We start from the raw sequence: 72089 nt of genomic DNA on the forward strand, positions 1-72089 counted from the left end.
TCAGACAGAGGGTCAGGACAGGCAGCTATGGTTCATATATGGTTAATCAGACAGAGGGTCAGGACAGGCAGCTATGGTTCATATATGGTTAGTCAGACAGAGGGTCAGGACAGGCAGCTCTGGTTCATATATGGTTAATCAGACAGAGGGTCAGGACAGGCAGCTATAATTCATATATGGTTGATCAGACAAAGGGTCGGGGCAGGCAGCTATATGGTTCATATATGGTTAATCAGACAGAGGGTCAGGACAGGCAGCTATGGTTCATATATGGTTAATCAGACAGAGGGTCAGGACAGGCAGCTATGGTTCATATATGGTTAATCAGACAGAGAGTCAGGACAGGCAGCTATGGTTCATATATGGTTAATCAGACAGAGGGTCAGGACAGGCAGCTATGGTTCATATATGGTTGATCAGACAAAGGGTCGGGGCAGGCAGCTATATGGTTCATATATGGTTAATCAGACAGAGGGTCAGGACAGGCAGCTATGGTTCATATATGGTTAATCAGGCAGAGGGTCAGGACAGGCAGCTATGGTTCATATATGGTTAATCAGGCAGAGGGTCAGGACAGGCAGCTATGGTTCATATATGGTTAATCAGGCAGAGGGTCAGGACAGGCAGCTATGGTTCATATATGGTTAATCAGACAGAGGGTCAGGACAGGCAGCTATGGTTCATATATGGTTAATCAGGCAGAGGGTCAGGACAGGCAGCTATGGTTCATATATGGTTAATCAGGCAGAGGGTCAGGACAGGCAGCTATGGTTCATATATGGTTAATCAGACAGAGGGTCAGGACAGTCAGCTATGGTTCATATATGGTTAATCAGGCAGAGGGTCAGGACAGGCAGCTATAGTTCATATATGGTTAGTCAGACAGAGGGTCAGGACAGGCAGCTATGGTTCATATATGGTTAATCAGGCAGAGGGTCAGGACAGGCAGCTATGGTTCATATATAGTTAATGAGGCAGAAGGTCAGGACAGGCAGCTATATGGTTCATATATGGTTAATCAGGCAGAGGGTCAGGACAGGCAGCTATGGTTCATATATGGTTAATCAGGCAGAGGGTCAGGACAGGCAGCTATGGTTCATATATGGTTAATCAGGCAGAGGGTCAGGACAGGCAGCTCTGGTTCATATATGGTTAATCAGGCAGAGGGTCAGGACAGGCAGCTCTGGTTCATATATGGTTAATCAGGCAGAGGGTCAGGGCAGGCAGCTATGGTTCATATATGGTTAATCAGGCAGAGGGTCAGGGCAGGCAGCTATGGTTCATATATGGTTAATCAGGCAGAGGGTCAGGGCAGGCAGCTATGGTTCATATATGGTTGATCAGACAGAGGGTCAGGACAGGCAGCTATGGTTCATATATGGTTAATCAGACAGAGGGTCAGGACAGGCAGCTATGGTTCATATATGGTTAATCAGACAGAGGGTCAGGACAGGCAGCTATAGTTCATATATGGTTGATCAGACAAAGGGTCGGGGCAGGCAGCTATATGGTTCATATATGGTTAATCAGACAGAGGGTCAGGACAGGCAGCTATGGTTCATATATGGTTAATCAGACAGAGGGTCAGGACAGGCAGCTATGGTTCATATATGGTTAATCAGACAGAGGGTCAGGACAGGCAGCTATGGTTCATATACGGTTAATCCGGCAGAGGGTCAGGACAGGCAGCTATGGTTCATATATGGTTAATCAGGCAGAGGGTCAGGACAGGCAGCTATGGTTCATATATGGTTAATCAGACAGAGGGTCAGGACAGGCAGCTATGGTTCATATATGGTTAATCAGGCAGAGGGTCAGGACAGGCAGCTATGGTTCATATATGGTTAATCAGACAGAGGGTCAGGACAGTCAGCTATGGTTCATATATGGTTAATCAGGCAGAGGGTCAGGACAGGCAGCTATAGTTCATATATGGTTAGTCAGACAGAGGGTCAGGGCAGGCAGCTATGGTTCATATATGGTTAATCAGGCAGAGGGTCAGGACAGGCAGCTATGGTTCATATATAGTTAATGAGGCAGAAGGTCAGGACAGGCAGCTATATGGTTCATATATGGTTAATCAGGCAGAGGGTCAGGACAGGCAGCTATGGTTCATATATGGTTAATCAGGCAGAGGGTCAGGACAGGCAGCTATGGTTCATATATGGTTAATCAGGCAGAGGGTCAGGGCAGGCAGCTATGGTTCATATATGGTTAATCAGGCAGAGGGTCAGGGCAGGCAGCTATGGTTCATATATGGTTAATCAGGCAGAGGGTCAGGGCAGGCAGCTATGGTTCATATATGGTTAATCAGGCAGAGGGTCAGGGCAGGCAGCTATGGTTCATATATGGTTAAACAGGCAGAGGGTCAGGACAGGCAGCTATATGGTTCATATATGGTTAATCAGACAGAGGGTCAGGACAGGCAGCTATGGTTCATATATGGTTAGTCAGACAGAGGGTCAGGACAGGCAGCTATGGTTCATATATGGTTAATCAGGCAGAGGGTCAGGGCAGGCAGCTATATGGTTCATATATGGTTAGTCAGACAGAGGGTCAGGACAGGCAGCTATGGTTCATATATGGTTAATCAGGCAGAGGGTCAGGACAGGCAGCTATGGTTCATATATGGTTAGTCAGGCAGAGGGTCAGGACAGGCAGCTATGGTTCATATATGGTTAATCAGACAGAGGGTCAGGACAGGCAGCTATGGTTCATATATGGTTAGTCAGACAGAGGGTCAGGACAGGCAGCTATGGTTCATATATGGTTAATCAGACAAAGGGTCGGGGCAGGCAGCTATATGGTTCATATATGGTTAATCAGACAGAGGGTCAGGACAGGCAGCTATGGTTCATATATGGTTAATCAGACAGAGGGTCAGGACAGGCAGCTATGGTTCATATATGGTTAGTCAGACAGAGGGTCAGGACAGGCAGCTATGGTTCATATATGGTTAATCAGACAAAGGGTCGGGGCAGGCAGCTATATGGTTCATATATGGTTAATCAGACAGAGGGTCAGGACAGGCAGCTATGGTTCATATATGGTTAATCAGACAAAGGGTCGGGGCAGGCAGCTATATGGTTCATATATGGTTAGTCAGACAGAGGTTCAGGACAGTCAGCTATGGTTCATATATGGTTAATCAGGCAGAGGGTCAGGACAGGCAGCTATGGTTCATATATGGTTAATCAGGCAGAGGGTCAGGACAGGCAGCTATGGTTCATATATGGTTAATCAGGCAGAGGGTTAGGGCAGGCAGCTATGGTTCATATATGGTTAATCAGACAGAGGGTCAGGACAGGCAGCTATAGTTCATATATGGTTAATCAGACAGAGGGTCAGGACAGGCAGCTATGGTTCATATATGGTTAATCAGGCAGAGGGTCAGGGCAGGCAGCTATGGTTCATATATGGTTAATCAGACAGAGGGTCAGGACAGGCAGCTATGGTTCATATATGGTTAATCAGGCAGAGGGTCAGGGCAGGCAGCTATGGTTCATATATGGTTAATCAGGCAGAGGGTCAGGACAGGCAGCTATGGTTCATATATGGTTAATCAGGCAGAGGGTCAGGGCAGGCAGCTATGGTTCATATATGGTTAATCAGGCAGAGGGTCAGGACAGGCAGTATAGTTCATATATGGTTAATCAGGCAGAGGGTCAGGACAGGCAGCTATGGTTCATATATGGTTAATCAGACAGAGGGTCAGGACAGGCAGCTATGGTTCATATATGGTTAATCAGGCAGAGGGTCAGGGCAGGCAGCTATGGTTCATATATGGTTAATCAGGCAGAGGGTCAGGACAGGCAGCTATGGTTCATATATGGTTAATCAGACAGAGGGTCAGGGCAGGCAGCTATGGTTCATATATGGTTAATCAGGCAGAGGGTCAGGGCAGGCAGCTATATGGTTCATATATGGTTAATCAGGCAGAGGGTCAGGGCAGGCAGCTATGGTTCATATATGGTTAATCAGGCAGAGGGTCAGGACAGGCAGCTATGGTTCATATATGGTTAATCAGACAGAGGGTCAGGGCAGGCAGCTATGGTTCATATATGGTTAATCAGACAGAGGGTCAGGACAGGCAGCTATGGTTCATATATGGTTAATCAGACAGAGGGTCAGGGCAGGCAGCTATGGTTCATATATGGTTAATCAGGCAGAGGGTCAGGGCAGGCAGCTATATGGTTCATATATGGTTAATCAGGCAGAGGGTCAGGGCAGGCAGCTATGGTTCATATATGGTTAATCAGGCAGAGGGTCAGGACAGGCAGCTATGGTTCATATATGGTTAATCAGACAGAGGGTCAGGGCAGGCAGCTATGGTTCATATATGGTTAATCAGGCAGAGGGTCAGGACAGGCAGCTATGGTTCATATATGTTTAATCAGGCAGAGGGTCAGGACAGGCAGCTATGGTTCATATATGGTTAATCAGGCAGAGGGTCAGGACAGGCAGCTATGGTTCATATATGGTTAATCAGGCAGAGGGTCAGGACAGGCAGCTATGGTTCATATATGGTTAATCAGGCAGAGGGTCAGGGCAGGCAGCTATGGTTCATATATGGTTAATCAGGCAGAGGGTCAGGACAGGCAGCTATGGTTCATATATGGTTAATCAGGCAGAGGGTCAGGACAGGCAGCTATGGTTCATATATGGTTAATCAGGCAGAGGGTCAGGGCAGGCAGCTATGGTTCATATATGGTTAATCAGGCAGAGGGTCAGGGCAGGCAGCTATTTTTCAGAATCAGTGAAACATGAAGAATGTGAAGATAATCAGAGAAGATAAACTATGACTATAGCTCTTAACAACTCTCTGAGGTGCAGTGTTTTTAGGCGGCTTGTATGATTGACAGCTACCAGGCATTGTGTATAAAAACAAACACCTCCTCTGTAATAACTTATCACCCACACTGAGCACACCATACCCTCAGCACCACGTGACGCCACTGGAAATACACCAAAGAAAAACAGACCGTTTGCACCAGAGCTCAGTCTCAAGCAGAGGTCTTGTGGCTGAGATCAAGGTACCTCCACTGCAGATAGGCTGCAATCAGCAGGACAAATCAAGGAAACTGGAGGATTCGTAGACAAGACAGGCGAAGCCAGCAGGAAACAGACAGGACAGGTCTAGAATACAACAGAATTACTAGACAGGACAGGTCAAACCCTCAGCAGGATTCATACTCAGGATAGGTCAGGCAAACATCAAGAATCATAAACAAAACAGGTCAAGAATGCAGCAGGACAGGTCAATCATTTAGCATAATTCACAGAACAGAAATGGTCAAGCAAACAAAAAGAATATTAGACAAGAAAGGTCAATAATACTGAAGGATTCATAGATAGTCTTACTGAAAGTTTGACCTATCCTAAAAGACAGGAAAAGTCAAGCAGATAGAAGTCGAGCAGGTAGGATTCATAGACAGGAGAGGTCAAGCAAACAGCAGGATTAATAGACAGGACATGTCAAGCAGACAGCAGGGTTAATATACGGGACAGATCAAGCCCTCAACAGGACATGACAAGCAGAAAGCATCATTCACAGATAAGACAGGCAGGATAATTAAAGCAGACCGCAGGAATAATTGACAAGACAAGTAAAACCTTCATCAGGATTCATAGAGAAGAAAGATCAAGTACACGACTCCTAGAAAAGTCAGGTCACCTCCTCAGCAGGACTCATAGACAGGTCAGGTCATGTACATAGCAGAATTCAAATACATCACAGATTAATTAGCAATTAGATAGCAGGATTCAGAAACAAGGCAGGTCTAGCAGACACCAGGATTTAAACAGGACAGGCCAATTAGACACCAGGATTCAAAGACGTCAAGCAGACAGCAGGATTCATAGACATCAAGCAGACAGCAGGATTTATAAACAAGACAGGTCAAGCAGACACCAGGATTTAAATAGGACAGGTCAATTAGACGCCAGGATTCAAAGACGTTAAGCAGACAGCAGGATTCATAAACAAGACAGGTCAAGCAGATAGCAGGATTTAAACAGGACAGATCAATTAGACACCAGGATTCAAAGACATCAAGCAGACAGCAAGGCTCATAGACATCAAGCAGACAGCAAGGCTCATAAACAAGACAGGTCAAGCAGACAGCAGGATTTAAACAGGACAGTTCAATTAGACAGCCATATTCATATACAAGACAGGCCAAGCAGATAGCAGGATTTAAACAGGACAGGTCAATTAGACAGCCATATTCATATACAAGACAGGCCAAGCAGACCACAGGATTCAAATACAGGACAGGTCAATTAAAGATCCATCTTTATAGAGAAGACAGATCATGTACACAGCAGGATTGGAAAACAGAGAAGGTCAATTAGACAGCAGGATTCATAGAAAAGACAAGTAAAGCAGACTGTTATAGAAAAGAACAGGCAGACAGCAGGATTAATATACAGGAAACTAAAGCAGAGAGCAGAACTTCTAGACAAGACAAGTCAATCAGAAGGCAGGTATATAGACATGACAGGTCAAGCAGAAGGCAGGTATATAGACATGACAGGTCAAGCAGAAGGCAGGTATATAGACATGACAGGTCAAGCAGAAGGCAGGTATATAGACATGACAGGTCAAGCAGAAGGCAGGTATATACACATGACAGGTCAAGCAGAAGGCAGGTATATAGACATGACAGGTCAAGCAGAAGGCAGGTATATACACATGACAGGTCAAGCAGAAGGCAGGTATATACACAAGACAGGTCAAGCAGAAGGCAGGTATATAGACATGACAGGTCAAGCAGAAGGCAGGTATATAGACATGACAGGTCAAGCAGAAGGCAGGTATATAGACATGACAGGTCAAGCAGAAGGCAGGTATATACACATGACAGGTTACTGAGAGCACTGATATAAAGGGCACACACACACACACACAAATATATATATATATATGTTCAAAGAGAGCACTCTCACTTCCAAAATTTAAATGCCAGGGTGCAAGCAGGTACGTATATAAATGAATGAAAGAAAGCACTCTCTGGTCTTTTTAGTGAATATTTAATAAATCGCTTGATAATAATATGCTTGATTTATTAAATATTCACTAAAAAGACCAGAGTGCGCTTTCTTTTATATATATATATATATATATATATATATATATATATATATATATATATATATATATACAGGGAGTGCAGAATTATTAGGCAAATGAGTATTTTGACCACATCATCCTCTTTATGCATGTTGTCTTACTCCAAGCTGTATAGGCTCGAAAGCCTACTACCAATTAAGAATATTAGGTGATGTGCATCTCTGTAATGAGAAGGGGTGTGGTCTAATGACATCAACACCCTATATCAGGTGTGCATAATTATTAGGCAACTTCCTTTCCTTTGGCAAAATGGGTCAAAAGAAGGACTTGACAGGCTCAGAAAAGTCAAAAATAGTGAGATATCTTGCAGAGGGATGCAGCACTCTTAAAATTGCAAAGCTTCTGAAGCGTGATCATCGAACAATCAAGCGTTTCATTCAAAATAGTCAACAGGGTCGCAAGAAGCATGTGGAAAAACCAAGGCGCAAAATAACTGCCCATGAACTGAGAAAAGTCAAGCGTGCAGCTGCCAAGATGCCACTTGCCACCAGTTTGGCCATATTTCAGAGCTGCAACATCACTGGAGTGCCCAAAAGCACAAGGTGTGCAATACTCAGAGACATGGCCAATGTAAGAAAGGCTGAAAGACGACCACCACTGAACAAGACACACAAGCTGAAACGTCAAGACTGGGCCAAGAAATATCTCAAGACTGATTTTTCTAAGGTTTTATGGACTGATGAAATGAGAGTGAGTCTTGATGGGCCAGATGGATGGGCCCGTGGCTGGATTGGTAAAGGGCAGAGAGCTCCAGTCCGACTCAGACGCCAGCAAGGTGGTACTGGTTTGGGCTGGTATCATCAAAGATGAGCTTGTGGGGCCTTTTCGGGTTGAGGATGGAGTCAAGCTCAACTCTCAGTCCTACTGCCAGTTTCTGGAAGACACCTTCTTCAAGCAGTGGTACAGGAAGAAGTCTGCATCCTTCAAGAAAAACATGATTTTCATGCAGGACAATGCTCCATCACACGCGTCCAAGTACTCCACAGCGTGGCTGGCAATAAAGGGTATAAAAGAAGAAAATCTAATGACATGGCCTCCTTGTTCACCTGATCTGAACCCCATTGAGAACCTATGGTCCATCATCAAATGTGAGATTTACAAGGAGGGAAAACAGTACACCTCTCTGAACAGTGTCTGGGAGGCTGTGGTTGCTGCTGCACGCAATGTTGATGGTGAACAGATCAAAACACTGACAGAATCCATGGATGGCAGGCTTTTGAGTGTCCTTGCAAAGAAAGGTGGCTATATTGGTCACTGATTTGTTTTTGTTTTGTTTTTGAATGTCAGAAATGTATATTTGTGAATGTTGAGATGTTATATTGGTTTCACTGGTAAAAATAAATAATTGAAATGGGTATATATTTGTTTTTTGTTAAGTTGCCTAATAATTATGCACAGTAATAGTCACCTGCACACACATATATCCCCCTAAAATAGCTATAACTAAAAACAAACTAAAAACTACTTCCAAAACTATTCAGCTTTGATATTAATGAGTTTTTTGGGTTCATTGAGAACATGGTTGTTGTTCAATAATAAAATTAATCCTCAAAAATACAACTTGCCTAATAATTCTGCACTCCCTGTATATATATATATATATATATATATATATATATATATATATATATATATATATATATATATATATATCAAATCCATTTATTTACAGGTCTGGCAAAAACAGGCAAAATAAATATAAAGAAAACAAAATAGGCTTGCTCCACTGAGCACTTACTTACAGGTATAGCTGACTGCACTAAGTTGTCTTTTCACAAAAGATAAATGCACAGACCTTACAAACTTTGCTTTTCCTTTTATAGATAATTCCTCTCAATCCCTCAGGAGAGTGTTGCAATATCAGTCCCTCAGGAGAGTGTTGCAATATCAGTCTCTCAGGAGAGTGTTGCAATATCAGTCTCTCAGGAGAGTGTTGCAATATCAGTCTCTCAGGAGAGTGTTGCTGGCACTCTGAATCCCTGACTGCGGATTTTTATTAGCACCTGCTGTTAATTATCACATGCAGGTGAGTAGCTAGCTGGGTGAGACAGAATTCCTGGACTGGAATTTCTCACATGATGTGCTGCCTGCAAACTGCGGCGTGGAGCACTGGCCCGCCCAACTCTCCAAATGCTCCACTCCAGGAACCCAGAAATAAATCACATATTTTCTTTATGTGGTAAATGAACACAACTATTCTCCCTGGGGTAGTCAGACCATACCCTGCACTGCAGCACTTTGGGGGGGGGGGGGGAATATAGACACCTTCCAATACTATGCCTTGGGTTCTGTCACAATATATATATTTTAGTACTATAAAGCTGCATAGACAATAGATATGCAAATATATTTCCTTATGAAAATATAACAAGAATAGTATTAGGACCTGTACATAGAATACAGAATTGCAAAGTACAAACATGTTTTATTTAATGCCACCTTATTCTATCAGTAACCTTGCACAAAACTAGCCAAGGACAAAAGCACTTGGAAAATAGAAGGATATATAACTAATTGCCCATCTACTGATATATTATTTCCTCTACTCTCATCATGAGGCTATAATATGTTAAAAAATCTGGAAGAATTCCAGCACACTAAAATATTTAGAATAAAAAAGTCTAACAAAGCGACGCAGTGCAAATTGATTGTTTCCATCACACAATAAAGGCAACATGTAATTAAAGTAGTTTTCATCTTCTTCCCCTAGATAGTTCTTTAAACACATGCTGGGTAGAAATAAAAATGGTGTGAGTTTTATAGACATAAGGATCTTTCCCCCTAAGCGCTGTGTAACTCTGGGGCAGGAGCATGCTGTTATATCGCTGACATCTTGGTGGATAACAGATAATAACAGGTGTTGTATTCTGCCTTTTGAGGATACTCCAGAACATAAGAGCATGAAGCCAACAACTAATTAATTTTTACAAATAATGAAACCACTTGAAGCTAAATCTGCCTTAAAATAATCCAGACTGTAAGCTAATGAGCTGGAAACTGTAGTTTGATGGAATTCTTTTGAGAGGTTGCACTGGTTGGTAGAAGGTTGACCTTTAGCTCCAGGGATCTGCAATGTCTGTTTTTTGATGATATCAATCATTTATCTCAGTTTGTGGCTGTGGGTAAATTGTGTTTGTTTTATTATTTACATTAGGGGTTGTTTTTAAAATCACAAAGATCAGTATATAAAGTTTAACACTCTAAAACCTCAATTGGATAATGAGGAAGCCTGTAAATAAGTGTTAAACATGTTGTTATTTTATTCAGTGTCCTAAGGAAATTGTTATAGATTTAATTTTATGCCAGATCTTCCACTAATAAGTTCCTATGCAAAGGGACATTAAAGTCAAAACTAAACTTCTTTCAGATACATTGTACAGTATTAAAAACCATCCAGTTTGTTTTTGTTATCTAAATTAACCTTTTTCTTTTGTTTCTCTTGGGGTTTTAGCTTATTTTCATGAGAACAGGGTTATAACTACAGGGGTTCAAGAGGTTTCAATTGAGACTTGGCCCACTAGGGGGCCCATCTGGCCCTGGAATCAGTAGTGACCTCTGCTACAAGCTGTCATGCACCTCCTGCATCATGTCTAGCTTCCCTATGTGTCCCCCCCAGAAGCATACAGACCGTTTAAGCAAAGGTGTATAAAGTGGCTTCTATATGGTGTCCTGGGAAACTATATCATCTGAGCAAACATTTACTTCTCATGGTCAAATTAATATAAGGCTTAATATAAGGCTTAATATAAGGCTTTTGAATCTGATGTGGAACAATATGTGATACATTGACATGGTTATGAGTAGTGTCAAAGAAGACAAGTTATGTGCATTTTGTGGGCTCATAACGTCTTCAATAGCGAGTGGAATATCTTGGGTTTGCATTATGGATTAAGCTCCACTGCAGAATGCTTCATCTTGATCTTCTGGATTACTTCAGTGAGCACAAGGATCACGGTTGTGGCACACTTCCTCTTAAGCTGATGTGCAAAAATATAAACAGCATAATTGTGGCGTACTTCCACTAGATGATTTACTACAGTGAGTATAATGAGAACTACACTGATATGCTTCCTCATAGTCTTCTGGATTAGTGAGGACAGTAAGCACCATTATGTTACATGCTTCATCTTGATCTTCTAGATTAGTGAGGACAATAAGCACCATTGTGTGACATGCTTCCTCTTGGTCTTCTGGGTTAGCAAGGAGAGTAAGCACCATTGTGTGACATGCTTCCTCTTGGTCTTCAGGATTAACGAGGATAGTAAGCACCATTGTGTGACATGCTTCCTCTTGGTCTTCTGGATTAGTGAGGACAGTAAGCACCATTGTGTGACATGCTTCCTCTTGGTCTTCTGGATTAGTGAGGACAGTAAGCACCATTATGTTACATGCTTCATCTTGATCTTCTAGATTAGTGAGGACAATAAGCATCATTGTGTGACATGCTTCCTCTTGGTCTTCTGGATTCTCAAGGAGAGTAAGCACCATTGTGTGACATGCTTCCTCTTGGTCTTCAGGATTAACGAGGAGAGTAAGCACCATTGTGTGACATGCTTCCTCTTGGTCTACTTGATTAGTGAGGAAAGTAAACACCATTGTTTGACATGCTTTCTCTTGGTCTCCTGGATTAGTGAGGACAGTAAGCACCATTGTGTGACATGCTTCCTTTTGGTCTTCTGGATTAGTGAGGATAGTAAGCACCATTGTGTGACATGCTTCCTCTTGGTCTTCTGGATTAGTGAGGACAGTAAGCACCATTGTGTGACATGCTTCCTCTTGGTCTTCTGGATTAGTGAGAACAGTAAGCACCATTTTGTGAGATGCTTCCTCTTGGTCTTCTGGATTAGTGAGGACAGTAAGCACCATTATGTGACATGCTTCCTCTTGGCCTTCTGGATTAGTGAGGGTAGTAAGCACCATTGTGTGACATGCTTCCTCTTTGTCTTCTGGATTAGTGAGGACAGTAAGCACCAATGTGTGACATGCTTCCTCTTAGTCTTCTGGATTAGTGAGGACAGTAAGAACCATTTTGCGACATGCTTCCTCTAGATCTTTTAGATTAGTGAGTACAGTAAGCAGCATTATGTGACATGCTTCCTCTTGATCTTCTGTATTAGTGAGCACAGTAAGCACCTTTGTGTGACATGCATCCTCTTGGTCTTCTGGATTAGTGAGGACATTAAGCACCGTTGTGTGACATGCTTCCTCTGGATCTTCTGAATTAGTGAGGACAGTAAGCACCATTTTGTGACATTCTTTCTCTTGGTCTTCTAGATTAGCGAGGGCAGTAAGCACCATTGTGTGACATACTTCCTCTTGGTCTTCTGGATTAGTGAGGAAAGTAAACACCATTGTGTGACATGCTTTCTCTTGGTCTCCTGGATTAGTGAGGACAGTAAGCCCCATTGTGTGACATGCTTCCTTTTGGTCTTCTGGATTAGTGAGGACAGTAAGCACCATTGTGTGACATGCTTCCTCTTGGTCTTCTGGATTAGTGAGGACAGTAAGCACCATTGTGTGACATGCTTCCTCTTGGTCTTCATGATTAGTGAGGACAGTAAGAACCATTTTGCGACATGCTTCCTCTAGATCTTTTAGATTAGTGAGTACAGTAAGCACCATTATGTGACATGCTTCCTCTTGATCTTCTGGATTAGTGAGGACAGTAAGCACCATTGTGTGACATGCTTCCTCTTGGTCTTCTGGATTAGTGAGGACATTAAGCACCATTGTGCGACATGCTTCCTCTGGATATTCTGGATTAGTGAGGACATTAAGCACCATTTTGTGACATTCTTTCTCTTGATCTTCTGGATTAGCGAGGGCAGTAAGCACAATTGTGTTACATGCTTCCTCTTGGTCTTCTGGATTAGTGAGGACAGTGAGCACCATTGTGTGACATGCTTCCTCTTGATCTTCTGGATTAGTGAGGACAGTAAGCACCATTGTGTGACATGCTTCCTCTTGGTCTTCTGGATTAGTGAGGACAGTAAGCACCATTGTGTGACATGATTCCTCTGGATCTTCTGGATTAGTGATGACAGTGAGCACCATTGTGTGACATGCTTCCTCTTGATCTGCTGGATTAGTGAGGACAGTAGGCACCATTGTGTAACATGCTTTCTCTTGGTCTTCTGAATTAGTGAGGACAGTAAGCACTATTGTGTGACATGCTTCCTCTGGATCTTCTTGATTAGTGAGGACAGTGAGCACCATTGTGTGACATGCTACCTCTAGGTCTTCTGGATTAGTGAGGACAGTAAGCACCATTGTGTGACATGCTTCCTCTTTGTCTTCTGGATTAGTGAGGACAGTATGCACCATTGTGTGACATGTTTCCTCTTAGTCTTCTGGATTAGTGAGAACAGTAAGCACCATTTTGTGACATGCTTCCTCTAGATCTTCTGGATTAGTGAGGATAGTAAGCACCATTTGTGACATGCTTCCTCTTGATCTTCTGGATTATTGAGGACAGTAAGCACCATTGTGTGACATGCTTCCTCTTGGTATTCTGGATTAGTGAGGACATTAAGCATCATTGTGTGACATGCTTCCTCTGGATCTTCTGGAATAGGGAGGACAGAAAGCACCATTTTGTGACATGCTTTCTCTTGGTCTTCTGGATTAGTGTGGACAGTTAGCGCCATTGTGTGACATGCTTCCTCTTGGTCTTCTAGATTAGTGAGGACAGTAAGCATCATCTTGTGACATGCTTCCTATTGATCTTTTGGATTAGTGAGGAAAGTAAGTACCATTTTGTGACATGCTTCCTCTGGGTCTTCTAGATTAGTGAGGACAGCAAGCACCATTTTGTGACATGCTTCCTCTGGGTCTTCTGGATTAGTGAGGACAGTAAGCACCATTTTGTGACACGCTTTCTCTTGGTCTTCTGGATTAGTGAGGACATTAAGCACCATTTTGTGACATGCTTAATATTGATGTTCTGAATTAGTGACTACAAATAGTTTCTCTGTGGTATGCGTCAGTGAATAAAAGAATCACTGCTGTGGCATATTTCCTCTTGATTTTCTGGATTATTGCAGCAAGTATAATAAGGACTACTTGGCATGCTTAAATTGATATAAAATAGCCTGTTTAGTTTTTGCAATAAAAAACACTAAGCAGTGGCTTTTACTTAAAGGGACAGTCTACACCTTAGTCATCTTAAAGTCTTACCTTAGATTAAGCTGCAAATAGTTTCCTGCACTTTTTCTATATCATGCAGCAGAAACAGTAAAACAGTTATTTCTAAATGAATATAGTTTCTAGCCAGTTTGAAATGTCTGCCAAGCTCCACCCACCAATGACATCACGATCTGGACTGCATCTATGCACTCTGCTGAATAGCAATGAAAGTCTGTTGAACCCAACTAGTGAGACTTTTTTGATTGGAAGCAATGCACCCCGGACCATGATGTCATCAGTGGGTGGAGCTTGGCAGTCATTTAAAACTGCCCAGAAATAATATTAATTTCAAAATAACTGTTTAACTGTTCCTGCTGCATGATATAGAATAGGTGCAGGAGGCTATTTGTAGTTTAATCAAAGGTAAGACTAATGCAGTTTGTAGTGTTCATCATTTTAAAAGGATTTATCTTGTGCTTCTTTTTTTTTTACTTAATTTGTGCAGTGTCCATTCCTGTTACAAACCTACAAGGGAGCTGTGGTCTCTACAGGAAGGCATCTCTAACCTGATGTAATAAATCTTCTACAGTAACTAGAGCTGGTTTACTATTCAGATAATGCTAGAGTGACAGTCTGTTTTGCCTATGTTCAGAAGAGAATGCAACTTAAAGGGACAGTCAAGTCCAAAAAAAAACTTTCACGATTCAGATAGGGCATGCAATTTTAAACAACTTTCAAATTTACTTTTATCACCAATTGCTTTGTTCTCTTGGTATTCTTAGTTGAAAGCTAAACCTAGGAGGTTCATATGCTATTTACTTAGACCTTGAAGGCCGCCTCTAATCTAAATGCATTTTGATCATTTTTCACCACTAGAGGGCATTAGTTAATGTATTTCATATAGATAACATTGAGCTCATGCACGTGAATACCATGGAGACAGCTCTGATTGGCAAAACTGCAAGTCTGTCAAAAGAACTGAAATAAGGGGGCAGTCTGCTGAGGCTTAGATACAATGTAATTACAGAGGTAAAACATGCATAATTATAACTGTGTTGGTTATGCAAAACTGGGGAATTTGTAATTAAAGGACTATCTATCTTTTTAAACAACAAAAATTCTGGTGTTGACTGTCCCTTTAAGATTAAAACATGTCTCCTCTCTTACTTCCCTGAGGGCAGAGGCTACAATGAAAAATTTGCTCAATTTGAAACACAAAATATTTATTTCATGATTTAAATAGAACATGTGATTTTAAACAACTTTATAATTAAAGGGCTAAAGCCACCAATCAGAAAGCGCTACTCAGGTGCTGAACCAAAAATGAGCCGGGTCCTAAGCTTCCATTCCTGATTTTCAAATACAAATTGCAAAGAAAACAAAGAAAAAAATGAGTAAATTAATTAGGAGTAAATTAGAAAGTTGCATAAAATTGCAGCTCTATCTGAATCATGAAAGAAATAAAAATGAAGTTCTTATCCCTTTAACTATGATCAATTTTTCTTCAATCTCTTGGTAGCTTTTGTTTAAAAGCAGGGACATATGCTTAGGAGCCAGCCCATTTGCAAGATGGCCGTACTATTTCCTGCCATGTAGTGCCGCAAACACAAACCTAGGTGTCTCTTCAATACAGAATATCATGAGAACAAAAACAAATGATAATAGAAGTAAATGGAAAACTTTTTAAAATGGAATGGTTTGTTCTCTCTGGATCACAAAAGAGCATGTTTGGGTTTCATATCCCTTTAACATATTGGATTTTACACTGTTTCATATCCCTTTAACATATTGGATTTTACTTAAAGAGCACTGTTTCATATCCCTTTAAGCTTATGTCCTGGATTATTGGAGTAACCACATTGAGCTTTACTGTGGCAATGCTTCCTCTTGATCTTTTTGGAGGGCGCTGAAACCCACGTGACCCTTCTCAAATGCTGGCTCTGACCCCTCCCAGTGACGTCACACTCCTATATCATCCAACATACATTTCGCCTTTCAAGAAGTGGCACTGAGGGTTTCAGCGTCCTAGAAAAGTATTTTGTAAACTAATTTCGGACTACCCAGTATGATATCTGTATGTGTTAGTTGCTGAATCATCTACCTCGAGTGTCACAACTCTCCTTTTTAATTTGTGTAATAAATGTTCCATCTTAACAAGGAGTTCCGGCTTAACGATGAGTTCCAGTTTAACGATGAGTTCCAGTTTAACGAGGAGTTCCAGTATAACGATGAGTTCCAGTTTAACAATGAGTTCCAGTTTAACGATGAGTTCCAGCTTAACGAGGAGTTCTAGCTTAACAATGAGTTCCAGCTTGCCATGTGGATATAATTTTGAGCTTGTATTTTAGAGTAAACGTAGTTCTTGTAAATGTGAGTAAACTTCATCTCTCCTGTTTGGATTACAAATTAAGCAACCCTAACACCCCCTAACTTAAATATAATTTAAATAAATCTAAATAAATATTCCTATCATTAACTAAATTATTCCTATTTAAAACTAAATACCTATAAAATAAACTCTAAGCTAGCTACAATATAACTAATAGTTACATTGTAGCTATCTTAGGGTTTATTTTTATTTTACAGACAAGTTTGTATTTATTTTAACTAGGTAGAATAGTTACTAAATAGTTATTAACTATTTAATAACTACCTAGTTAAAATAAAGACACATTTACCTGTAAAATAAAACCTAACCGAAGTTACACTAATATCTAACACTACAATATAATTAAATAAATTAATTCAATTAAATACAATTACCTAAATTAAATTAAATTAGCTAAAGTACAAAAAACCCCACTAAATTACAGAAAATAATAAACAAATTACAGATATTTAACCTAATTACACCTAATTTAATAGCCCTATTTAAATAAAAAAAGCCCCCAAAATAAAAAAAAAAACCTACCCTAAACTAAACTACCAATAGCCCTTAAAAGGACCTTTTGCGGGGCATTGCCCTAAAGTTATCAGCTCTTTTACCTGTAAAAAAAAATACAAACAACCCCCCCAACAGTAAAACCCACCACCCACACAACCAACCCCCCAAATAAAATACTATCTAAAAAAACCTAAGCTCCACATTGCCCTGGAAAGGGAATTTGGATGGGCATTGCCCTTAAAAGGGCAGTTAGCTCTATTGCAAGCCCAAACCCTAACCTAAAAATCAAACCCACCCAATACACCCTTAAAAAAACCTAACACTAACCCCCTGAAGATCGACTTACCGGGAGATGTCTTCATCCAAGCCGGACCAAAGTCCTCAACGAAGCCGGCAACGTTGGGGGCGGCAGATTAGGGTTTAATAAATGTAGGTAGGTGGCGGCGATGTTAGGGACGGCAGATTAGAGGTTAATAATATTTAACTAATGTTTGCGAGGCAGGAGTGCTGCAGTTTAGGGGTTAATATGTTTATTATAGTGGCGACGACGCTGGGGGCCGCAGATTAGGGGTTAAAAAGTGTAGGTAGGTTGCGGCAACATTGGGGGCACAGATTAGGGGTTAATAAATATAATGTAGGTTTCGGCGATATTGGGGGCAGCAGATTAGGGGTTCATAACTAAAATGTAGGTGGTGGTGGTGTCCGGAGTGGCAGAATAGGGGTTAATAATATAATGTAGGTGTCGGCGATGTCGGGGGCGGTAGATTAGGGGTTAATAAGTGTACGATTAGGGGTGTTTAGACTCGGGATTCATGTTAGGGTGTTAGGTGTAAACATGACTTTTATTTCCCCATAGGAATCAATGGGGCTGCGTTAAGGAGTTTTACGCTGCTTTTTTGCAGGTGTTAGACTTTCTTTCAGCCGGCTCTCCCCGTTGATTCCTATGGGGAAATCATGCACAAGCACGTACGGCCAGCTCACCGCTGACTTAAGCAGCGCTGGTATTGGAGTGCGGTAATGAGCAAAGTTTTGCTCAACGCTCACTTTTTGTCTTTTAACAATGGGTTTCTGAAAACTCGTAATACCAGCGCTGCATGTAAGTGAGCGGTGACTGAAAACTTCTTGTTAGCACCGCATAGCCTCTAACGCAAAACTCGTAATCTAGGTGATTGTGTTTCATCTGACGAATAAACTGTCTCATATACAAACATTTGGATGCAGTCTGAAAATAAAGATGATTGATTTCTTCAAGCAGAAGATTCATTTGGTGATACTATTATTGTTTTATTCATGTTTTTTCACCTTTTCTGTGTGTTTGAACACTGTTGTTGTGACACTATTGTTACTTGTCATAGTCCTGCCCGTATGCCCACAATGAAACCACACACAGACAATAAGGGCTTGTGTGGCACTGGGAAAAAAATCTTACTGAAGTGACCTTGGCACTTTCAATGGATTTTTTTTAAATTGGGGTCTAACTGATTGAGGGTCAGACTACAAGTGGCACGCACACTATTTATCATTTTTTTGCACGCAAACGCTGCCAGAAAGAAACGTAGTTTATTTCTAGGTGTTAGTGCACGCATTACAAGTTATTGAGGATTTGCAATGAACAAAAAAAAACAAAAAAACAAAAGCAATTGAAATAGCTCAACACAATAAATGCTTTAAATTGTTTCTTCAAATTCAACTTAAAATGCAACTTGTAATAAATTCTGCAGTCTCAAAATGATTACCCTAGAATCCATCACAACAGCACAAATATGCAAAACAGCACACCTGATGCAACTAATCAAGGGTTTCATTAGTTGCACCAGTTGTTCTTGAGCTAGAACACATGAAATACCTGAACTGGCTAGGGGTTTGTTGAGTGTCACGTTTGACTGCATGTTAGTCAAAAGAATGGTCCAAAAAGTTAAGAGAAGAGATTATCTCCCTTCACAAATAAGGAATGTATGTATGTATTGGGTACTTGTAAAGAGCGGCTAATCACCCGTAATGGTCTCAAGGCGCTAATTATTTTATCGACCTCGGAAGGATGAAAGCCGGAGCGGACCTCACCAGGGATCGAAACTGGCACCCTTGGGTTGCTACAGAGCTCAGCCACAGTGCATGCTGAGCTATCTATCTGTCTGGCTAAACAGGAACAGGATACAAAACAATAGTGAAGGCACTGGCCTCTAGTTATCAACGTGTCTACCTTACCTGCCTTCACTGGCCCAATACGCCCGCCTAAGCTCGCCCTACCATCGCCGCTGCGGACCTGAAAAATCTCGCCAAAGTTATCAATAAAGCTGTCAAAAAGCTGCGCACCAAGTACGGGGCGATGAGCAGCGGACTGTGATAGTTATCACTCCTCCGATCTCGCTGCTCTTCGGCTTTTTGACAGCTTTATTGACAAGCTGTCACTAAGCACCCACACAAACTACACTGTTCTACCCCCTATACCAGCGCCCCCGGAGCCCCCCGCAACTAAATAAAGTTATTAACCCCTAAACCGCCGCTCCTAGACCCCGCCGCAACTTTTATAAATGTATTAACCCCTAAACCGCCGCTCCCGGACACCGCTGCCACCTACATTATACCTAGTAACCCCTATCCTGCCCCCCCATACCGCCACCACCTATAATAAAGTTATTAACCCCTATCCTGTGGATCCCGGACCCCGCCGCAACTAAATAAATAGTTTAACCCCTAAACCGCCGCTCCCGGAACCCGCCGCAACCTATATTAAACTTATTAACCCCTAATCTGCCCCCCCTACACCGTCGCCATCTATAATAAATTTATTAACCCCTATCCTGCCCCCCCCTACACCGCCGACACTGTAATAAAATTATTAACCCCTAAACCTAAGTCTAACACTAACCCTAACACCCCCCTAACTTAAATATTAATTAAATAAATCTAAATAATATTTCTCTTATTAACTAAATTAATCCTATTTAAAACTAAATACTTACCTTTAAAATAAACACTAATATAGCTACAATATAAATAATAATTATATTGTAGCTATCTTAGGATTTATTTTTATTTTACAGGCAACTTTCAATTTATTTTAACTAGGTACAATAGCTATTAAATAGTTATTAACTATTTAATAGCTACCTAGTTAAAATAAAGAGAAATTTACCTGTAAAATAAAAACTAACCTAAGTTACAATTACACCTAACACTACACTATCATTAACTAAATTATTCCTATTTAAAACTAAATACTTACCTGTAAAATAAACCCTAAGATAGCTACAATGTAATTAATAACATTGTAGCTATTTTAGGATTTATATTTATTTTACAGGTAACTTTGTATTTATTTTAGCTAGTTAGAATAGTTATTAAATAGTTATTAACTATTTAATAACTACCTAGCTAAAAGAAATTCAAAATTACCTGTAAAATAAGTCCTAACCTAAGTTACAATTAAACCTAACACTACACTATCATTAAATTAATTAAATAAATTACCTACAAATAACTACAATTAAATTCAATTAAATAAACTAACTAAAGTACAAAAAATAAAAAAAGCTAAGTTACAAAAAATAAAAAAATTAGTTACAAACATTTAAAAAATATTACAACAATTTTAAGCTACTTACACCTAATCTAAGCCCCCTAATAAAATAACAAAGCCCCCCAAAATAAAAAAAATTCCCTACCCTATTCTACATTAAAAAGTTACCAGCTCTTTTACCTTACCAGCCCTTAAAAAGGGCCTTTTTGCGGGGCATGCCCCAAAGAAAACAGCTCTTTTGCCTGTAAAATAAAAATACAACCCCCCAACATTAAAACCCACCACCCACATACCCCTACTCTAACCCAAACCCCCCTTAATTAAACCTAACACTACGCCCTTGAAGATCATCCTACCTTTTGCCGTCTTCAGCCAGCCGACCCACCGATGGAACTGAAGAAGAGATCCGGAGCGGCAGAAGTCATCATCCAAGGGGCGCTGAAGAAGTCTTTCATCCGATTGAAGTCATCATCCAAGGGGCGCTAAAGAAGTCTTCCATCCTATTGAAGTCTTCATCCAAGCGGCGTCTTCAATCTTCATCCATCCGGAGCGGAGCCATCTTCAGACGAGCCGACAACGGAGCCATCCTCTTCTTCCCGACAAGTAACGACGAATGACGGTACCTTTAAGGGACGTCATCCAAGATGGCGTCCCTTCAATTCCGATTGGCTGATAGGATTCTATCAGCCAATCGGAATTAAGGTAGGAAAAATCTGATTGGCTGATTGAATCAGCCTTGAAGTTCAATCCTATTGGCTGATCCAATCAGCCAATAGGATTGAGCTTGCATTGTATTGGCTGATTGGAACAGCCAATAGAATGCAAGCTCCATCCTATTGGCTGATCCAATCAGCCAATAGGATTTTTCCTACCTTAATTCCGATTGGCTGAATAGCTGAAGTTCCATTCGGAGCTTGATAGATAGGCCCCATATACACACACACATATATATATCTATATATATATAAAAAGAAGAAGTCCTGACTGACTCATCAGCACCCAGTTCAAACTGTTTAAGCTCGGAATGTGAAATTTGGAAGTTACGTTGTTTTTATGACGTAGGCAGTAGGCACCAACTAAGGAAGAATTTTTTAAAAATTTCCCCAAAATCCACTCAAGGGAGGGTGAAACTGTGTGTGGGCGGTGATTTATGAGGCTACCTATATCTCAAAAACCTAAGATGTTACAAAAGTAAAAATGATAAATATAAAATCTTCATTATAAAGTAAGTTTACATGCCAAATATGTTGCTCCTAACATTAGTAGTTCTCTAGATATGGATATCGCTAAGCAAATCCTTTTTTTTTCACATCTGACAGTTGATTCAATGGGGCCTATTTATTATTGTGCGATCGGACGTGATCTGATATTGCGGATCATGTCCGCTGCACATCGATAAATGCATACGCTCTCTGCATTTATCATTGCACATTATATTATTAACCCCTAATCTGCCGCTCCAGACACCGACACCTACATTATACTTATGAACCCCTAATCTGCTGCCCCAACATTGCCGACACCTTCATTTTTTATTAACCCCTACTCTGCCGCCCCCAATGTCGCCGCAACCTACCTACATTTATTGACCCCTAATCTGCTGCCCCCAACGTTGCCGCCACTATAATAAAGTTATTAACCCCTAAACCTAAGTCTAACCCTAACCCTAATACCCCCTAACTTAAATATAATTTAAATAAAACTAAATAAAATTACTATAATTAGCTAAATTATTCATATTTAAAACTAAATACTTACCTATAAAATAAACCCTAAGCTAGCTACAATATAACTAATAGTTACATTGTAGCTAGCTTAGGGTTTATTTTTATTTTACAGGCAAGTTTGCATTTATTTTAACTAGGTAGAATAGTTATTAAATAGTTATTAACTATTTAATAGCTGCCTAGCTAAAATAAATACAAATTCACCTGTAAAATAAAACCTAACCTAAGTTACAATAACACCTAACACTACACTATAATTAAATAAATTCCCTACATTAAATACAATTAAATAAATTAAATTAGGTAAATCACAAAAAAAAAACAATACATTAAATTACAGAAAATAAAAAACAAATGACAGATCTTTAAACTAGTTACACCTAATCTAATAGCCCTATCAAAATTAAAAAGCCTCCCCAAAAATAAAAAAAAACCCTAGCCTAAACTAAACTACCAACGGACTAACAACGAAGGAAGGTACCTTAAATGACGTCATCCAAGATGGCGTCCTTAGATTCCGATTGGCTGATAGATTCTATCAGCCAATCGGAATTAAGGTAGAAAAAATCCTATTGGATCAGCCAATAGGATTGAGCTTGCATTCTATTGGCTGTTCCAATCAGCCAATGGAATGCGAGCTCAATCCTATTGGCTGAACCAATCAGCCAATAGGATTTTTTCTACCTTAATTCCGATTGGCTGATAGAATTCTATCAGCCAATCTGAATCTAAGGGATGCAATCTTGGATGTCTTCATTTAAAGTTACCTTCATTTGTCGGAAGAAGAGGATGCTCCGCGTTGGATGTCTTGAAGATGGACCCGCTCCGCGCCAGAAGAATGAAGATAGAAGATGCCGTCTGGATGAAGACTTCTGCCCATCTGGAGGACCACTTCTGCCCGTCTGGAGGACCACTTCTGCCGGCTTCCTTGAGGACATCTTGCCGCTTGGATGAAGACTTCTTCCGGTAAGTGAATCTTCGGGCATTAGTGTTAGGATTTTTTAAGGGTGTATTGGGTGGGTTTATTTTTTAGGTTAGGGTTTTGGGCCTGCAATAGAGCTAAATGTCCTTTTTCAGGGCAATGCCTATCCAAATGACCTTTTCAGGGCAATGGGTAGTTAAGGTTTCTTTAGTTAGGCTTTTATTTTGGGGGTTGGTTATGTGGGTGGTGGGTTTTACTGTTGGGGGGGTTGTTTGTATTTATATTTAAAGGTAAAAGAGCTGATTTCTTTGGGGCAATTCCTTGCAAAAGGCCCTTTTAAGGGCTATTGATAGTTTAGTTTAGGCTAGGGTTTTTTATTTTGGGGGCTTTTTTTTATTTTGATAGGGCTATTAGATTAGGTATAATTAATTTAAATATCTTTTAATTTGTTTTTTATTTTCTGTAATTTAGTGGGGGCTTTTTTGTGATTTAGCTAATTTAATTTAATTTATTGTATTTAATTTAGGGAATTGATTTAATTGTAGTGTAGTGTTAAGTGTTAGTGTAACTTAGGCTAGGTTTTATTTTACAGGTAAATTTGTATTTATTTTAGCTAGGTAGTTATTAAATAGTTAATAACTATTTAGTAACTATTCTACCTAGTTAAAATAAATACAAACTTGCCTGTAAAATAAAAATAAACCCTAATATAGCTACAATGTAACTATTAGTTATATTGTAGCTAGCTTAGGGTTTATTTTACAGGTAATGTTTAGTTTTAAATAGGAATAATTTAGTTAATGATAGTAATTTTATTTAGATTTATTTAAATTTTATTTAAGTTAGGGGATGTTAGGGTTAGGTTTAGACTTAGGTTTAGAGGTTAATAAGTTTAGAATAGTGGCTGCGACGGTGGGGGTGGCAGATTATGGGTTAATAAATATAATGTAGGTGTTGGAGATGTTGGGGGCAGCAGATTATGGGTTAATAAATGTAATGTAGGTGGCGGTGATGTCCGGAGCAGCAGATTAGAGGTTAATAAGTATAATGTAGGTGGCGGCGATGTTAGGGGCGGAAGATTAGGGGTTAATATTATTTAAATAGTGTTTGAGAGGCGGGAGTTCGGCGGTTTAGGGGTTAATATGTTTATTATAGTGTTTGTGATGCAGGAGGGCCTCGGTTTAGGGGTTAATAGGTAGTTTATGGGTGTTAGTGTACTTTTTAGCAGTTTAGTTATGAGTTTTATGCTACAGCGTTGTAGTGTAAAACTCATAACTACTGACTTTAGAATGCGTTATGGATCTTGTCGGTAGAGGCTGTTTTGGCCTCCCAGGACAGACTCGCAATACAGGCGATATTAAAGTCCCATAGGAAAAAGGGTTTACGAAATTTACGTAAGTCAGTTTGCGGTAAGGCCAAACAAGTGTGCGGTACACCTATACCTGCAAGACTCAGTAATAGTAGTAAGCGTAAAAAAGCAGCGTTAGGACCTGTTAACGCTGCTTTTTTACCTTAACGCACAACTCATAATCTATCTGAAATTGATCACAATCTTTCTGAGTCAGATACAGCTGAGAATTTTAACTGCAGTGATCTTTGGTCTTCATTTTCCCAACTGCCCCTTAACTACTGATAATGGCATTAATGATAATGTTACAAAATCTTAATTACTTTTTATAGGGGCATTATGGGTATACTGAGCATGTTTCTTCAATTATGTTTTTAAAACCTTTTGGGCTGGATTACAAGTGGTGCAATTACTGTTGTGCACAAGCAATATTGGGTTTTTGCAAGCTTACTACTATTTGAAAGTAAACGCGATCGTGAGAGAGCGCAATTAGATTTTACTCTCTTCGGGTTGGCACAACTGAAATGTTGCATAAACACAGCATAAATACATTCAAAACTATAGTTACATAACACTATCTGATATAAATTATTCATATAAATATAAAAAAAAGTTATTAGGATTAAAAGGTATATGGTACATGACAAGGTATTTGACTACAAAGGCTTATAATGCATATATATATATATATATATATATATATATATTTATATATATATATATATATATATATATATCTATCTATATATCTATATATCTATATATATATATATATATATATATATATATATATTTATATAAATGTGTGTGTGTGTACATACTGTATATATTCATGTGTTTTACTCTGGAGGTATTTAACATTCCAGTGTTCTTCACTTACAGGATAATGTAACTATTATTATAAATATATTTCTATATATACCTATATATACCTATACCTGTATATCTTTTCCTATAGATATATAGGTATATTCAGCTATTTTACATTAAATGGACAGTCTACACCAGAATTGTTATTGTTTTAAAAGATAAATAATCCCTTTATTACCCATTTCCCAGTTTTGCATAACCAACACAGTTATAATAATATACTTTTAACCTCTGTGATTATCTTGTATCTAAGCCTCTGCAAACTGCCCCTTTTTTCAGTTCTTTTGACAGACTTGCAGTCTAGCCAATCAGTGCCTGCTCCCAGATATATTCACGTGCACAAGCACAGTGTTATCTATATGAAATATGTGAACTAACACCCTCTAGTGGTGAAAAACTGTTAAAATGCAATCTGAAAGAGGTGGGCTTCAAGGTCTAAGAAATTAGCCTATGAACCTCCTAGGTTAAGCTTTCAACTAAGAATACCAAGAGAACAAAGCAAAATTGGTGATAAAAGTAAATTGGAAAATTGTTTAAAATTACATGCTCTATCTGAATCATGAAAGTTTATTTTGGCCTAGACTCTCCCTTTAACATTATCATATATAAATATATATTTAATAATACAACATGTATTTATTTTTTCTGTGGGAAGAACATAGGAATATAAAATGTGCTTTAGGTCTAATGCAGTGTCGGTTAGCGCACATGAAGAATTACTAAACTTACATCATGTTCTTGAAATATTAAATCTCTAATATATTTTTTTATTATAAATAATCCATAGAAATACTATTACTATTACTATTACTATTATTACTATTACTATTCTATTACTATTACTATTACTATTATTATTACTATTACTATTCTATTACTATTACTATTACTATTACTATTATTACTATTACTATTCTATTACTATTACTATTACTATTACTATTATTATTACTATTACTATTCTATTACTATTACTATTACTATTACTATTATTACTATTACTATTCTATTACTATTACTATTACTATTATTATTACTATTACTATTCTATTACTATTACTATTACTATTATTACTATTCTATTACTATTACTATTACTATTATTATTACTATTACTATTCTATTACTATTACTATTACTATTACTATTATTACTATTACTATTCTATTACTATTACTATTACTATTACTATTATTATTACTATTACTATTCTATTACTATTACTATTACTATTACTATTATTACTATTACTATTCTATTACTATTACTATTACTATTATTATTACTATTACTATTCTATTACTATTACTATTACTATTATTACTATTACTATTATTATTATTACTATTACTATTATTATTATTATTACTATTACTATTCTATTACTATTACTATTACTATTATTACTATTACTATTATTATTATTATTACTATTACTATTCTATTACTATTACTATTACTATTATTACTATTACTATTACTATTATTACTATTACTATTATTATTATTATTACTATTACTATTCTATTACTATTACTATTACTATTATTACTATTACTATTCTATTACTATTACTATTACTATTACTATTATTATTACTATTACTATTCTATTACTATTACTATTACTATTACTATTATTACTATTACTATTCTATTACTATTACTATTACTATTATTATTACTATTACTATTCTATTACTATTACTATTACTATTATTACTATTACTATTATTATTATTACTATTACTATTACTATTATTATTACTATTACTATTCTATTACTATTACTATTACTATTATTACTATTACTATTATTATTATTACTATTACTATTATTATTATTATTATTACTATTACTATTATTATTATTACTATTACTATTATTATTATTACTATTACTATTACTATTATTATTATTACTATTACTATTACTATTATTATTATTACTATTACTATTATTATTATTACTATTACTATTACTATTACTATTACTATTACTATTATTACTATTACTATTATTATTACTATTACTATTCTATTACTATTACTATTACTATTATTACTATTACTATTCTATTACTATTACTATTATTATTACTATTACTATTACTATTATTATTACTATTACTATTACTATTATTATTATTATTACTATTACTATTACTATTACTATTATTATTACTATTACTATTATTATTACTATTACTATTACTATTACTATTACTATTATTACTATTACTATTCTATTACTATTACTATTCTATTACTATTACTATTACTATTCTATTACTATTATTACTATTACTATTATTATTACTATTACTATTCTATTGCTATTACTATTACTATTATTATTACTATTACTATTATTACTATTACTATTATTACTATTGCTATTACTATTACTATTATTACTATTACTATTACTATTATTACTATTACTATTCTATTACTATTACTATTATTACTATTACTATTACTATTATTACTATTACTATTATTACTATTACTATTCTATTACTATTACTATTATTATTACTATTACTATTCTATTGCTATTACTATTGCTATTATTATTACTATTACTATTTCTGTTACTATTACTATTACTATTATTACTATTATTACTATTATTACTATTATTATTACTATTACTATTACTATTGTACGGATGGCTAGGTAGTCGTGTCTTCTGTTTTTTTTTACTTTTGATTTATTATACTGTATATGAATTGTGCGGATGACACTTTATTGGTGAAGTTTTCTTTTCTTTTGGATGACGGTACACAATATTTGTTATTGATATCAGTTGCTGTTAGCTGATATATATTGGGGGCTTGTAACCCTGTATATAATAAATATCTAAATAAAAAAAGGGGGGGGCACATATGCCCCGTTTGACATTTATGTCACTTAGGTTAAGATTGGTTGTGTGCCTATCTAATGGGTACCCAGGTCATAGGGAGTCTAGATATCTTTCTAGGTAGTGGTATCACAAGGACGATGGTGGGCGGGGTTAATATATCTATGAATCCTGTAAGGGGTAGATACTCCTGCATTGCCCTATTGGTTGACAGCTCCGCTCAATGTGCGGGGCAGCTGCTGTTATTATCGTAGCAGTCATATGTGATTTAGTTTTATTGGTCAATTATATTTGTGGGTTCCTTTGCTGCAGTATCTACATTATAGAGTTCACTTAGGGTGGTGTTGATCGGGAACCGCCATTGGCGATTTAGTAGTTTTCAGACCACTGGTCCGGAATAGAGGCGGAGTTACACATTTGCCAACAAATCCGATTAGTGGGTGTTGTTTACTTGGCCCTATCAGTGGCTTTGTTTTGACAGACATGCTGGCTGACATTGTAATGACAATCTGGGGCTTGCTGGCCCTGATTAACGGCATGGTGGTGTTATTTATACCTTTTCAAGATGAACATATGCATGAGGTCACGTCTTATAGTTGGTAAATTCGTGGATCTCATTTTATGGGATCTTGACAGCACTTTCGTAATAGGGGCGGCATTGTATAACTGCTGATGAATCCAATAGGTGGGCATTGTCCACTTGAACCTATCAGTGATATTATTTTCGGAGACATGCTGACAGATATCGTAATGACAAATATCTATATACAGGCCCAGATTATTGTAATGGAGGGGATATTAACCCTTTTAAAATGTAATTGACTCACATTTTTGGTTGTCTTACTTGTTTTTTTTATTTATGTATCACATATATTTCATATAGTATTAATCATTTGCACACGGTTGTTTCTTTTGCACACGGCTATCTCTGATTGTTAGCCCTGAAGTGGAGGGTCACACAGGTCTATTAATGTTTGTATTTTCACTTTTGATAGTTGTCAGAAAAAGGGACGTTTGGGGTCATGAAACGTCACAATACAATAAAGGATTGACACTGATGTCCAAAGTCCAGTGAGTGCTTCTTTACTGTTCTGTTATATTTCTTGCAACACCACCCTGGCAGTTGAAGTACGGTGGTGAGAGTGCATACACTATACCTCCTGTATATATATATATTTACAGTATCTATAATATTTTCTAATAATTAGTATTCATTTTTTAAATATGTTATATTTACTTTTTCAATAATGCAATGTAAACTTAGTAATTGTTTATGTGCGCTAACCAACAAGCACATTGACGTTAAAACATCCCTTTAATGGTATCACCTGTAAATAGTTTTTCTAAGAGACTTGGACACCAGGTGAATAGCTTCTGCTTCTCAGTGAGCGCTCGGGAGCAGCGAGAAATGAACTCTGGAGGTATTTAAATAAGATTTCCGATCACTCTATATATTTCTATATTAGGCTGCTGCTTTTTCTTATTTAAACCTGTCACAAATAATCCCTGTCTCTTTGATCCGGACCTGACGCTCTCAGATTGTCTCTGAAGGTTTCCTATCCTATTATAATTGACAAAAAGCATTGCCTTACAGAAGCGCTGATCCGAGCAGATCTCTGCTGCAATATCATATTCCAAATTCAGTTTCTGATAAATCTGTTTTTAGTTCTTTTTAAAAACGAAAAGATTTATTCTACAGAAAGTGCAACACATACAAAAAACGTTTCTTTTGCACTTTGGAAAATATTTTACCGATTTTGGACCAGAATGCGAGTGGTGCGTTAACAGTTACGTGCAATCGATACTGGATTTATCGTGGCTGTTTGCGTATGTCAGATATAGTGCTCATATTACAATTTGAAAGTAGATTGCGATCACTTTAGCGCATATGAATTTATCGTGCATCTGGATATCGCAACCTTAGAGCTCTGGTTAACAGTTTCGCAAAACAGAAAAGTGTTATAAAACCCATGAAATATACATTACACTCAAAAAAACACTGTCTAATAAAAAAAATATAAAAAAATACAAATTTCACAAAAATTATAAGGGCTCAAACATATGAGGACTCAGGTATTAGAAAAAAAGGAAAAAAGGCAGGCAAAGGGCTTTAACGTTGATATATATACAGTTGTGCTCATAAGTTTACATACCCTGGCAGAATTTATGATTTCTTGGCCATTTTTCAGAGAATATGAATGATAACACAAAAACTTTTCTTTCACTCATGGTTCGTGTTTGGCAGAAGCCATTTATTATCAATCAACTGTGTTTACATTTTTTAAATCATAAGGACAACATAAACTACCCAAATGACCCTGATCAAAAGTTTACATACCCTGGTGATTTTGGCCTGATAACATGCACACAAGTTGACACAAAAGGGTTTGAATGGCTATTAAAGGTAATCATCCTAATCTGTGATTTGTTTGCTTGTAATTAGTGTGTGTGTATAAAAGGTCAATGAGTTTCTGGACTCCTGACAGGCCCTTGCATCTTTCATTCAGTGCTGCACTGACGTTTCTGGATTCTGAGTCATGGGGAAAGCAAAAGAATTGTCAAAGGATCTGTGGGAAAAAGGTAGTTGAACTCTATAAAACAGGAAAGGGATATAAAAAGATATCCAAGGAATTGAGAATGCAAATCAGCAGTGTTCAAACTCTAATCAAGAAGTGGAAAATGAGGAGTTCTGTTTGAAAACATACTGCATTCATCTTGCCATCAATTCTGACCACATTTCCTGTGCCTTTGCAGCTCACACATCCCCAAAACATCAGCGATCCACCTCCGTGTTGCACAGTAGGAATGGTGTACCTTTCATCATAGGCCTTGTTAACTCCTCTCCAAATGTAGCGTTTATGGATGTGGCCAAAAAGCTAAATTTTGGTCTCATCACTACAAATAACTTTGTGCCAGAAGGTTTGAGGCTTGTCTCTGTGCTGTTTGGTGTATTGTAAGCGGGATACTTTGTGGCATTTGCATAGTAATGGCTTTCTTCTGGTGACTCGACCATGCAACCCATCTTTCTTCAAGTGCATCTTTATTGTGCATTTTGCAACAGCCACACCACATGTCCTGTATTTCACCTGAAGTTATTTGTGGGTTTGCGTTTGCATCCCAAACAATTTTCCTGGCAGTTGTGGCTGAAATTTTAGTTGGTCTATCTGACCGTGGTTTGGTTTCAACAGAACCCCTCATTTTCCACTTCTTTATTAGAGTTTGAACACTGCTGATTTGCATTCTCAATTCCTTGGATATCTTTTTATATCCCTTTCCTGTTTTATACAGTTCAACTACCTTTTCACGCAGATCCTTTGATAATTATTTTACTTTCCCCATGACTCAGAATGGATGAAAGATGCAAGGGTCTGTCAGGAGTCCAGAAACTCATTGAACTTTTATATAAACACATTAATTAGAAGCAAACAGATCACAGGTGAGGATGGTTACCTTTAATAGCCATTCAAACTCCTTTGTGTCAACTTGTGTGCATGTTAGAGTAAGCACAGTTGATTGATAATAAATGGCTTCAGCCAAACACTAGCCATGAGTGGAAGAAAAGTTTTTGTGTTATCATTCATATTCTCTGAAAAATGGCCAAGAAATCAAAAATTCTGCCAGGGTATGTAAACTTATGAGCACAACAGTATATATATATATATATATATATATATATATATATATATATATATATATATGTGTGTGTGTGTGTGTGTGTAAATGTATGTTTATGTGTGTGTATATATGTATTTACGGACATATATACACATATAAATACATAAATACATATGTACACATATATAGACATATATAGAAGTGCAAATATGTAAGAACATATTTATGCAATATTTATATTTAATGAAGGCTTTAACTATGTATTTACTGTAAATATTTCATAATTTTCTGCACATAGCAGAATATGTTCTAAGTATTTATAAATAGATATTCCTATATATATATATATATATATATATATATATATATATATATATATTCAACGAAAGAAGAAAGACAAGAGATTTATGATAAAATCTCATGAAAGACTGGGAATTCAGCACTCTTTTATAATAAATCTGAACAACACAAGTTTGCAATTTAAAGTGGTAGTGCTTTATTCACGCACCTTGCCGGGTGCAGGTTCAGCAAGATTGACAGCTATATACATGCAAAAACCACCTTAAGGGACAAAATAATACTAGTTCATAGAAGTATATAACATATATGGAAAAGACTCGACACATCAATTTTGCACTACACAGACCATAGGTTTTAGTAAACTGTGTTAGCTGAGTGTTCCCATATATGCATATAGAACATCTAATACATATAAAGTACAATGCAGTATATGTCAAAAGAATAACTGGGTTTTAAACAGTAAAAATTGCTACTTCATATAAACTGTAAAATATTAGAAGCACTGTAACAGTTTAGCAATTGTCCCAATAGTAGACTGTCATAACTTGACCAAATGGTATGTATATTCTATCTGGTTTTGGATACATTCACATAGTATGTGAGGAGCTTTGGTGGTAGGCAATAAAGTGTAAATGGAAAATAGCATATGAGCCAGTGAGTGGAGAAACAAACAGAGTCATGCGGCACATAGAGCAAAAGATGTTATGATGCAGCGAAGAAAAGTTAATAAGCAAGCAAGGTGCAGGAGGATATCATATTAGGAACTGAATCCCTCTGTCGACTGCATCCAAAACTTGAACAAATGGCTGCATTCATCAATCACAAACATAAGCTGTAAGAAAGGCACAATCAAAGATGCAGTAGGACGCCGGGTATGTACATCCGGATCCCTCTGTCAACTACACCTGATACCGCCCTCTTGTTCTTTGTTAGTTGCGTTGTGACTTCAACTCTCCATATCGATGCGGACCGACCCCAGAATGGACTCCAGATGACTTGTGCCGTTCTTAATAGAGACTCCGGTCTCCTATGATCTCAGAGAGAAAAGAAGTACCGCAACCTTGGCTTCAGCTGAAATATCCGGAGGCCCAAAAGGGCTGTAAAGTAGTGCCTACCCCTGGAACGCCGTAGCCTGTAGCGGAGGATCAATCCGTGAAGATACAAAAACTGGAGGCGGTTAGGCAGGTACTACTCCAAACATCTTAGGTAAAAAAAGCACTTTATTCGAAAATCTTAAAAGAATTTAACAGACATGGCAGCTAGAGAGCAGAACGTCTGACATGTTTCGCACCTCACAGGTGCTTACTCATAGACTGAAATCTGAGTCCCAATCCCACATGTTTATAGGCTGAGGCAGCAATTGAATTAACCATCTCAGACCCACAAACACAAAAAAGGAATAAAAACAATCTCAAAATTGACATTGAAATATAGTTACAAAAAAATATATATAATAAATGACAGAATTAGTAACATCGGCTAAGACAAAAGATTCTACCACTTATAAGTTACATATTCAAATGTAAAATAGTGAAACTTAGCAATGTTACACAATATTGTAAAGCAGACACGATATATAGAAATATGCAATTCTAACCAAAAAGATATATATTATTGCTATGAATGTATAAGAAATAGATTTAATTATCTATAATTTATGTCACACTCCCTGTTCATTCCTAAAGGGGTGCGTGTATTTCATTTCAGTATCCAATAAAGCTCTTTTTTCCCCCAAGATCTTATCTCTATTTCCTCCTTTTAAAGGGATATTGGCTAGATCAATAACCTGAAATGACAGTTTTGCTAGGTTTGTTAGGTGTATGTTATTAAAATGATCTGCAACCGAAGAGTCCGTGCTGTAATTTTTTACATCACGGACATGTTCGTTAAATCGTGTCCTAATGGTACGGGTAGTTTTACCAACATACTGAAAAAAACAAAGGTTACAGGTCTACAAATAAACCGCATATTTAGAAGCACAATTTGCATAGAAATCTATTGGATATGTTTTTTTGTCATGCTGACACACAAAATGATCTTCTTGTAAAACACTATGACATGCCAAGCACATACGTGCTCCACATTTAAATGTGCCTTTTTTATTTAGCCAGGAGGTAGCATATTTAAGTTCTGAAGTGTGTTTTCTGACTAGACTAGGTGATAAAGTTTGTGCCAGTGTCTTTGATTTTCTAGGTACAAATTTGCAATCTTTTATGAGTGGCTGTAAGGCATCATCTGATTGCAACAAATTTAAATGTTTCTTCAGTATTTTAACTATTTCATCATATTGTTGGCTGTATGGTGTCGAAAAAACAATTGCATCACTAAATTTAGAATCATTACCAGCTATTTGTTGTTCTAAGTCTCGTTCACTATTAACATTATCACTGTTTAAAACTGATTTTCTCATCTTTTCCAGCTGTTGAGCATTGTATCCTCTAATTTTAAGTCTTTCCCTAAGTTCTATGGATTGTTTATTATATATATTGTCTACTTTTGTATTACGTCTTATCCTTAAGAATTGAGATTTCGGAATAGACCGAATAAGATGGTTTGGATGATGGGAATGTGCGTGCAGTATGGTGTTGCCTGCTGTTTGCTTTCTGTATGTGCTAGTGACTATAATGTTGTCTACTATTTGTATAGTGAGATCCAAATAGTTTACAGTCTCTTGACTATAAGTCCCTGTAAATTTTAAATTCATGTCATTCCCATCACAATATTCCAAAAAGTTAGAGAATTTATCATCGTCCAAAGGTATCTTAAAGATAAATAATAGGTCATCAATAAAACGCACATAAAGTGCAATTTCTTGACACCATGGATTATTTAGGGAATAGAGATACATATGTTCCCAGAAGGCTACATAAATATTGGCAAAGGATGGGGCAAATTTTGCCCCATCGCAGTGCCACATGTTTGCAAATGAGCATATGTTTGAACTGGTAGCCTGTTTTTGGAGCAATTTATGGTGGATTTCTGTACTGGCAGCAAGGTGTTCAGGCAGCACTTCTGAAAGGACATAGTCAGTTTTGGAGACGAGTCTCGGCTGTGTGAGCGTAGCGGGAGAGCACATACCAGCTTGCAGTTCACTTTGTCCGGCTACTGGCCCTAAGGAACGTGGGTGCTACCTTGCAGACGCCTGTCCAGATTCCATAGGTCCCCTGGGTGAGACCTTTAGCGTACTGACTGCTGGTATTTGAATGTCAGCCTGCTTTCTTGCACCTTATTCATGTAAGGTGCCACTTTTTTTGTGAGTAATTTATTGCAAATCACCTTTATATTTTGTTGTGTATGCGATTTACACTTTGTTGGCGCCCCTTGTTTATCTTTTATTCTAGATATCCTGACCCATCACACCGAGGGACACAAGAGAAGCACACCAAATACCTAAGTACACCATATCCTTATTTTTGGATTGGACACTTATAACACAAATTTGTTTTGGACATTTGAGATGAACTTTTGATTTTTGAACTTTCACCATTACAGCGTATGTCTTCACTCTATATACTGTTGAGTATTTGATTATTTTTGACTGATTTTTTTTACATATTTTGTGTGTTCACATTTATCACATTGGAATTCACATTTGCTTTTATTTTACACTTGTTTTTATTCACTGTTTTGAATAACTCCATTGATGCTTATGGGTATTAATTAACAGGTTTAATTAACTCTATCAGTGTTTTCCAGTGCATCCTCTTAGTTTTTCCTTCTAGGAATTACTTTTATACACACTGCAATAGACCTATTCTAGTATTAACCCCTAAACCGCCGTAGCCCACATAGCCTATTAAATCTATTAACCCCTAATCTGCCGCAAACATCGCCGCCACTATAATAAAGATAATAACCCCTAAACCTAAGTCTAACCCTAACACCCCCTAACTTAATTATTATTTAAATAAATCTAAATAATATTACTATTATTAACTAAATTATTCCTATTTAAAACTAAATACTTACCTATAAAATAAACCATAAGATAGCTACAATATAACTAATAATTACATTGTAGCTATTTTAGGATTATTTTTTATTGTACAGGCAACTTTGTATTCATTTTAACTAGGTATAATAGCTAATAAATAGTTAATAACTATTTAATAGCTACCTAGTTAAAATAATTACAAATTTATCTGTAAAATAAAACCTAACCTAAGTTACAATTACACCTAACGCTACACTATCATTAAAATAATTAAATAAATTAACTACAATTACCTAAAATTAAATACAATTAAATTAAATAAACTATAGTACAAAAAACCCCACTAAATTACAGAAAATAAAAAAAAATACAAGAAGTTTAAACTAATTATGCCTAATCTAAGCCCCCTAATAAAATAAAAAAGGACATCCCCTATACTAAATTACAAATAGCCCTTAAAAGGGCTTTTTGCGGGGCATTGCCCCAAAGTAATCAGCACTTTTACCTATAAAAAAAGAAATACACCCCCCCAACATTACAACCCACCACCCACACACCCCTACTCTAGAACCCACCTAATCCCCCCTTAATAAAACCTAACCCTACCCCCCTTGAAGATCACCCCTACCTTGAGCCGTCTTCACCCAGCCGGGCACAAGTGGTCATCCGATCCAGGCAGAAGTCTTCATCCTAGCGGTCCAGACTGGCAGAAGTCTTCATCCGAGCGGCATCTTCTATCTTCTTCCATCCGATGAGGAGCGGCTCCATCTTGAAGACATCCAGCGCGGAGCATCCTTCCAGCACGACGACTATTTGACGAATGATGGTTAATTTAAATGACGTCATCCAAGATGGCGTCTCTCGAATTCCGATGGGCTGATAGGATTCTATCAGCCAATTGGAATTAAGGTAGGAAAAATCCGATTGGCTGATTGAATCAGCCAATAGAATGCAAAGTCAATCCTATTGGCTGATCCAATTAGCCAATCGGATTGAAATTCAATCCGATTGGCTGATTAAATCAGCCAATCAGATTTTTCCTACCTTAATTCCGAGTGGCTGATAGAATGTCGGATGTTTTCAAGATGGAGCCGCTCCTCGTCGGATGGAAAAGATAGAAGATGCAGCTTGGATGAAGACTTCTGCCGGTCCGGATGTCCTCTTCTGCCCGGATAGGATGAAGACTTCTGCCGGTCTGGATGTACTCTTCTGCCCCGATCGGATGACCACTTGTGCCCGGCTGGGTGAAGACGGCTCAAGGTAGGGTGATCTTCAAGGGGGGTAGTGTTATGTTTTATTAAGGGGGGATAGGGTGGGTTCTAGAGTAGGGTTGTGTGGGTGGTGGTTTGTAATGTTGGAGCGGTGTATTCCTTTTTTTACAGGTAAAAGTGTGCTGATTACTTTGGGGCAATGCCCCGCAAAAAGCCCTTTTAAGGGCTATTTGTAATTTAGTATAGGGTAGGGCATTTTATTATTTTGGGGGATTTTTTATTTTTTTAGGGGGCTTAGATTAGGTGTAATTAGTTTAAACTTCTTTTAATTGTTTTTTATTTTCTGTAATTTAGTGTGGGGGGTTGTACTATAGTTTATTTAATTTAATTGTATTTAATTTTAGGTAATTGCAGTTAATTTATTTAATTAATTTAATGATAGTGTAGCATTAGGTGTAATTGTAACTTAGGTTAGGTTTTATTTTACAGGTAAATTTGCAATTATTTTAACTAGGTAGCTATTAAATAGTTATTAACTATTTAATAGCTATTGTAACTAGTTAAAATAAATACAAAGTTGCCTGTAAAATAAAAATAAATCCTAAAATAGCTACAATGTAATTATTAATTATATTGTAGCTATCTTAGGGTTTATTTTATAGGTAAGTATTTAGTTTTAAATAGGAATAATTTAGTTAATAATATTAATATTATTTAGATTTATGTTAGGGGGTGTTAGGGTTAGGGTTAGACTTAGGTTTAGGGGTTAATAACTATTATAGTGGCGGCGACGTTGGCGGCGGCAGATTAGGGGTTAATAATTTTAATAGGCTATGTAGGCTACGGCGGTTTAGGGGTTAATACTAGGATAGGTTTTCATTGCAGTGTGGGCTATGGCAGTTTAGGGGTTAATACAGTTTATTAGTTATTGCGGTGGGGGATTGCGGTTGACAGGTAGATAGACATTGCGCATGCGTTAGGTGTTAGTTTATTTTTGCAGGCATTTTAGGGAGTTACTGTGCTCCAATACTCAGCGCAAGACCTGCTACGGCTGATTTGTATGGCGAGGTGAAAATGGAGTAAGATTTCTCCATTTTCGCCACGTAAGGCCTTGCGCCGGATATTGGATACCGATTTAAGACGCGGTCCCATGTTAGCTTATGGGAGTAAAAATTGCGAGCGACGTGTGAAATATACATGCCGCATTTATTTGAGGCGCTGTATATAGGATACCAAAAACGCGCAAAAACCGGCATCGCCGGCTTTTGCGGGCGATGCTGCATATGTAATGGGTCCCAAGTTGTTATGCTGCAGTGAGTTATTTCAGCAAGATATTAGTTTAAATTTAAAACACAACATTAACTCATGAAATAATCAACATGTTTATCTGCAGCACTTTCATAAGAATCTGGAAATCATACAACTTGTATTGGATAAGAATAAACCTTATTGAGATTGTTCAAATCATATCATCTGTTTTTGAAACATGCAGTGAAACTGTTATATTTAATCTAAAATACCTATTTGTTTTATCTTCTATATTTTCTCTTTTATTTCATCCGCCCACTCTGTCTGCAAAGCTTTACAGATTCTCAATACGCAGAGGTCAAGGAGATCAGCAATTATCTCATATCTGACATGAAAATGAAAACATATTCAGAAGTTTGTTCATGAAAATTCTCTTTGTTAAATATTTTAACTTAAAGACAGGATCCATTTTTGTCTAATTAATTCCGTCCATGCTTTTAATTCACCTCTACCCCTCTCTTCTCACCCTTCAATCTGAAAGAATCAGATTTTTTTTTAAGTTACTTTCAGCGTTTTAAATTAGTTTCTGTAGCTTTTTTTCCCTTATCAGTGATTCTCATTTGCAAACCAGCACAGCAGTCTGTAATACTGATAGATGCAGCCACTCTATTTCACGACACTCATCAATTTTAATACTGGTGGCTTGCAAACAAGAAATGTGAAATTACACTGAAACTTGTGGACCTATTTATCAGATTAATTCAGTAATGGATGCCCACAGTCTGGTGCATGATTTCTCTGCGTGTTACAGCCAGACCAGTGATCTATAGCTTTGTTCAGAGGAAATGTATCACCAGCAGTGCTGGTAATAGTAAGTAATGCTGGGTAGGAATAAGGGTAACCTCATTACATTTAAGTAAATCTTTTTCTTTATTAAAATAAGAAGAGGGCACTTTAATTGGATATAAAGGTATACCATGCTCTACTGTGCTAGAACATTTTGCTATTGCACAAATGCTATATATATATATATATATATATATATATATATATATATATATATTATTCTTTATTTATAAAGCACCAACAGATTCTGCAGCACTGCCCATGGGTACAAGGATAACAGAACAATGGAGAAACAATAAGATAAAAGTCAAAATTTTATGGACAAATGCATGGGGAATTGAGGGCCCTATTTCCATGGTTACTTACAATCTAGATGGGTAGGAGGATGGAAAATAGGAGATGGGGACTGCAAAGGTGAGAATGATATTAGTGAGGAGATAGAGGTCAACTGTTAATTAAGTGAAGTTAGTTTGTTAATAAGTCGGGTGATAAGCCTCCCTGAACAGAAAGGTCTTTAGGGAACGTTTAAAGGAGGAGAGGTTAGGGTCAAGTCTGACGGCTCGAGGTAGTGTGTTCCAGAGGGTTGGTGCCGCAGGAGAGAAGTCCTGTAATCTAGCATGAGAGGAGGTAATGGTAGAGGATGTAAGAAGCAGGTCGTTGTTGGATCTTAGGGGGCGGGCTGGAGTATATTTGTTGATGAGTGAGGACAGGTAGGGTGGGGCAGTATTGGTGAGGGCTTTGTAGGTCAGGGTGAGAATTTTGAATTTAACTCTGTTGTGAATGGGGAGCCAGTGAAGGGACTCACAGAGAGGTGCAGCAGAAACAGAGCGTCGAGAGAGGTGGATTAGCCTGGCAGATGCATTTAGGATGGATTTGAGGGTAGAGAGGCGGGAGAGAGGGGGGCCAGTTAGTAAGTTGTTACAGTACTCAAGTCAGGAAATTACCAGGGAGTGGATAATTTTAGTAATTTCAGCACTTAGAAACGGACAAATTTTGGAGATATTGAGTTGTTGGTTGCGGCAGGATGAAGAGAGATATTAGATGTGGGAAATGAAGGACAGATTTGAGTCAAGCATGACTCAGAGGCAGCAGACTTGGGGTGATGGGGAGATAGTGGTGCTGCCAACAGTGATAGATAAATTAGAAACTGGAGTAGAGTTAGAGGGGGGAATTAGAAGTAGTTTCGGTCTTGGACATGTTTATTTTTAGGTGGTGAGAGGCCATCCAGGAGGAAATGCCAGATAAGCAGTAGCTGATGTGAGAATTGACAGAAGGAGAGAGTTCAGGGGTGGAAAGGTAGATCTGGGTATCATCAGCATAGAGGTGATAGCTGAAGACATAGCTGTTGATATGTATACCCAGTGAAGAAGTGTAAATAGAGAAGAGTAGAGGACCCAGGACAGAGCCTTGAGGTACTCCAGAAGGCAGAGGCAATAGAGAGGAGGAGTCACCAGCAAAAGAGATGGAGAAGGATCTGTTAGAAAGATAAGAGTGAATCAAGGAGAGGGCAGTGTCACAGAGCCCAAGAGAGCTGAGAGTCCGTAGGAGAAGGGGATGGTCAACAGTGTTAAAGGCAGCAGAGAGGTCAAGTAAGATGAGTATTGATTAGTAGCCTTTGTTTTTAGCAGAAAGGAGATCGTTAGTAACCTTGGTGATGGCAGTCTCAGTTGAGTGTTGGGAATGGAAGCCAGATTGCAGGGGGTCGAGCAATGAGTTGGAGGACAGGAAGTGGGTTAGGCGATTGAAAACTAGTTTTTCAAGGAATTTTGAAGCTAGCGGGAGCAGTGATATGGTGCGGTAGTTTGCAGGGGAGTTAAGGGAGGGTTTTGAGGATGGGGGTGACCTTTGCATGTTTGAAGGAGGCGGGGAATGAGCCGGTAGAAAAGCCGGAGTGAGGGTGGGAGGCAGAGGAGGAATTATATGGGAAGGAATAGGGTCAAGTTGGCAGGTAGTGAGGTGTGAGGAAGACAATAGGGAAGTCACTTCACTCTCAGTGGTTGGGAGGAGGGAGCAGAGAGTGGCAGAGGGGGTGACTGGGAGCGAAGTAGAAAGATTGCAGGTTTTTGTTGGGATGTTTCTTCAGATGGCAAGTGTTTTATTGAAAAAATAGTCAGCAAGGTCTTGAGCACTGAATGCAGATGAGGGGGGTGGTGCAGGTGGGTAGAGGAGAGAGTTGAAAATGGAGAAGAGTCTTTTGGGGTTTGAAGAGTGAGTGGATATAAGAGAAGAGAAGTAGGTTTTCTTAGCTAAGTGAAGGGCAAAGGTGTAAGAGTAAAGAATGAACTTATAGTGCATGAAATCAGGTTCAGAGCGGGATTTCCTCCAGGCACGTTCAGCAGTGCTGGAGCATTTTTTAGGTGGCGTGTTTGTTAGGAGTGCCAGGGCTGGAGCTGATGACGTGGGACTTTGTGAAGTTGGGGTGGAGCGAGAGTGTCAAGTGCAATGGAGAGAGTATTGTTATAGTGGTTGTTATAGTGGGTTATAGCAAGGTCAGGGCAGGATATTGTGGAAGTGTGGAGGAGGCATATTTGAATAAGATTGGAGAGTTGGGGGGGTCCACAGTGTGCAGATTTCTACTGGTGCAGGGGCGAGAGGGGGAACTAGGTTTAGCATCTATATTATAATTAAAGGTGAGCAGATGGTGGTCTGAGATAGGAAATGGGTGACAGGCAACATCAGAGAGAGAGCAGAGATAGGAGAATACCAGATCAATCGAGTGTCCATAGCGGTGAGTAGGAAATAGGGTGGATTGTGAAAGGCAGATGGAGTTAGTGAGTGAGAGAAGTTTAGAGGCAGCAGGGGCAGATGGGTTGTCGATGGGGATGTTGAAGTCCCCTAGGATTAGAGCAGGTGTATTTGTTGCAAGAAAGTAAGAAAGCCTGCCAGAAAAGTTGTCAAGGAATTGGGAGGTTGGTCCAGGGGGGGCGAAAGATAACTGCCACTCTGAAAGAGAAGGGGGAGAACAGGCGAATGCAGTGGACTTCAAAGGAAGAAAAGGAGAGAGATGGAAATGGGGATAGGTACTGATAGGAGCAGGAGAGGGAGAGTAAGATGCCAACACCGCCACAGTGTCTCTCACATTTCCTAGGTGTGTGGCTAAAGTATATAGATAGAGGGACACGGCACACTCCAAAAGTTCAATCACCTGGTGCTCTGCAGAAAATATGTATATACAATCACTGGATGTTACCCATGGCTGGGATATCCAAAAAAGCAGGCAGACACAGGATTTCCTCAATTGCCTTTATTCAGCAAGGAAAGGCTAATTTCCAAATGTTTCGGCTCTCACAGGAGCCTTTCACAATGGAAGCCAAACAGACATACAGTGAACACCCAAAACCCTCCCCTATATACCAGCATGACCTAGTATGTACCAAACAGAAAGCAGCAACTAAGCATCTCAATCTTATAGGTAACACCTGTGCACCATGCTTTCAGTATGGGCGATTGCAGATGACCTCATCAAACCACTTCAGCCTGAGCATACATAGATACTGCCGGTTGTCATAGAGACAGACCCAGCAAAAATACCCACAGCTGTTACACTAACAGCCGAAGGAACATGTAAACATAGAGCCGCTGTCAGAGTGATATTATACAATAAATGCAAAAAAATCACACAAATGAAGTGACTAAACATATATAAATATACATTATCAGAAACCTAAAGAGAATATCAGAAGCACAACATTGCACAACACGGTATCAGGGTAACTCCAGAGGAACATGTAGTGAAAGCATTCATATGTGAGTTAACCTAAACACATTTATCAGGAGGAAGGGCGCAGAGCGCCCCAGGGTCATAAATAAAATGAAAAAGATGACTCGCAAACATGCCAGGTTAGACCCTATAACAGCAGTCTATGTTAGTGTTTAGACCAAGGGGGGTAACCGATTGAACAGATTGAATATCTACCGAGCTTCCACAGACTTTAATCAGCAAGAAACTGATATTATAGTACACCTTAACAGCACTCTCATTCCTGGAAGTTCATTATACAGTATAGTATAATAGTATAGTTCAAGGCTCTTTTAGGTAGGAGCACTAAGCTGAACCAAATTAAAAATAAACCGTTATTAGATAAATTAAAAATACTCACACAAAGACACACATTTAAATTATACGTCTGATTCCTATAAGGGAATATATATAGATAAAATACTTGCAAAATATGTGGAAACGAGTGGATACGGAGATCTAAGGACAAAATGCCACAATGGTGATTTATGTATTTTGAAGCAGATTAGGCACTGGTGTGGTATATAAGTTTTTCGTAAAGGTTCTAGTGTCTACTAGGGAAATGATGGTGGATAATATGTTAGTTAAAGTACCAAATAGTAACAATACTTTAGTAATCAAAACCTCTATTATAGTGCAATCTATTGACCCTTATTGTAATAGGCCACTACCTTGCAATTTACATAAGTTGCTATTCTTGCTCATATATATATAGGTATACATACTGCATATTTATATTACTGTAAATTATATATAGAGAAGTTAGAACATCATTATTTTTAGTTAGAAATAAATGTCATAACTGCTGATAGAATACCGGCCTATACCGTAGGTTCGATAGGATACTTGATCCAATTGGACACTTAGAAATTCTACGTTCAGCTTGATTATTTATATAAACAGAGGGTAAGTATAGTATATGCTAGGTTAAGGATCTATCTCATAGCTATCAGTAATATACCAGCCTATATCTTCGGTTATATTGAGTACTGAATCAATATAGATCCTAACACCTAGATTTAGAGTTCTGCGTTAGGGTTAAAAAGCAGCGTTAAGGGGCCCTAACGCTGTGTTTTAATGCCCGCTGGTATTTAGAGTCAGGCAGGAAAGGTTCTACCGCTCACTTTCTTTCCGTGACTCGAGGCTACCGCAAATCCCCTTACGTCAATTGTGTATCCTATCTTTTCTATGGGATTTGCCTAACGCCGGTATTACGAGTCTTGGAAGAAGTGAGCGGTAGAGCCTCTACCGGCAAGACTTCAACCGCAAAAAAAGTCAGTAGTTAAGAGCTTTATGGGCTAACGCCGGAACATAAAGCTCTTAACTACAGTGCTACAAAGTACACTAACACCCATAAACTACCTATGAACCCCTAAACCAAGGCCCCCACACATCGCAAACCCTATAAAAAAAAAATGTAACCCCTAATCTTCATACCGGACATCGCCGCCACCTACATTAAACCTATGAACCCCTAATCTGCTGCCCCTAACATCGCCGACACCTACATTATATTTATTAACCCCTAATCTGCCGCCCCCCAATGTCGCCGCCACTATAATAAATGTATTAACCCCTAAACCACCACACTCCCGCCTCGCAAACACTATAATAAATTTTATTAACCCCTAATCTGCCCTCCCTAACATCGCCGACACCTACATTATATTTATTAACCCCTAATCTGCCGCCCCCCAACGTCGCCGCCACTATAATAAATGTATTAACCCCTAAACCACCACACTCCCGCCCTCGCAAACACTATAATAAATTTTATTAACCCCTAATCTGCCCTCCCTAACATCGCCGCCACCTACCTACAATTATTAATCCCTAATCTGCCGCCCCCAACGTCGCCGCTACTATAATAAAGTTATTAACCCCTAAACCTAAGTCTAACCCTAACCCTAACACCCCCCTAATATAATTTAAATTAAACAAACTTTACTATCATTAAATAAATTAATCCTGTTAAAAACTAAATACTTACCTCTAAAATAAACCCTAATATAGCTACAATATAACTAATAGTTACATTATAGCTATTTTAGGATTTATATTTATTTTACAGGCAGCTTTGTATTTATTTTAACTAGGTACAATAGCTATTAAATAGTTAATAACTATTTAATAGCTACCTAGTTAAAAATAATTACAAAATTACCTGTAAAATAAATCCTAACCTAAGTTACAAATATACCTAACACTACACTATCATTAAACTAATTAAATAAATTACCTACAATTATGTAAACTAAAATACAATTAAATAAACTAAACTATAGTACAACCCCCCCCACTAATTACAGAAAATAAAACAAAATACAATAAGTTTAAACTAATTACACCTAATCTAAGCCCCCTAATAAAATAAAAAAGCCCCCCAAAATAATATCATTCCCTACCCTATCCTAAATTGAATCAGCCAATCAGAATTTTCCTACCTTAATTCCGATTGGTTGATAGAATCCTATCAGCCAATCGGAATTCGAGGGACGCCATCTTGGATGACGTCATTTAAAGGAACCTTCATTCGCTGTTAGGACATCGGAAGAAGAGGATAGCTCAGCGTCGGCTGGATTTAAGATGGCTCCGCTCCCCTCCGGTTGATTGAAGATAGAAGATGCTGCTTGGATCAAGACATCTGCCTCTTGGAGGTCCTCTTCTGCCCCGATCGGATGAAGACTTCTACCGCTCCGGATGTCCACTTCTGGTCCATCGGTGCCCGGCTGGGTGAACACAGCTCCAGGTAGGGTGATCTTCAATGGGGTAGTGTTTGGGTGTTTTTTAGAGTAGGGGTATGTGGGTGGTGGGTTGTAATGTTGGGGGGGTATTGTATTTTTAGTTACAGGTAAAAGAGCTGATTACTTTTGGGGCAATGCCCCGCAAAAAGCCCTTTTAAGGGCTGGTAAAAGAGCTGATTACTTTGTAATTTACAATAGGGTAGGGCATTTTATTATTTTGGGGGGCTTTTTTATTTTATTAGGGACAAGCAGCTAGGGATTAAGCACTAGTATTCCATTATTACTTGGGGTTGACTCCTTTGACTATATTCTCTGCCAGCCCACTACCAGGGCTACATATCTTTGAAATAGACCACTAACTCTTACTAATATCAGTTTTTGAGGTTATTAGATCATGAATATGATATTTATTTAGCTAGAAATTCTCTTTTCGGATAAGTTTGGTCTCTTCCTAGAGGGATCCATGATCATACACCCCTTTTTTCCTTTATTATATATAGACTCATTATCATATATATATACACATATATATGTTTATATCTTCATATATTTTTATATTTTATATTTTTATATTTTTATATATATTTATTGTACGTTTGTATATTTGACCTAGGTCCTAATACGTCCTATACGACTATCTATCTAGATATATCATCAGGTCTGATCTACCACTCTGAGGAATATTTATGGGTTTATTTAGTTGCTGGCTCATAAACATAAGATTTTTTCGCATTGTACTGTTTTTATTGCATTGTTTTTTTTACCATATTGTATTTTATTGTATTGTTTTTTAACCATATTTTAGCTCATTTTTTATACCAGTTTATGTATATACATATACCTCTGCCTATACACAGATATATATCCCGCAACCTAGCTCGGTATTCGTTATCTTAGATGCCACCGGAATCGGAAGTGGAACCATCAAAACATCTGGTTGTACAAGACCGGAAGTGACGCCTAATTACGTAATTTCCGGTTCCAGTTGGAGACTGTTCTGGTTCCGTGAATACGACAATTTCGGTTCTGGTGGTAGATAAACATAGCGGAGGTCTCGTGGAAACCGAGACAACTAAAAAACAGGTAGTCTGTTATATGATAAACCAAAAAACTTGGATGATACTACACAATAGATATTTTAATGAGGACAACATAATAGACCCTCATTCTTATTTACCAAATGACCTGGAAGCAAAAATCAGTAAATTTAATTTCCGGTTCCGGGTCAAATGCAAGAAATTTTGGCGCCAACTAGGAGCGCAGCCATTGGTTATTGGAAGTATTTAAGGAGCACTCTCACCAAACCATAACATAGTCTTGAGAAAGGCCCATCCATAGGGCCGAAACGCATTGACACATTTATGGTGAGCTCTTTTCCAATTATTTAACTTTGAGTTTTAGCTATATTGCACTATGTACTGTTTTTACTTATAGGTAAACAGGATATGGATTTCTGAGTAAACCTTTGGATATTTGTTGATTCTTCACCACGCACCACGTGCATAGATACAGTTTGGAACATACCATCAATTAGTTTGAGGATTTATTTGATTTTCCATAAAACTTGGATGATATCAGAACTTTGGAATATAATGTTTTTCATCACCTTTTATTATATTTGACCACGTGACACTTTTTTCACTTTTTTGCGACATATTTTGCATACTTTTATTTTTATTTTTATTTTTTCATATTTACATTTTTACATTTTTATACTTTTTAAATACTTTTTTACACCTCCACAGGACCCCACCCATTTCACTTCACGTTTTTTGCAACTCCTATCATCTATTTTTTTCATTGACTGTCATCACCTTTGACACTACTATGGACTAATCATCCACTTAATCAATTTGATATCAATTTGACTTCTTTTTATACATCCATCCTTATATGTCCATTTTACATTATTTTACATTGTTACTAGTGTTTGAACCGCTAACCTTGGTCTCACGTTTTGTATTTTAAATTATTTTTAAATCATTTGTATATCATATTGTTTTTATCATGGATCCATGAATTTTAGCATTGTATTTTTAGGATTTACTATACTATATTGTTTAGATCTACTTTATGAATATTGCACAATCTTTGCCTATTAAATATATTACCTATTTATTAATTTTATTTATCTATCTCTGCCGGGCTTTGGCACTCCTTGAACATTTATTTTCAACATTGTATCTCCACTAAGGGTCAGCTAAGGACCCTTTTTGTTTTTTGAGGAGCTGTAGATAGTTATCATAGTCTAGCGCTGATAGACATCCTTTCTATTAGATTAGATGTAATTAGTTTAAACTTCTTGTAATTTCTTTTTTATTTTCTGTAATTTAGTGTTTTTTTGTATTATAATTTAGTTTATTTAATTGTATTTTAGTTTACATAAATGTAGGTAATTTATTTAATTAGTTTAATGATAGTGTAGTGTTAGGTTTAATTGTAACTTAGGTTAGGATTTATTTTACAGGTACTTTTGTAATTATTTTAACTAGGTAGCTATTAAATAGTTATTAACTATTTAATAGCTATTGTACCTAGTTAAAATAAATACAAAGTTGCCTGTAAAATAAATAAAAATTCTAAAAAATTTACAATGTAACTATTAGTATTTAACCTTAAAGGTATAGGCTGGTATGTTATATAGCTATGAGATAGATCCTTAACCTAGCATATACTATACTTACCTCTGTTTATATAAATAATCAACTGAACGTAGAATTTCTAAGTGTCCAATTGGATCAAGTATCCTATCGAACCTACGGTATAGGCCGGTATTCTATCAGCAGTTATGACATTTATTTCTAACTAAAAATAATGATGTTCTAACTTCTCTATATATAATTTACAGTAATATAAATATGCAGTATGTATAACTATATATATATATGAGCAAGAATAGCAACTTATGTAAATTGCAAGGTAGTGGCCTATTACAATAAGGGTCAATAGATTGCACTATAATAGAGGTTTTGATTACTAAAGTATTGTTACTATTTGGTACTTTAACTAACATATTATCCACCATTATTTCCATAGGAGACACTAGAACCTTTACGAAAAACTTATATACCACACCAGTGCCTAATCTGCTTCAAAATACATAAATCACCATTGTGGCATTTTGTCCTTAGATCTCCGTATCCACTCGTTTCCACATATTTTGCAAGTATCTTATCTATATATATTCCCTTATAGGAATCAGATGTGTATTTTAAATGTGTGTCTTTGTGTGAGTATTTTTAATTTATCTAATAACGGTTTATTTTTAATTTGGTTCAGCTTAGTGCTCCTACCTAAAAGAGCCTTGAACTATACTATTATACTATACTGTATAATGAACTTCCAGGAATGAGAGTGCTGTTAAGGTGTACTATAATATCAGTTTCTTGCTGATTAAAGTCTGTCGATGTATGGGTACACAGCACTCCCTTTAAAATAAAATACTATCTTTCAGCTGATAATACAAGCTGATCTATCAATCATTTAAATAATATTCCTGATGTTATTTCTTAGTAGTGTCTTAGTACCCCCCTTCTTTGGTTAAAATCTACCGAGCTTCCGTTCGCAATACCTTCAGTGCCCTGTTGCCTCCACGTCTTTGACGAGGTACATGATCTCAAGGAGGAGATAGGGTGGCCTGCACTCAGAAAGTGACGGGCTACCGGCTGTTCTGAATGTCCTTTATCCAAAGCCTGATGTATGGCTGTCTTGTGATTGGCCAGCCGTTCCATTAATGTAGTCACAGTCTTACCCATGTAATACATGGAGCACGGGCAAATAATAGCATACACAACAAATTCTGAAGTGCAGGTTAATCTGTGTTTAATAGAGAATCTCCTATGTGTGGGTTGCGAAAAGTATTGCCAGTAATAAGGCTATTGCAAGTCACGCAATTTCCACAGTGAAAGCACCCAGGTTTGCCCTTAGGCAGCCACATTTGCTTCTCATAGCAGTGCGTGGGGTCGTTTAAGACCAAAAGATTCCTCAAGTTGCTAGTTCTCTTGTAAACCATTTGTGGGGCTGGAGAGTCCATGAAAGGAAGGCTTGTATCCTTAGAGATCACCATCCAATTTTTCTTAATAGTATTCGCCACGGATTTTGATACTGATGTTTAGGTGGTCAGAACGTTTAACCTATGTGACATTTGTTCAGGTGTTTTCCTGGTCGTAAGTGTCTCTTGTGTCCACTCTCTAGCCATGAGGCATTGTTGTGCAATCAAAGACATTGGGTACCCCCACTGTAGGAATCTTTAAAACCATTTCACTTAACTGCAATGTTTTTACGGAGTCATCATTATTGTTGCAAATGACCCACAGGAGCTGTGAGGAGCTGACCCTATCTTTTTGAAATTTAGGATTAAAGCTAGTGTAATGAAGAGTAAAATTCTTATCAGTAGCTTTCTGAAATAGTGTGGTGTGGTGTGGTGTGTAGTCCATACCCCTACTGGGTTTGAACCTTAAAAATGTCTACATCTAGAAAATGGACTTTATCTGTGTTCCATTTTAAATCTAATAGTGGATTCAAGGCTGTTGAGGACATTGGTCCATTCCACCAGGGCCTCAGAGGAGCCGTTCAAAATAAGGAAGACATTGTCTATGTAGCAACAGTAGAATTTTATGGAATCCTGTCTGGATAGTATGTTTTGTTGTTTATACATTGCCATGTAGATGTTGGCAAATTATGGGGCCATATTCGACCAGATCGCCGTCCCCATGGTTTGTAGAAAATAGTAATTTTCAAAACGAAAAAAATTCTGTGCTCACCTGGTGCTCACGCCACTCTGTGTGGGATCCTGAACCACTGCCTGTCCATCACCATCGGAGGATTCCCCCCAATACTTGTCAACAGTGGAAAAATGAATGCGTCTAGTTTTGTTAAAAGGTTTCTTGCGGCCTACCCACGGGTTGTTATCTCTTCCAAATAACCAGCTATATACTCTCACTTATCCTGTCATCTGTGCACTACCACGCTCATCACAGTGATTCCACCTGTGATTGGATCTTCTAGAGGATATGGAACAACCCTGCAAATCACAGGACATCACATTATCGGAGGATCCCTTTGGAAACATAGAGGACTTTGCCTTTACAGAAGCTGACGCTGCCCACATACGTTGTGAGGCTGACCTGCAGGAGCTTCAGGAAACAAGAGGTGAGACCCCCACTAACATATTTCACAAGCTATTACCTCTAGAAAAAAAGGAGGTGGACTTCCATTTACACGCTGTATACTTGTCGAAGTACCTTAAACTTAAATTTATTCCTAGGGGCTTCAGAGTGAAAAACATCCCCTATTTGGAGCAAAATAATGTAGAGTTTTGCACGAGGTGGTGCGGAGGTGGTGCGGTATATTGAGCAAATGCTCACATGATCTTATGCTCCTCATTATTGAGGAGGTCTCAAGACTAAAATTGACTGTTAAAAAAGAGATTGAATCTGTTAAAGAATCTTTATTGCCAGTACTGACTACTAACTCCACTACTGACTGGCCTACCAAACTTAAAACACAAGTAGAGAAATATAAACCCGACCTATTAGCCTTTAAAAACAAAAAATTCACAACTGTAGAAAACAACTATAGGGACAAGAGAGTATATAGCTGGTTATTTGGAAGAGATAACAACCCGTGGGTGGGCCACAAGAAACCTTTTAACAAAACTAGATGCATTAATTTTTCCACTGTTGATAGCAGTGGGGGGGAATCCTCTGACGGTGATGGACAGGCAGTGGTTCAGGCTCCCACACAGAGTGGGGTGAGCACCAGGTCAGCACAGAAGCCCCCTTTAGCCCCGGGTCCAGGCACAGACACCACAGGAGGGGGAGGGGCAAAAAGAAAGAGCGCAAAACATAGTTTTCAACTTAAGCTTACGACCACTGACCACTGACGAATTGAAAATACTCAATAGGGGCCTCACATTTGTCTCTAAACCGAGGTGCAATTTATTTGATTTACATGTAGAGATGGGGAGAATCCAGAGACAATTCAAATTGAAAGATTTCTTTAAAGATAAAGGGAATTATGCTGTTAAACCCTTTAAGTCTCCAAGTGCCTTTGAACCCCCCCAATACATACACATCAATCAAAACTTTCCACCAAATTTGTACCTCATCCCTCACGAATTATACAGAACCACTCCCCCTAGTAGAGACAACCTGAGCAAGGCTGAAAGATTGGCTATCAAATCCCTTTCCACTGACAGGGATATAGTGATCAGGCCCGCTGACAAGTGTGGAGCCATAGTTATAATGGATTATTCCAAGTATAAAAGTGAGGCATTAAGACAATTGCATGATGAAAACACTTATGTTAAACTTACTACTAAAACTAATGATGACATTCTGAATTTAGCATATCTGACTCGGGTGATTGATGATGATGTATTTGGGTACCTAACGGTGGACCATCTGGTTTGCCCTATTTTGTACCTTTTACCTAAAATTCACAAATCGCTGGAGAACCCCCCTGGTAGGGCCCATTGTGCCTGCCATGGGGTCCCTCCTGCAGCTCCTAGCGGAATATATTGATTTCTTTTTACAGCCGGTGGTACAAAATACCCCTTCATATCTGAAAGACTCATTTGAGCTCATCAATTTTTTAAAAACTGTTGATGTACAAACTAACGACATCCTTGTAAAAATTGTATACTGTCATACCTTACGCCCATGGTATTGATATGGTCAGAAAAATACTACTTGACAATGCACACTATACTGAACCACCTATAGAATTTTTGTTACAACTTATGGAATTCTGTCTAAAAAAGATTTTTTTTCGTTTTGAAAATGACTATTTTCTACAATCCAAGGGGACAGCGATGGGGTTGAATATGGTCCCATCATATGCCAACATCTACATGGCAATGTATGAACAACAAAACATACTATCCAGACAGGATTCCATAAAATTCTACAGTTGCTACATAGACAAAGTCTTCTTATTTGGAATGTCCTCAACAGCCTTGAATCCACTATTACATTTAAAATGGTAATGACCGTAGGTCACCAGAGGGCGCTCGTACTTCGCTATTTGTGAAATGAAGTATACATTTTAAACAAACAACTTATATCGCAACAAATGTTTCTAGTGTATCAATACTAAATCATAAAACAATCTTATAATGAAAAAAGAAATGGAAAGGGGAACCTCATTAAATGGTGTTCGATTAAAAGTCCATATTAGAACTGTCCCAGTGTCAAATGTGAATTCCTTAAAGTCCTGAAGATCCAATTCAGTCCCAGGATAGGATCACTTAGGCACTTTTTCACGGCTGCACTCTCCAAACCGATCCCAGATTGGAAAACATATTTTCTATAAGACGAAGACAAAAGAGAGGCGCACAAATGTGTGTATGGATAGGGATAAAATAAGCACACACTTCAGATGATTTGTACACAGGGTACTCACACTTTAGCACAGCACACCAGTGTGCTTGTGGAAGCGGGCTGGCAATCAGAGCTGGCCAGCTGGCTCTCTCCGGCTAATCTTCGGTTGCAACGGCCCTCCGATAAATGGACTGTCTGGTAGTGGTATGCTCACATTCAATCTCCAGGCTCAAGTTAGGTTAAAATAAACTTAAAACTTTTATTGCACAGAGTTGACAGGCACATAATCAAATATAAACAAATATAAACAAAATTGCTACGCGTTTCTCGGCCCTCCTGGCCGTTTCATCAGGCATATAAAATAAGTTTTAAAACCGGCTTTTAATTGCCGCCACTACCAAACATTTCCACAAACACTCCCCTTTCTTGGTGGGTGTGTACAGGTAAATTGAACACCATTGGTAAATTCTTAAGAGCGTATCAGGACCTCTATTTATAACAAAAGTTTCTAGTGATTGCAAAATATCTGTCTTTGTCAAACAAATTCATCCGTAATTACACTATCTAATATAAACATGATACAAACAATAATCATAACTTATAATAACACCACTGGTCTCATATCGGAGACATTCTTTTTGGATAGCCCTTCAGTGGGTGAGGAGTCAGACCAATCACAGAGCTGTATTCTGATAACTTCCATTTACACTCCTATTTGTGGTTCAGTATTGTAAACAATACCGCCGATCTGTCTAACATATTAGCGACGTAGATACTTCTACTGTAAACCTCCTAACAGTCCTATATGTTAAAAAACAATTTGTTGTGAGACACCCTAAATCGTAACTGGTACGTCTAAATATAGGATTATACCGGCATCGGTGGTGTGGTACTACTCTGATCTAGCGACCTGATAATGGAATAGTATGGTCATACACAGGAAAGGGAGAACGCTAATCTCTTTCCTAAATGTGATAATAGTGACATATACCTCTATGTGATATTAGTGATTAATTGTGATACAAGATGTGAGAGAGTATTTAGTACATAAGTGTATAATGGTGATTATAGTAAATAATCTATAACCATTCCTCGTAATCCTACTTGTGGGCTATTAATAAATTTAACATTATTGACTATAGGTCAACAGACCAATATATTTGTGTTGTGCACTAAGGATGTGGTTCTATCATTTGATAGTATACTAATAAATAGTTGTTATGTGCATGAAGTGCTTGATGTATAACTATGTGCTAGGATATATTGACAAAATGTACATAAAAAATTATTAGATTAAAACATTTATTAATGTGAGATGAAACTATAAAGAGTGATTGTGTGGATCTAAGTCTGATAACAATGTGGATTTCAAGCTGTTATATATGCGGTTGTCGCTAACCCTTAGCCCTATATTCTCATATTAGGATATAGGATTGTCTTATATTTAGTATTTTTTGGAAATAAAACATAATGGTCCTAATAGCCATACACTGAGCGTTGCATTTGATACCAATGATCCATTGTGATTCTATTTGTGATTGGTCCCTCATTGACCCCATTCGGAGGTATTAGATACAATTATCTATATACAACCGCCTACTTAGCATATATCTGAAAAAAAATATATTAGCGTTAATTAGACCATTTGTATAGTCAGTTGAGACATACTCTCAGACCTAGGTGTATAGCCATTAATATTCATTTTGTATATCCCTAACTAGACTGGGGGTTTGTTACAAATGGGCAACCTAAAATGCAGCAGAGTCTATTACCTCATTGAGGCCATTAGGGAAAAGTGTACCGAATCTATAAATCCAGTAGGTTTCCCTTTGGCGTAATTTGGTAAACCTATTGTATCTATAGGAGCTGGGGATACTTTCTAGAGGTGTTATAGTGAAGGGGCAAGTTTCTCCATTGTGCTCATGAGCATAGTGTCTTGATACACTATGTTTCATAGATTTTTTCTTTATATTTCGACTATGCTCACTCCATCTTTTGCGAACATTTCGAATAGTGCGCCCCAAATACTGTTGTCCACATCTACATGATAAGACATAGACCACATATGAGGAGCTGCATGTCAGGTAATCATTGATAGGAAAAATTTCCCCTGTAGTATGTGATTTAATTGTTTTAGTCCTATGTGTAATATGTTTACACATGTGGCATCTAGTTTTGCCACATTTGAAGACCCCCCTTTGACCTGTTTGATAACTTTGTGTTGATTTTCCTCTAACTTTTTTGGAAATAACTACCTTACTGGGAGCTAGGGATTGTTTGAACGTAGGTGCTCGTTATAAATGACATTTGGTGCACTGTGCAGATCTTTCTTAAGAATGGGGTCTTTTAATAATATTGGCCAGTGTTTTTGTAATACTTTTTTTATAAGTTTAGCATTGGAGTTATATTGAGTCACAAAACAGGGTTGTTGAGGTTTCTCAATAGCCTCATTATCTAGAATCGTTATTTTCTTAGTTTGGAGCATTATGGATCTATCCAATTTATATGCTTTTTCATATCCACTCATAATGATGTCCCTAGGATAACCTTTTTCCTCAAATCTTTGGATAAGGGATCTTAGATTGTTCACAAAATCTCTCTATTGAACTGCAATTTCTTCTAATCCTGCAAAATTGGCTATATGGTATACTATTTTTCCATTGATGGTAATGGTTGCTGTTATAGTGAAGGAAATTATTGCAATCTACAGTTTTGAAGTATGTAGATGTGGCTATGTTATGTTCAGTATCCCATGTCAGAATTAGATCAAGAAATTCTATGGATTCTCGCTGTATATTAGAGGTAAACTGTATACCCATAGAGTTATTGTTCAGATATAAACAAAATAATCTGGCCTCCTCCACTGTCCCCCTAAAAATAAAAATCAAATTGTCTATATAACGGCCATAGAACACCAGGCTTGCCTCCCAGTTCGAATTATATATATACTTCTCCTCAAAATATCCCATAAAGAGATTTGCAAAACTGGGGGCAAACCTGGTGCCCATTTAAAATGGAACACAACACAGATAAAGTCCATTTTCTATATCTAGAAATTTTTGAAGGGACACTGAACCCAAATTTTATCTTTCATGATTCAGCTAGAGCATGAAATATTAAGCAACTTTCAAATTTACTCCTATTATCAAATTTTCTTTATTCTCTTGGTATCTTTATTTAAAATGCAAGAGTGGAAGTTTAGATGCCGGCCCATTTTTGGTGAACAACCTGAGTTGTCCTTGCTGATTGGTGGATAAATTCATCCATCAATAAAAAAGTGCTGTCCAGAGTACTGAACCATGAAAAAAGCTTAGATGCCTTCTTTTTCAAATAAAGATAGCAAGAGAACAAAGAAAAATTGATAATAGGAGTAAATTAGAAAGTTGCTTAAAAATGCATGCTCTATCTGAATCATGAAAGAAAGAATTTGGGTTCACAGTCCCTTTAAGGTCCAAACACAGCAGGGGTACGGACTACACACCACACTATTTAAAGGGACACTGAACCCAAATTTTTTCTTTCAGGATTCAGATAGAGCATGCAATTTTAAGCAACTTTCTAATTTACTCCTATTATCAAATTTTCTTAATTCTCTTGGTATCTTTATTTGAAATGCAAAAATGTAAGTTAGATGCCGGCCCATTTTTGGCGAACAACCTGGGTTGTTCTTGCTGATTGGTGGAAAAATGTATACACCAATAAACAAGTGCTTTCCATGGTACTGAACCAAACAAATAGTTTAGATACCTTGTCTTTCAAATAAAGATAGCAAGAGAACAAATAAAAATTGATAATAGGAGTAAATTAGAAAGTTGCTTTAAAATTGCATGCTCTATCTGAATAATGAAAGAAAAAAATTGGGGTTCAGTTTCCCTTTAAGAAAGCTACTGATAAGAATTCTACTCTTCATTACACTAGCTTTCATCCTAAATTTAAAAAAGATGGGGTCAGCTCCTCATAGCTCCTGCGGGTTGTCCGCAACAATACTGGCGACTCCCGTAAAAACATGCAGTTAAGTGAAATGGCTCAAAGATTCCTACAGAGGGGGTACCCAATGTCTTTGATTGAACAACAATGCCTCACGACCAGAGAGTGGACACAAGAGACACAGCCAGGAAAACACCTAAACAAACGTCATATTGGTTAAACTTTCTGACCACCTACACCCCAGTATCAAAATTTATGGTGAATACTATTAAGAAAAAATGGATGGTGATCTCAAAGGATACAAGCCTTCCTTTCATGGACTCTCTGGCTGTCAGGGTGCCAGGAATCAGACTGAGATGAGAAGTGCAAAAAATAATCACACGTTTATTAATAGCAAAAAATAATAAAAAGTCCACAAGTCAAATAACTAGCCAGGAATCAAAATCAGAGCTGTTAGTCAGATGAGCCAAGTCAGGAGCCAAAGCGAGTAGACAGACGAGCCGGAATCAGGAACAAGGAGAGCAGCAAAGTCAGGAACAAGCCAGAGATTAGGAACCAGGAGGGACGTCAGACAACAAGGTAATACACAGGAGCTCTCACAAACAGGTCTGAGACAACGCAAGGGCAAAGCATACTGAACAGAGGCCCTTTAAATAATAAGTCATGACATAAAAATTGTCTCACATGGATGATGTACACCTGTCTGGCCATAAAAGGAAGTGCAGGAAATGAGCAGCGTCACACAGTATGCACTAGAGTCAGCAAGAGAGGTTAGTAAAATGGCTGCCAGCAGCACATGGCAAACTAAACAGGGAAAAAACCCTGACAGTACCCTCCCCTCAACGACCCCTCCCCGCAGGAGGACAAAAGGCTTTTTTGGGGAAATGGGCATGGAAGGCACGGAGGAGGGCGGGAGCATGAACATCAGAGGAGGGAACCCATGCTTTAATCCTGTTCCTCTTTAACCATTTGAAACCAGGATCAGACTCTCAGAAAGAGATATGGGCTTGTGTTAGTGGCCCCTCTGGGTGCAGGGGGGGATCCCAAAGTGAGGAGGCAGGGTAAAACCGATATGTAAAAATGTGTACAATTTATTTGATATCCAAACACATATAAATATATATAAAAACAGACAGTATATGTACTCACTTCTGTGAGTCAAATGTTCTCTACTGAGATCCAATATACAATATAAATAAACGGTTAAAAGGTGTGTGTGATGAGACCAATCTCGCCACATTGCATTGGAGGAGCCTGGTTGCTGCCTTTAGACTATGGCCCTATGTTGAAACGCCCAATTATCTCCTGGATAGAAGACTCTGTGGAACTAGTTTTGGGCAGGAAAGTCACGCTTCATTAGATAACAAAGGATTTCAACCTAACTTTTAAACCCCTGAACCTATTCAAATGAATTTTGGATATGTTTGTCCCCAAGTTATATTGGTTATGTATGGTGTGATGTATACTTTTAAAGTTATGAATAATGTGGGAAAACTGTATTTCTCTGCCTGTGATAATTATATCAACCATTGTGTAAGGTAATTGTATCATCCATTGTGTATGGTAATTGTATCTACCATTGTGTAAGGTAATTGTATCATCCATTGTGTAAGGTAATTGTTTCATCCATTGTGTAAGGTAGTTGTATCTACCATTGTGTAAGGTAATTGTATCCCAGGCAGAGGGGAGGATTTTATGTGGGAGTGTCTGAGAGTATTGTATGTGTTTATTGGTTGTTTTACAAAACCCTGTGGGTGGTACTAATGTGTAAGAATGTGTATTTAAGAACAATAAACACACAGCACTGGCTGATATCTCTTTGACCCTCACCATGGAGCTCTGACTCTTGCTTGGGGGGAGGGAGAGGGGAAATTTACTGTAAGCTGTGCCTCTGAAAGGGAAGATTTACTAAACGGCGGTTTAACCCTTTCATGCTTGAGGGTGCCATTACAATTGGTGGCAGCAGTGGGATCGTTCCCACAGCCAGAAGGACAGCTACTGGAGACACCATTCCATGGATTTACAAGTTGGGGGCAATGCATGTCCCAGTACAGTGACCCTAAAAGCAACAGAATTGGAACCAACAGTGTTATATGAGGAGGAAGACCTGGATGGCCGGGATGCATTAAGGAAAGGCATCTGGTACCAGGCCCTGGATAATGTACAATACCATCAGGGTAAGAGTCTCCCCAGTGAAGAGCAGCAGTTGCAGAAGCAAGTGGCCCTGCGGATGCCCTTCCTGGGAGAGCAGCCCCCTGGAGGAATGGGTGAAGGAACTAGAGCACCAGATATGGCAGGAGCTATGGCTGGAGGATGCCTACCAGACGCTCTGGTGGTATATGACACAGTATATACCCTGGACAGTCCGAGCATGACAAACCAGAGAGAGAGAGAAGTTTGATGGTCCTGGCTTGTTATGGGAGTCTTTGCAGAGCCTGACTTTGGGAGCCCTGCGCAGACCAGACTTCAGGACATTTTCTATGAGAGGGAGGCTAGGCATGACTGGGCTGACCCCATGAGGTAGAGCAAGACCCTGGCTCACTTAGCAGCCCTGGAGTGGGACTGGGGCAGGACTACCTGAGATCTCTTCACTCCATTGGTAAGGCTCTCAGCAGGACAGCAAGGTGAAAGACCAGATCCAGACCCGTTCAGCTGGAAGATATTGTGGAGATTTACTGGGAAGGACCCCCTGTGGCCGGTGGAGATGGGACGAGGTCTCTCCACCGGTCCTGCAGGGGAATTGGGAGCCCAGACTCCATTCCCCATCTAGCAGAGTGAGAGGCAGGGGATTGGGAGGCCCAGTCTCCATTCCCCAGTGGCTGGAAGTACGTATGGGGAGAGGAGTTTGTTACCCCCTCTACCCAGCGGCAGCTTAACGCACCAGGGGGAGACAGTAAGCCCCACAAACCGTGCAGATGGGACTGTGGTCTCTGCAATTACAGCACAGGGGGGTAGGGACAGTCGGTCCTGTCCCCCAGCAACAGGGCTGTTTAACCAAAGGGTAGAGAGTCAGTCTCCCCCCACAGCAGCATGGTGCTTTGTACAAAGGGAGACGATCGGTCTCCCCCTCCAGCAGCCAGGCTCCCACCAGGCTACTTCCGTGGTAGTGCTGGCACCAGGGCAGAGTACAGCTGGTCTCTGCCCACCTCGCAACCCACCAATTCAGCGTACCAGTCCCACACACAGCCGTGGTGAGGCACCTGGACATGGACAAGTTTCTTCTCTACCCAGGGTGTAGTAACCATTTATTGTGGGTGGGCTGTACTGCTGATTGTGTTTTGTGGGTGGGCTGCTGGACTAACCAGAGCACTGACCGGCAGGAGGTCAGATACCCTGTTAGTCTGTTTGGAAAAGGGGAGAGACGTGACGAGACCAATCTCGCCACATTGCATTGGAGGAGCCTGGTTGCCAGCCTGCTGCCTTTAGACTATGGCCCCATGTTGAAATGCCAATTATCTCCTGGATAGAAGACTCTGTGGAACTGGTTTAGGACAGAAAAGCCATGCTTCATTTGGTAACAAAGGACTAGTTATACTGGTTAAATGATATAAGTTTTTTGTATGTGTGATGTATACTTTTAAAGTTATGAATAATGTGGGAAGACTGTATTTCTCTGCCTGTGATAATTACATCAACCATTGTGTAAGGTAATTGTATCTACCATTTGTGTAAGATAATTGTATCTATCATTGTGTAAGGTAATTGTATCATCCATTGTGTAAAGGTAATTGTATCTACCATTGTGGTAAGGTAATTGTATCATTCCATTGTGTAAGGTAATTGTATCTACCATTGTGTAAGGTATTGCATCATCCATTGTGTAGGTAATTGTATCATCCATTGTGTAAGGTAATTGTATCTACCATTGTGTAAGGTTAATTGTATCATCCATTGTGTAAGGTAATTGTATCATCTCATTGTGTAAGGTAATTGTATCTACCATTGTGTAAGGTAATTGTATCCCAGCAGAGGGGAGGATTTTGTGTGGGAGTGTCTGAGAGTATTGTATGTGTTTATTGGTTGTTTTACAAAACCCTGTGGGTGGTACTAATGTGTAAGAATGTGTATTTAAGAACAATAAACACACAGCTCTGGCTGATATCTGTTTGACCCTCACCATGGAGCTCTGACTCATGTTTGGGGGGGAGGGAGAGGGAAAATTTACTGTATGCTGTGCCTCTGAAAGAGAAGATCTACTAACGGCAGTTTAAACCACTTTCATGCTTGGGGGTGTTGTTACAGATTGACTAGAATTAAACAATCACAGCGTTAACGGTCCTCTTATGTGTGTGACACTGTGCTGTTATGCCTTACGCTGGAACTGTAACCTTGCTGCTGTAAATAGTGTAAAAGAACTATACCCATAAACCCAGCAGGTCTTATTACGAGTGTGAAAAGAGTTACAGTAGACCTGCTGGGTTTATGCATAGTTCTTTTACACTACACACAGCAGTAAGGATACGGTTCCAGTGTAAGGCATAACAGCACAGTGTCACACACATAAGAGGACCGTTAACGCTGTGATTGTTTAATTCTAGTCAACTTTTAACCGTTTGTTAGAACTGAGTACATATACTGTCTGTTTTTATATATATTTATATGTGTTTGGATATCAAATACATTGTACACATTTTACATATTGGTTTTACTCTGCCTCCCTCACTTTGGGATCCACCTGCACCTGAGGGCCACTAACACAAGCCCATATCTCTCTTTCTGAGAGACTGATCCTGGTTTCAAAAGTGCAAAGAGGAACCGGATTAAAGCAGGAGAAGGAGAAAAAGAGGAGACCACATACAGACACCAACTTTAAAACCAGTGGCCTGATCTATACCTCATATTGGATGAGGTTAAACCACGTGAATGTGCATTTGCATACCTTTTTGCATTGAATATATTGTCATAGACGATCTTCACTAGGAGTGCCTTCTTGTGCGCTTGTCCACCTCTCTACTTATTTATATATATACATATATACATAATATATATATATATATATATATATATATATACAGTATACTGTATATTTGTGTCTTTATATGTGTACAGAGGGATTTATGTATTTATATGTGTATATATGTATTTAAAGAAATGTATACAGATATAAACACTTGTAATGTGACCTTGACAAAGGCTGATAGCATTTATCATATTAAAGAGTAATTTTATTGGACATAAGGGTATGTAAATACATACAGGAGGGCATTGGGGGATATTTATCAAAGCGTCAACTATGTTGCATTCGTCGGCATCAATACGCTCTCCTAACATCGCCAAACATCACGGATACGGATCTCAATACCCTCTCCTTATTTATAAAAAAAGCCGTCAAAAACACGCGCACCAAGTACAGGGCGATCAGCATCGGACTGTTGTTAACTAGGCAGTCATTGATCTTATTTGGACTTTTCCCAACTTTATTTATACTATTTTCACTAAATGCCCGCCACTATACTAAAATGTTTAACCCCTATCCCGCCCCCCCCCGGACACCTAAAGTTATTAAACCCCTATCCGCCACTCCCTGACACCGCCACAACCTAAATAAACTTAATTAACCCTAAACCTCTGGCCTCCCACATCAACACTTCTAACTAAACCTATTAACCATCAGCCCCCCACTTCGCAAAAAAACTAAATTAAGCTATTAACCCCTAAACCTAACAACCCCTTAACTCTAAATTAAAACATCCCCATCTTCAAATATATTAAAACTTACATGTAGAATTAAAATAAACTAATGTTAAACTATTAATTAACCTACCCTAACTATTATACAATTAAATTAAACTACCAATTAAATAAACTAAATTACAGATTTAAAAAATCCTAACCCTACTAAAATTATTTAAATATACAATTTAACATTATTAAAAATTCTAAATCACAAATAAAAAAAAGCTGTTACAAAAAGAAAAAAAAACAAACACTAAATTATGAAAAATAACAAACCAAATTATCAAAAATATTTTTTTTACATCTAATCTAATAGCCCTATCAAAAATAAAAAAAACTAAATTACGAAAAATAACAAACCAATTTATCAAAAATAAAAAAATGTACACCTAATCTAATAGCCCCACCAAAATAAAAAAAACAACCTAGCCTACAATAAACTACCAATGGCCCATAAAAGGGCCTTTTGTGGGGCATTGCCCCAAAGATAACAGTTTGTTTACCTGACAAAGAAAATACAAACATCCCCCCCAACAGTAAAACCCACCACCCATCCAACCCCCCAAATAAAAAAATCTATCTAAAATAACCTAATCTATCCATTGTCCATAAAAGGGCATTTGTATGGGCATTGCCCTTAAAAGGGCATTAAACTCTTTTACTGCCCAGACCCTAATCTAAAAATAAAACCCCACCCAAAAAAACCTTAAAAAGACCTAACATTAACCCTCAATGATCCACTTACAGTACTTGAGTTCCGCTTGAAGGATCCATCCAGCCGGCAAAGTCCTCATCCAGGCGGCATGAAGTCTTCATCCATGTGGCAAGAAGTCTTCATCCAGGCGGTTTCTTCTATCTTCATCCAGCCGGTGTGGAACGGGTCCATCCTGGGACATCCAGCGCGGAGCATCCTCTTTATACGGTCTCCGCCGTACATTGCTAGAGCTGCTAAAATCCGATTGGCTGTTCCAATCAGGGAAGAGGATTGAGCTCTCGTTCTATTGGCTGTTCCAATCAGCCAATAGGATTAAGCTCTCATTCTATTGGGTGACTATAACAACCAATAGGATTGAGCTCTCATTCCATTGGCTGATTGGAACAGCCAATAGGATGAGAGCTCAATCCTATTGGCTGATTGGAACAGCCAATAGGATTTTAGCAGCTCTAATTCCTATGGGCTGATTGAAATCTTTCAGCCAATAGGAATGCAAGGGACGCCATCTTGGATTGCGTCACTTGCATTGAAGAATTAGTGTACGGTGGAGACCGTATGAATGAGGATGCTCCGTGCCGGATGTCTTCAGGATGGACCCCCTCCGTGCCGGCTGGATAAAGACTTCTTACTGCATGAATGAAGACTTCTTGCCGCATGGATGAAGACTTCTTGCCACCTGGATGATGACTTCGGCCGGGTGGATGGATCCTTCAAGCGGGACTTCAAGAACTGTAAGTGGATTGTCGGGGCTTAGTGTTTGGTTTTTTTAATAGTTTTTTGGGTGGGTTTTATTTTTAGATTAGGGTCTGGGCAGTAAAAGAGCTAAATGCCCTTTTAAGGGAAATGCCAATACAAATGCCCTTTTCAGAGGCAATGGGTAGCTTAGGTTATTTTATATAGTTTTTTTTTATTTGGGGGCTTGGTTGGGTAGTGGGTTTTACTGTTGGAGGGTTTTTTGTATTTTTTTTTGCCAGGTAAAAGAGCTGTTATCTTTGGGGCAATGCACCACAAATGGCCCTTTTAAGGGCCATTGGCAGTTTATTGTAGGCTAGGTTTTTTGTTTTTTTTTTTTGGGGGGGGGCTATTAGATAAGGTGTACATTTTTTTTATTTTTGATAATTTTGGTTGTATTTTTCGTAAGTTTTTCATGTTTTTTTTTTTAATTTAGACTTGTAATAATGTTTAATTGTATATTTAAATAATTTTAGTAGTGTTAGGTTTTTTTAATATGTAATTTAGTTATTTAATTGGTAGTTTTAATTGTAGTATATAGTTAGGGGGTAGGTTAATTAATAGTTTTTAAATTAGTTTATTTTAATTCTACAGGGTAAGGGGTTTAATTTACTTGAAGATAGGGATTGTTGTAATTTTAATTAAAAGTTAATGGGATGTTAGGTTTAGGGGTTAATAGATTAATTAGTTTTTTGCACTGTGGGGGGGCTGACGGTTTAGGGGGTTAATAGGTTTAGTTAGTGGTGGTGATGCGGGAAGGCCAGAGGTTTAGGGGTTAATAAGTTTATTTAGTGGCGAGGTGTCAGGGAGCGGGTGGTGAGAATAGGGTAATAACTTATGTAGGTGGCAGTGATGTCTGGGGGGCGGCAGATTGGGGGTGTTTGACTGCTGACGTTACTTTTTTTTCTACCATAGAAATCAATGGGGTATGCTTCATTCTCTTGCAGCATCGGAACATAAGCTTTTGTGCTTTCATACTCCCATTGATTTCTATGGCATCCACGGCCTCAAGGGTGGCGGATTGAAAACAGGTATGATGCATCAGAATAGCTGCGAGCGAACCTGTTAGAAGTTTGATAAATTGGAAAAAAGTGTCAAATAGACCGAATGTGTATTCAGAACATCTGTAATGACGTAAGCATCGATCTGCGTTGGATTGAGATTGCGGGATCGTATGGTTTACGTCACAATTTCAACATTTGCTGATCTTGAGGCATTGATAACTAGGGTCGGATCAATCTTGCAACAATTACGGTGTGTACGTTCAGTTGAAACTTTGACAAATAGGGCCTTTGTGGCTTAAGGCTAAAATTTATGTGCCACAATCTGGACATTTAGATATAAATCAGAAGTATGCTAATCGTGTAAATGGGAATGAGCACTTGTTAATCAATATAGGGTATGAACTTACAGGTGCAGCGGATTCCTTGTGCTCTACGGGAGAGTAAAGGGCTTAAGATTATTAGATGTTACGAGAAAAGGGAAAACATGAACAAATCAGAACTTGAAGTAGTGTAAGTAAGGTTATCTAGTCCTTTTCCTCAGGAGGGATCAATAGCTTGTGAAGCTCAGAGTTTGTTTAAGATGGAGGGTTTCTTCATTTTCTGGTGGACTGTGGTCCAAGGCGGGTGTAGGAGGTTGGGGCCGCGTTGGTTTGGATCTTGAGGATTCTGTTTTTTTAACCAATTGCAGAAGAGTCGGGTTGGGAGGATATTTAGTGGAGCACTATTTGTTGTTAGGTTTATCTGACTTAAATTGTTTTCTGGTAGCCATGAGCGTAGTCAGTCACATAAGAAATAGTAAAATACTACTGATTCTATCCTAGATCCTGAGAGTATTCTTGTACCCCCTCAGTAGGTTAAAGTCCAATAGGTAAGCAGAAAAACTGATTGTCTCTCAAGTGTCCTCTCAAGTGTCCTCTCAAGTGTCCTCTCAAGTGTCCTCACAAGTGTCCTCACAAGTGTCCTCTTAAATGTCCTCACAAATGTCTTCTCAAGTGTCCCTCACAAGTGTCCTCACAAGTGTCCCTAGATTTGTGATGTGTTTTTTTTCCGAGTAGCAAGTATAGTATACAGGCTATATATTAGGTGCTAATAAAGGTGTTATCTGGAAGGTGATAATTAAAAACATTATTCTCCAACTCAAATTAACATCCAGCAAGTGGCTGCAGCATCAGGATAGTGTAAATTGCATATACTGTGTTACAGTGATATGTAATAAAAGTCCCGAATGCAATATAAATAATGGGCTATTACAAGTAGGTACTAACCATGCCCATCTTGTGTAAGCACTGCAGAGTTTGGAGGAGCGATTATTGTGCTCAGGCTGAGATTCTGGATACTGGTTTGCACTATTGAATATTTGGAATTGGGAAGCTGTAGCATCTGCACGATAACTAGGGCCAATTTCCTCCGTGTTGCACAGTTTTAATAGAGAAATCCTTGCTGTGATTGGATTTATGCTTCAATCTGCCGGGTGGCCTTGCAGTTATCGGCATTGTTCAGGTGGTTTGGCCAGTTGTGTTGACACCCGTGCAGTAAAGAAGGATCTCCCCTTATCCTAAATTGTGTGCCATAGGGAGAGACTGTCGTGGATCTTTACATGATGGTGTTTCGATGCTGTGTTCCGGGCCAGCTCTGCCCCCCTTATAATACATTTTTTATTAATATTTAATATCAGACAGTGTATATATGAGTGACTGTAATATTTGAATGTGCAGTTACATTAACATTACTAAAACTTTTTCTTCACACATTACAAATGAAGAGGTTTGGGGGATGTGAGGGGATGCATTAATTGCTCATCAGAATACATTATCCATTGATTGAATGTATTGAACATAAAGGACAATACATTGTATGACAACGAGAGGTGTCAGAACACGCATCAGAGAACATATGTCCTATAGTGAAAATAATAATGCGTGCTCAGCGCTAGCTAAACACTTTGTAGGTAAGCATAATCAAAGTCTCAAGACTTTTAGATGTAATGCCATCGAACAGTTAAATAAACCCCAAAGAAGAGGAAATAAATTAAATATTTTGAAGAGACAGAAGTTTACTGGATTTTTAAGCTTAAGACCCAAATACCCAAAGGTTACAATTCGGAACATAACCATTATTAATTACTGGGAATAATTGAAACATAAAATAGAACTTGGTAGATCTCTGTATGCAGCTCTGACATCTCTGGTTATTATGGATTTTGGATTTTAAATATCACCCTGCAAAGGGTTCCCCTATAAAGGGGATATATAGAATTCTAGTGTAGATAAGTGACTACTGTACGGTTATCTCTAATCACTACTTAGATTATTTTCCCCTAAGAGGTAATGTAAATAGATACTAAAAAAATCCCATTATTTTTGAGGACCGTGGGAGTTTATCTAGTAAAACATATTATGTATAAATCTCTATAGAGCTAATACTATGGCCCCTATTTAAGAAATGGTCTTGCGGACCTGATCTGACACTGCGGGATCAGGTCCGCAAGACCTCGCTGGATACGGAGAGCAATATGCTCTCCGTATTCAGCATTAGCACCAGCAGCTCACAAGAGCTGCTGGTGCAAACGCCGCCCCCCTGCAGACTCGCCGCCAATCGGCCGCCAGCAGGGGGTGTCAATCAACCCAATCGTATGTCGCTCGGGTTGATTTCCGGCGATTCCTGTCCGCTTGCTCAGAGCAGCGGACAGGGTTATGGAGCAGCGGTCTTTAGACCGCTGCTACATAAATTGTGTTTCTAGCGGAGTCTGAAGACTCACCAGAAACACGGGCCCTCAAGCTCCATACGGAGGCGTGTGATAGAATTGGGCCCCAATATCTTATTTCTGGTTAAATATAGTCAGATATATTTCTGGATAAACCTTTTAGAATATAGGACATAAAGGTGATAGGTTTAAATTACAAAATAGAGCCAGAAAGAAAAAAACCTTATTTGCGGCTAGCCGGGCTTTTGTTTATTGTTTCCATGACAGCTAGTGTGGCATATATGCCCTTGACCTGGTAGCAGTTTAATTATGGTCTATGAGTATGGCATAACACTGTGAGCCGAAACGCGTCAGACCGACTGCTACACTTGATCAAGTTGAATCTTATGGAATAAGAGTTTCCTACATTTTATACTCCTGTACTGCTATCTATTTTTTTATTATTTTAATGTATTTTTGTTGTGTTTTGTGCAACTTTTTTTTTAACCGTTACACTTTATGCTAGGGTCTTCAGTACGTGCTAATCCATTAAGTGCAAACAAAAATGTGTGCTCAAACACGCAACATTTACTTTCAACTAGTAATATGTGTGCTAGTTAGAATGGTTGCGATATTGCTTGTCGCATCATGCATTAACAATAGTGTGCCACTTGTAATCTAGCCCCTAAGTACATTTTACGCACCTCTGTCTAATTGTGGTTTCTCCTCTGAAGGAGCGTTGCAATGAAAGCTAGATTGTATCATGACTAAGGGAAATAACTTCAATACTATGCTTATCAATTTATTTAGTGTTATCGGTCAGGACATGTATAAAGGCTAAAAATGTGTTTAGTTCTGAAAGATGCTCTTTCATTTTTCCAAGCGTTTGTCCATATGGGCATTTGTTTGAGATGAATATTGGACAGCAAATATAGACAACTAATATTAACAAAAAGCTTCCACTATAGGAAATTGGAACAATTATCCTATCAATGCTAACAGAACATACAAATCACTTAGTTGAATATTGATTCAGATAATTAGCTCTTATTAAAATGATTAAAAATGTCTTAGCTCATCTAGTCTCTCATCTCCCTTTGCTAGGTTAAGGACTTGATTGGACAAACCTGTATGGCTAAAATCAGCATTTAGTGCCTGACCGGACTGTCCCTACCGATCAGTATTAGTAATAGCTATTGCACAGATAAAAGGGACGAGGGACACATGAATGGTCAGACCACCATGTACATCATCCAAACAATATAATATCTTCACCACTATTCCTGACCCTTTTTCATTCAATCCATTCTTTGTCCATTTTGCCAATGTGGCTGTTTTGTATATCAGTCAGAATTTGCATTCATCTGAAGCGCCGAATACCCATCTTTATTATTGGTCCTATTAAACACAAAGGGATGAGTTTGTATTAATTGTATGCTAACTGCAAGATGCAAAGCGTTAAATCATTTATCTAGTGCAGACGGTTCTCAGCTTCTGTTTGCACCAAGTTTACATATGAATGTACTTTCTGTTGTAAAATTACACAAAAGGTGTAAATAAAGTATATAAACAAGTAATTGTGAAATATTTAATTGTATATATCATATTTCATTATTTAGTATATCGAATATTCATATTCATGGGCACCTTTTATATGACAAAATGTTAGAGTTAAAACTAGTTCTTAATTATTCATATGATTTTAATGAATATTAATGTATTTGATTTGTTTAAATGTGTTTTACATTTTGAAATATCAGTTGTAAAGGACATTTTAACCCTTTACACCAAGAGAGTGAGATGTAAAGTTGTGCACATTAATGGCTACATACAACAAGATGAAAGCCATAAATTAACTCAATAAACTCCTGCATTTTACATTGCACAAGCGTTTGCTTGTGCAATGCCGCCACCTGAATGCTGGCGGCCAATCGGCCGCAAACAAGGCTGTCAGTGAGCCTGATTACGGGCTAGATTACGAGTAGAGCGCAAATTAACACTCCCGTTTGAGCGTTAATTGCGCAAGAAGTAAGATTTTTGCGTTCATCGGGTTGTGCTTGTATTATGGGTTGAAAAGTATATTGTTTTCGCTCTCGCGGTAACCCGACTAGCGCAAAAATAAAAAATTAGAATATCATGTGCGCGCTCACGTATTCCCCTATAGAAGTCAAAGGAGAAAGGTGGAAAAAAACCTAACACCCCTCTCTTGCGCAAACACTCGCATATTCTCATTCCAATGTTTTTTCACATACAAGAATATGTTCTATTTATTCATAAATAAATATTTCTACATATATTTCTGTTGTTTTTTTTGGTACAATATATATCTATTCTATATATAACCAGGACGTGGACTCCTTGCCCAGTGTGCTTAGAGGGAAGGTGGCTGCACCTCACTGACGAGGCCCATAAGAGGCCGAAACAATCGTCTGGGGTTGTCATGTTCCTTGTTCAGAGGAGAATTGCCTGGTATTTCGGGGCTGGACTGACCTTACTTGGCGGATCAAGACTGATATACTTCAGAAAGTTTTCTTCTGTGAAAAGCACACGTGTCTAAAAGAGGCTGCTTCCCCGGTGTGGTAGAAATCGCCCATAGAACAAGCCACTGAGCTGTTGTTCGTTCCTGGTAGAGCGCTTCTTCTCTTTGTATGCAAATTATTATGACCCTGGGGAAGTCTCCCAATGGGTGATGGGGGAAAACCAGACGTGGACTCCTTGCCCATGTGCTTAGAGGAATGTGGCTGCACCTCACTGACGAGGGCCCCATAGGAGGCCCGAAACGATCGTCTGGGAGTTGTCATGTTCCTTGTTCAGAGGAGAATTGCCCTGGCATTTCGGGGCTGGGACTGACCTTACTTTGGCGGGATCAGACTGATATACTTCAGGAAAGTTTTCTTCTGTGAAAAGCACACTGGTCTAAAAGAGGCTGCTTCCGGGTGGTAAATCGCCATAGAACAAGCCACTGAGCTGTTGTCGTTCCTGGTAGAGCGCTTCTCTCTCTGTATGCAAATTATTATGACCCTGGGAAGTCTCCCTATGGGTGATGGAGGAAACCAGACGTGGACTCCTTGCCCAGTGTGTTTAGAGGAATGTGGCTGCACCTCACTGACGAGGGCCCATAGGGAGGCCGAAACGATCGTCTGAGGTTGTCATGTTTCCTTGGTTCATAGGAGAATTGCCTGGTATTCGTCGGGGCTGGACTGACCTTACTTGGCGGGGATCAGACTGAGTATACTTCAGGAAAGTTTTTCTTCTGTGAAAAGCACACTGGTCTAAAAGAGGCTGCTGTCCGGGTGGTAAATCGCCATAGAACAAGCCACTGAGCTGTTGTTCGTTCCTGGTAGAGCGGCTATCTCTCTTGTATGCAAATTATTATGACCCTGGGAAGTCTCCCTATGGGGTGATGGGGGAAACCAGACGTGGACTCCTTGCCCAGGTGTGCTTAGAGGAATGTGGCTGCACCCTCACTGACGAGGCCCATAGGAGGCCGAAACGATCGTCTGGGGTTGTCATGTTCCTTGTTCAGAGGAGATTCGCCTGGCATTTCGGGGCTGGACTGACCTTTACTTGGGCGGGATCAGACTGATATACTTCAGGAAAGTTTTCTTCTGTGAAAAGACACTGGTCTAAAAGAGGCTGCCTCCGGGTGGTGAATCGCCATAGAACAAGCCACTGAGCTGTTGTTCGTTCCTGTAGAGCGCTTCTCTCTTTGAATGCAAAATATATTATATATATATACTGTATATATATAATTATATATAGGTATAAATATATATCGATATATAAATAGGAATATCTATTTACAAATATTTACAGTAAATACATAATTAAAATCTTTATTAAATGTAAATATATTGTATTAATATGCTTTTACGTGTTTTCATGTCTATGTTTTTATGTCTATATGTAAATGTCTATTTAAGTATACATATATACTTAAGTGTTTATATGTGTATATATGTCTTTAAATACATATATACACATGTAAATACATAAAGAC

This window comes from Bombina bombina, chromosome 1 (assembly GCF_027579735.1).
Source record: "Bombina bombina isolate aBomBom1 chromosome 1, aBomBom1.pri, whole genome shotgun sequence".
NCBI classification, from domain to species: Eukaryota; Metazoa; Chordata; class Amphibia; order Anura; family Bombinatoridae; genus Bombina; species Bombina bombina.